General features: G+C 39.4%; 9 protein-coding genes across 10 annotated transcripts in view; 3 read left to right on the top strand and 6 right to left on the bottom strand.

The window, feature by feature from the left end:
- Window positions 1-5,320: 5,320 nt before the first annotated feature.
- On the bottom strand, window positions 5,321-12,714 carry LOC112172655 (valine--tRNA ligase, mitochondrial 1). Its single transcript, XM_024310125.2, has 21 exons — window positions 12,540-12,714; window positions 12,404-12,454; window positions 12,254-12,310; window positions 11,955-12,127; window positions 11,794-11,866; window positions 11,638-11,703; window positions 11,457-11,540; window positions 11,287-11,364; window positions 11,094-11,177; window positions 10,895-10,974; window positions 10,341-10,398; window positions 9,963-10,265; window positions 9,661-9,828; window positions 9,124-9,323; window positions 8,572-8,974; window positions 7,916-8,167; window positions 7,330-7,830; window positions 6,725-6,816; window positions 6,507-6,606; window positions 6,241-6,386; window positions 5,321-5,895 (listed from the first exon to the last, which is right to left on the bottom strand). The coding sequence occupies exons 1-21, from the start codon at window positions 12,687-12,689 to the stop codon at window positions 5,721-5,723; spliced, it is 3,294 nt and encodes a 1,097-aa protein (XP_024165893.1). The 5' UTR covers window positions 12,690-12,714; the 3' UTR covers window positions 5,321-5,720.
- Window positions 12,715-13,266: 552 nt separating this feature from the next.
- LOC112172575 (post-GPI attachment to proteins factor 3) lies at window positions 13,267-16,966 on the bottom strand. Its single transcript, XM_024310010.2, has 5 exons — window positions 16,516-16,966; window positions 15,414-15,675; window positions 15,111-15,307; window positions 14,565-14,752; window positions 13,267-13,914 (listed from the first exon to the last, which is right to left on the bottom strand). Exons 1-5 carry the CDS (start codon window positions 16,614-16,616, stop codon window positions 13,628-13,630), a joined length of 1,035 nt encoding a protein of 344 aa, XP_024165778.1. The 5' UTR covers window positions 16,617-16,966; the 3' UTR covers window positions 13,267-13,627.
- A 978-nt stretch (window positions 16,967-17,944) lies between these two features.
- On the top strand, window positions 17,945-23,017 carry LOC112172418 (ABC transporter B family member 28). Its single transcript, XM_024309785.2, has 16 exons — window positions 17,945-18,377; window positions 18,471-18,658; window positions 18,770-18,793; window positions 18,878-18,979; window positions 19,316-19,406; window positions 19,533-19,633; window positions 19,793-19,843; window positions 19,922-20,050; window positions 20,262-20,324; window positions 20,409-20,688; window positions 20,920-21,068; window positions 21,170-21,259; window positions 21,844-21,978; window positions 22,057-22,113; window positions 22,199-22,255; window positions 22,482-23,017. Exons 1-16 carry the CDS (start codon window positions 18,014-18,016, stop codon window positions 22,716-22,718), a joined length of 2,118 nt encoding a protein of 705 aa, XP_024165553.1. The 5' UTR covers window positions 17,945-18,013; the 3' UTR covers window positions 22,719-23,017.
- A 75-nt stretch (window positions 23,018-23,092) lies between these two features.
- Window positions 23,093-24,274, bottom strand: LOC112172496. The gene is made up of 2 exons (XM_024309903.2): window positions 23,608-24,274; window positions 23,093-23,504 (listed from the first exon to the last, which is right to left on the bottom strand). Exons 1-2 carry the CDS (start codon window positions 24,025-24,027, stop codon window positions 23,232-23,234), a joined length of 693 nt encoding a protein of 230 aa, XP_024165671.1. The 5' UTR covers window positions 24,028-24,274; the 3' UTR covers window positions 23,093-23,231.
- Window positions 24,275-24,511: 237 nt separating this feature from the next.
- LOC112172292 (calcium-dependent protein kinase 26) lies at window positions 24,512-28,449 on the bottom strand. 2 transcript variants are annotated; one of them, XM_024309610.2, is made up of 5 exons: window positions 28,280-28,449; window positions 26,715-27,662; window positions 26,309-26,605; window positions 25,329-25,730; window positions 24,512-25,246 (listed from the first exon to the last, which is right to left on the bottom strand). In XM_024309610.2, the coding sequence occupies exons 2-5, from the start codon at window positions 27,301-27,303 to the stop codon at window positions 24,984-24,986; spliced, it is 1,551 nt and encodes a 516-aa protein (XP_024165378.1). In that variant the 5' UTR covers window positions 27,304-27,662; window positions 28,280-28,449; the 3' UTR covers window positions 24,512-24,983. The 2 variants fall into 2 exon arrangements, with proteins under 2 accessions (XP_024165378.1, XP_024165448.1); XM_024309680.2 differs by lacking the exon at window positions 28,280-28,449 and having other exon boundaries at window positions 26,715-28,259.
- Window positions 28,450-41,855: 13,406 nt separating this feature from the next.
- On the top strand, window positions 41,856-45,680 carry LOC112172086 (zinc finger CCCH domain-containing protein 48). The gene is made up of 9 exons (XM_024309303.2): window positions 41,856-42,510; window positions 42,614-42,709; window positions 43,328-43,417; window positions 43,506-43,607; window positions 43,883-44,029; window positions 44,168-44,287; window positions 44,414-44,473; window positions 44,837-44,934; window positions 45,017-45,680. The coding sequence occupies exons 1-9, from the start codon at window positions 42,061-42,063 to the stop codon at window positions 45,156-45,158; spliced, it is 1,305 nt and encodes a 434-aa protein (XP_024165071.1). The 5' UTR covers window positions 41,856-42,060; the 3' UTR covers window positions 45,159-45,680.
- A 171-nt stretch (window positions 45,681-45,851) lies between these two features.
- Window positions 45,852-48,337, bottom strand: LOC112172208 (sorbitol dehydrogenase). Its single transcript, XM_024309501.2, has 6 exons — window positions 48,099-48,337; window positions 47,908-47,975; window positions 47,495-47,731; window positions 47,043-47,333; window positions 46,407-46,594; window positions 45,852-46,232 (listed from the first exon to the last, which is right to left on the bottom strand). The coding sequence occupies exons 1-6, from the start codon at window positions 48,190-48,192 to the stop codon at window positions 46,040-46,042; spliced, it is 1,071 nt and encodes a 356-aa protein (XP_024165269.1). The 5' UTR covers window positions 48,193-48,337; the 3' UTR covers window positions 45,852-46,039.
- Window positions 48,338-48,510: 173 nt separating this feature from the next.
- Window positions 48,511-51,164, bottom strand: LOC112172006 (pentatricopeptide repeat-containing protein At2g22410, mitochondrial). Its single transcript, XM_024309190.2, has one exon. It carries the CDS (start codon window positions 51,017-51,019, stop codon window positions 49,214-49,216), a length of 1,806 nt encoding a protein of 601 aa, XP_024164958.1. The 5' UTR covers window positions 51,020-51,164; the 3' UTR covers window positions 48,511-49,213.
- Window positions 51,165-59,307: 8,143 nt separating this feature from the next.
- Window positions 59,308-60,948, top strand: part of LOC112182148 (protein HOTHEAD) — a 2,872-nt gene continuing 1,231 nt past the window's right edge. Inside the window, 3 exon segments of the mRNA XM_024320592.2 lie at window positions 59,308-59,598; window positions 59,690-60,337; window positions 60,432-60,829. Coding sequence (XP_024176360.1) covers window positions 59,499-59,598; window positions 59,690-60,337; window positions 60,432-60,829 — 1,146 coding nt within the window. The 5' untranslated portion in view covers window positions 59,308-59,498.

Genomic DNA, 60,948 nt, shown 5'->3' with positions numbered 1-60,948 from the left:
TTTTAAAGCACCAAAAAAAGGAAAAAAAAGCTCCGGTTTCGTTTTAGCAGTGGCCAATAGCATTTATTCGCGCCAATAAACCACGTGATCGTTTTTCGCACAGTGGAAGATGATTGGCTTACTTAGTGCTAGTATGTTAGGCTGTATACCAGTGGATTGTAGCAACTAAAGATAAACTCTATCACACTGTGGGCCTTTTGGGCTTCTACGCGGGCTAAACCGATACTTACCCGGGTCGGGTAAAATAAAATTCCCTCTAAACTCAATTTAACAATTTCAAAAGGGATTCTGATTAGATTACATGGGGAAGTCAAGATTAGTTTTCGAGGTGTTTCTTCTTGGTCAAAACTTGACTCGAAACTCTATTGTACGATATGCTTACAATGTGTTCTAATTAATGGAATACTGAAATCTCGAGCAAAGTTTTTTTAATGAAATTTATTGTGTTTTCATTTTGAAAAATTCAAAAATTGGTTCATGATTTTAAGTTTCATCAGATCAATAAATATTTAACAAATAAGATTTGAGACTGATAAAATTGTAGTAAAAAAATAAAACATGAGATTTGACCAAAATTTGCATGATAGTCCATTTAAAATACATGATGTCGAATTTTTTTTTGAATGATGGTGTGCTATAGTCCCATATAAATATTAAACATATGATTCTATCTTGTCCAATTTTACCGATGTTATTCTACACCAAAGTTTTTTTTTTTTTGAGGGGAAAAACGAACTGATTATATTGACCAATCAATGGGTACACTGGGAAGCAATAAAGCTTCTAATAGCTGGAGGGACATGCCCACTCCAAGATAAATTGAAAGAAGAAAGTAGAGCAAGTTTAGCTAAATTGTGGGCAGCAGTATTGGCCTCACGGTACACATGCCTCAAAGAAGAGCCAACTAGCACCTGTAGAAAGGAATTGATATCCTCAATAACACGACCCAATGGTGAGGTTTCTTCACCCCCAGACTCAACAGAAGAGACTAAGTGCTGACAATCAGTCTCAAAAATAATGGGAGAAAGATGATATTGGACTGCTAGGGAGCAAGCAGCCCTGCAAGCCATGGCTTCTATAGCTTCAGGAGAGGCAACATAATTAACCTTGATGCATGCACCGCCAACAATGTCACCCAATGCATCACGTATAACCACTCCTATCCCACCAGATTTAGATAACAAATCAAATGCACCATCACAATTGGCCTTAAGCCAGCCTGAAGAAGGCGGGGACCAAACCGGCCTAATCCTCCCAGAAGTCCTCCGAGTAGTAACCAAATGAGACTGAACCAACATAAAGGAGGATCTTATCAGAAACTGCAAGTGGTTCAAAGAAACAAATCTATTTGACCACACTCTCTGATTACGCTCCTTCCATACGAACCATCCAACAAACAGTAAAAGGGCCACATTCTTTTTAGAGAGAACCTCAAAACAAGATGCCAACCAAGTACCAATTGACGTACCTTCACTGCAAACAATCTGTAGGACGCCATGCAACTCAGGGAAGAAAGAAAGCAGATCCTTTACAAACTGACAATCCCTCGTAATGTGATTAATAGATTCATCCTGATCATTGCAAAACCAACAACCATCCTGGACCAAGACTCGTCTAGTGCGTAGAGTAGCAGCTGTGGGAAGGATAGAAGAGCAAACTTTCCACCAATGAACTTTAACTTTACCAGGAATTTGAGCAAACCAAATCTGCTTCCAAAAAGAAGAAAGATTACCCGGATGAGAAGTAGCTACCCCACTGTCATGAAGCTCACTAAAAGCCAAAGCATAAGCGCTTTTAGTAGAGAATCTTCCCCTCTTATCATAATGCCAAATAAGACGATCGGGTACATCACGCTGACTAAGAGATATGGAAAGAATCAAATCCACATCCTCAGTTGCAAAGTACTGATTAACAAGAGCCTGATTCCAAGTAAAACCTGGAAGTAACAAATCGGAAACCCTCTCTGGGCCATCCACACGATGGATAATAGGAAGAAAAGTAAAGGGTCTTGGAATCCATGGATCCTCCCAAATCCTTACTAACTGCCCATTCCCAACCTGCCAACGGACACCCCTCCTCAAAATATGTTTTGCTGCATGTATACCCCTCCAGCATGCAGAAGGTGATGAGGAAAGCTCACTAGACCAGAAGTCACCATTAGGGAAATACCTAGCTTGATACAATCGAGCCAAAAGAGAACCCGAATTACGAATTAACCTCCAACCCTGCTTTGACAAAAGAGCCAAATTATGTGCATGCAAATCCCGAAAACCCATTCCTCCAAGCTCTCTGGGTTGACATAATCGGTCCCAAGACAACCAATGAATTTTCCGATTCTCACCCTTACTGCCCCACCAGAACTTAGCACACTTCTGGTGCATTGAATCACAAAAAAGCTTAGGTAATAAAAAGCAACTCATAGTATATGAAGGAAGGGACTGAGCAACTACCCTTATAAGAAGATCCTTCCCTGCACTACTTAGAAGTTTGCCTTGCCAACCCTCAAGTTTCTTGTTCAAACTCTCCTGTATATAAGCAAAAGTCTCAGTTTTATTCCTCCCCAAATAAGTAGGTAGACCCAGATATTTGTCATGTTTGTCCACAATAACCACCCCAAGTGAACCTGCAATCAGTTGCTGCAAAGAAGGGCACACCTTCCTACTAAAGACTATGCTGCTTTTAGAGAAATTAACTTTCTGGCCCGAAGCTAACTCATAATCCAACAAGACATCCTGAATATGAGAACATTCCTCTAAAGTAGCCTTACCAAACAGAAGGCTATCATCTGCAAATAACAGGTGGTGGATAGTAGGAGCCCCTGAACAAATCTGAACCCCTTGAAGTTGTCCCTGAGTAACCTTATTCTCCAATAGAGCGGAAAACACTTCAGTACAAAGCAGGAATAGATATGGTGATAAAGGGTCACCTTGCCTCAAACCTCTGGTGGGTGCCAAGTAGCCACGAGGCTGCCCATTAATCAAAAAAGAATAACGGACAGTCTTGACACATTGCATAATGACCTGTATCCAGGACTCATCAAATCCCAACCGAAATAAGACTGCCTCCAAGAAAATCCACTCCATGCGGTCATAAGCCTTACTCATGTCAAGCTTAAGAGACAAAACTCCATCATTACTGGAACGGTTATTATGAATGAAATGAGAAACCTCATTAGCAATAAGAGTATTGTCAGATATTAAACGCCCAGGAATAAAAGCACTCTGAAAAGGAGAAATAATCTGGGATAGGATACCCTTCAATCTATTGGCGATCACCTTAGAGAAAATCTTATACATGACATTACACAGAGCGATGGGACGCAAATCTGACATGCAAGCAGGGTTTTTAATCTTTGGAATAAGACAAACGTGTGTGTAATTAATCGAAGCAAGTAACTGACCAGAGTGGAGAAAGCTCTGAACTGCACACACAACATCAGATCCAATAGTATCCCAATATTGCTGAAAAAATAAAGGAGGCATCCCATCCGGACCGGGAGCCTTGGTGGGATACATCTGAAAGAGAGCAGCCTTAATTTCAGTTGCCGTGTAAGGAGCACAAAGCTTGGAGTTCATTCCCGGTGTGACCTTTGGCTGAACCAGTGCCACTACAGATTGCATATGAGACAAATCAACCTCACTTGCACTGAACATCGAACCAAAATAATCCATAACCACAGCCTCAATACCCCCCTCCGTGGACTGCCAGACTCCCTGGTTATCAAAAAGCCCAAGCAAACGATTTTTTGCTCGTCGATTGGACGCCTTCCGGTGGAAAAACTTAGTATTGCGGTCACCTTCAGCTAGCCAAGTTATCTTCGCCCTTTGCTTCCAGTAATCGTGCTCCTGCGCAAGGAGACCATCCAATTTTGAGGATAAAGACAGACTCTCATGTTGGTTAGATTCGGAAGCAGGTAAATCAAGAAGAGCCTGGAGTCTGCCCCGCAAGACCTCAATCTCCCTTCGTCTACATCCAAAAGTATTCCTCTGCCAATCATTAAGGGCGAAACGCGTATGCATAATCTTCCTAGAAACTTGGGACATAGGTTGGTTCCGTGGCTCACACACCCAACCAGATTTCACTACCTCTGCACAAGCTTCATGCCTTACCCAGAAGCTCTCAAAACGGAAGCGTTTACGCCGACGTTGAACAGTGGCTAGGGGAGACGGGTACACCCCCAAGAGGATGGGAACATGATCACCATGAATAGGTTTTAGATTAGAAACCCGAGCAGCTGGGAATATATCCATCCAGGACGCCGTCCCCACTGCCCTATCTAGCCGGCATCTAATGCCAGCCCTACTCCAGGTAAAAGCCGAGCCTGAGAAACCCAGATCAAATAAGTCGCAGAAGGCAAGAGCATCACGAAACTGTTGCATCTGTCCTTCACGACGTACACTGCCCCCAGCTTTCTCTGCCACATGCAGAACTTCATTAAAATCACCCACCACAATCCATGGAAGCGCAGACTGCGTAGAGAGCTCACGAAGGAGCGTCCAGGTCCGGTGACGCTCACAGGTTGTCGGGTGTCCATAGAAACCCGATAGTCTCCAAGCAATCCCAGACCCATCTCTTTCCCAGACTTCAACATCAATGTGATGATGCGACTTTGACCGAAACCTAACATCAATTCCATCACTCCAAAACAATGCCAGACCACCGGACTGGCCCCGGCTAAAAACAGCTTCACAGTTGAGATAACGTAGCTCCAGTCTCAGCTTTCTCATGTAATCCGAGTCAGAGACCTTTGTCTCGCTCAAAAAGATAAAAGATGGACGATGTTGGGTAACCAATTGCTTCATAGCTTGCACCGCGGAGTCGTTGCCGATTCCACGACAATTCCAGGCTAGAACATTCATCTGGACCGATACCAGAAGGAGATACACGCACAAAATGGCGCCTAGGATCGCTAGAACAAGCGATCAGTGTGCTCTCAGAGAGAGAATAGCGCGGCTTGCACCTGAAAAAGCTGCAGCGCCGCCGTCGCAGACCGCCGTCGCAAAAAGCAGCCGCCAAACTAAGCTAGGGTTTTTTTTGAGATACTCTACACCATAGTTAGTAACATACAAAATATATATAATACGCAAAAAATATGTAAGTATATTACTCGGACATTTCATTAAATAATTTGTTGAAAAATTCAGCAAAATAATTTTAATTAATTAATTTTAAAATATTAATTCATATTCAATAATATGTACAAAATATTTAAAAAAAAATCTATATAATACGTAAATAATATTTTTCACTTCAAAAATACGAGAAATTTAACAAGTCCCTTTTAACATGTTTAAAAATACAAAATACAGAAGTACTTTTAAAAAAAAAACGTCAATATATGTATCATACAAAAGATTACGAACTGTTCCACACCAACTGGATCCATATCTTTCCCAATTACATTTCGTTAAGAACGGACAGGATCAATCAATGCTATCAACAATTGAATTATTATTCATGTGGTGCAACAAAGGATATCCTTCCTATCCTTCTGATGGGTTTCTTTTCCTTTAGTACAACAATGTCCTGTACTCCTGTAATTCATGTCAAGCAGCAGGTTCCTTGTAGAAAAAGCAAATGTCACTTATTTAAAACATTAGCAGCAACAGCCTCAATACCAAAAACAATGAACAGAGCTAATATGTATATCAGCATACAGAATCTGAAAGCCTTTCATTTTTCTATGAGTCTGCAAAGTTGGTTGTACAATAAATTGAAAGTCAATCTTGTTTATTGCTTGATATCTGCGCTTCCATATGTTGGCTTGCCTCTTCAAGAGACAGTTTTTCCTTCTCCAGGGATTCAAGTTTATCAGCATTAGCTTTTTGAATCTTCTCGGGGACCTTTTCTTTGTAACCAGCAGCATTCATCACCTTCGTAATCTTCTCCTGTTGCCTGTTGAGTATAAAAGTGCTGTTAGAATTATTTAAACTTATATTTCGGATGTCATTAGATTTTACTCACTGCTACCCACGAAGAAGTTGAACCCGTGTTATCCAAAGAAATTCATGACTGAACCATCTTTCAACATTATCATTCATAATAAACTTTCCAATTATGTATCAGGTATTCTAACTCTTACGATTGCACTACTACTATACTCATCTTTACAGTATATACCTTGTTGTAAAACTATATTCCCTCAAGGGATCCTAATCAAAGGTGAGTTTTTCAATTTCATAAAATCTGGTGGTTGTGAGAACTGCAGGGTATCAAAGTAAGTTAAAACTTCGAACTTACAATTTAATGTCTTCCATCTTTTTCCGGATCTTTTCAAGATCTATTTCTGCAGAACGAGATCCTAGAACCTTCAGATAAACAGATAGGTTTTCATTTACAACAGACACAGCACATCCAGTTGGGGCGGCTTCATTCTCACTGATTACCTGTGGATATACGAATTTATCAAATCTAAATACAAATCAACTACAGGAATTTAACATTTAACCTTGATTTAATAGGAAACAGAATTGAGTACAGTACAATCATGCAAGACAGATACTTACCGTCAGAGATGACAGATTGGCAAGAGTTTCAATCTCTAGTTGTTGTCTACATAATATCTCTCGATCTGACATTGATCGACACAGCACAAAAGCTGGTCGTCTACAGAAACAGAACAGACAGGATGAGAACTCAATTATATATCAATTTGCAACATTAAAGTGAAAAGTTCGCAGATGTCAAGCCGAAGAAAACATGTCACACTGCACTACGGAATTACCTTTCACGACTCTCTTGAGACAGTGACCGGAGAGATCTAACAATAGAGTCAATAAGACTCATTTCAGACTCCACCCTTTCATTTGTCCAGCACTGGAAGAATAAAATATAGAAAGATAGTTACTACACAGACTAAGTTCATATCCATTCATAGGTACATGGTCATCTATAAAAACCAGAAAGCACCTACTTATGGCCTGACAACTATAATGCAAGTGCAACATCACCCAACTATCAAAAACAAACATTAAAATTATTCCCCATGTATGACATAAAAACAAACATTAAACTACAATAACGGGGAAAACTGTCAAAGTGCAGAGCGAATAACCTAAACATAAAACATGAAATATATGAAGGACATGACAGGACATGAATGTGGATGAAGAAAGCCCCTGCAGTACAAAACCAGTCGAAGACTTCTTAAATGACTCCAGTTATCTGACATTAACATAATTGCCTCTTATTAATAGGACACCTGCACAAAGTGTCCACCCACAGAAAAACTACCCACATGCCAAATAGCTTAATCCTTTCCTTTTTAATACTGGACTACACTAACCTCTATGATTAGACACCAATAAAATACAAAGATAAATAAACAACCTCCACGATGGATGGGTAGTCGCATATCATAATTGATGCTGCCCTATTGTGATGCTTGGATGATGGGAGACGCTGCCATAGTTCTTCGGTAACGAAAGGCATAAATGGGTGAAGCAGCCGTAGTCCAGTATCCAGACACAACCAGAGCGTGTCTTGTGCAAAACCCCTTTCAGATGCAAACTTTGGATTGTTTCCAGCAAAGTAGGGTTTTATGGCTTCAATGAACACATCACACAATTGGTACTGCCACCAAGCATACACTGCAGTGGCTGCATCTGAAAACTCGTACGAGTCCAATGACAAAATAGTTTTGGAGATGGCTTTATTAAGTACCGAGAGTATCCACCGGCAACTAAATGGAAGCACATCCGGGATTACTGTTGATAGCGGAACATAATCATCCCCAAGTTTGCTCATAGCAAATCGTACGGCGTTCCAAAGTTTATTACACCACTGCCGGTAACCGACAACCCTTTGGATATCCAGATTTATCTTATCAGACTGAAAAAAGACAACCAAAATATGTTACCAATCCATCTAAGAAAAAACAGTCACCCACAAAAAATAGAAAGACAGAAACCTAAACCTGAGCAGTGTATGAGACCAGAGCAAAATGTAGCGCATCAGAACCACATTCAGCAATACCATCAGGAAAATCCTTTTTTTGGCCTTCTTTGGCTATAGCTATTTCCCTCAGGTCCAAATTTCCCTCTGAAAGCTTCTTGTGTAGATCTTCCAGCGAAACACCATTGATCACATCAAGAGGATCAATGACATTCCCCAAGGACTTGGACATTTTACGCCCATGCGCATCACGAATCATTGGATGCAAATACACCTGCAGAGCAGCACCAAACACCTTAGTAATCAATATATAAAAAGCTTTGACAAGGTTGATAATCAACCATACTATATTTTGTCAGGAAGCCTGAATACTACATTACTTCCATGAAGCCAGACTCCACTGGTTACAATTACAAATCCAATCAACTATATTAGAGAAGGCACCTAACACCAGCAGACACAATACATTGTTCATGATGACAAGAAGAAAAATAGAAGTTTAACAGTAGGAATAACATGCTACCGACTAGTAAGAATGCAAATAATTTATTTTCTATAAATTTAAAACCACTAAAAAGGAACATTTGCTCTTATATTTTACAGTCGCAACTTGTGAGTTATAATTAGCTACAAGTTGACTAGCTAGCACAAACATCTATTTGTCCATTTATTGCTCACCTTTGTGAAAGGTACATTACCACCCAATGTACTTCCAAGCATTACCATACGAGAGACCCAGAAAAAGATAATGTCATGCCCAGTTTCAAGAACTGAAGTTGGATAGAAAGCTCTCAAATCTTCTGTATCTTCCGGCCAACCCAACACGGACAATGGGAAGAGACCAGAAGAAAACCACGTGTCAAGCACATCAGGATCCTGTTCCAGTTTAACCTCCTTTCCCTCATATCTTTGACTAGCCAGTGCTTTAGCCTCTTCCTCATTTCTTGCAACCACCCATCGGTCATCTAATGATCCAAAATCTTCTGGCTTGTCACCATCCAAAACGGCATACCATGCAGGAATGCGGTGACCCCACCAAAGTTGCCGTGAGACGCACCAATCACGAATGTTCTCAAGCCATCTATGAACAAGAAAACATAAGCTTTTTATTTTTATTTTCTTTATGTGGAAATGATAAACACAGCAGCTTATGTCACCAATTGTAATATTTATTACCAATAAACACAGTGGAAATTTCTTTCAGCAAAGTAAAGAAAACAAGAAGACTACCTCTTCCAATCAGCATTATACTGTCTCGGAATGATGTCAAGCTTTCTATTATCATCATCTACAGCAGCATCAAGGGCTCCCTTGGCCATACCACTACATTTGACATACCACTGGGGCTTTATCATGGGTTCAACAACATCCTTGCTTCTAGAGCATATACCAAGACGCATCTCATTTGTCGTTGCTTCTTTAAAGAGGCCCTAAATGCAAAGAGAATAATGTCACCAAAATACTCATTACAGCTTTGAGAACTTGACGTAAATGGACAGTACCCTCCAACTACTATGACAATATGCAACGAAAAACAGGTGACACTGATAAGTGATGCAATTACAAGTAGGTAGTGCTAATTATGGAATGAAGGGACTGCAGCCAATTCAATTTCATTGTTTGAAGAGTATCAAGTTGAAAAGAACAATATGAAACTTGGAAGATAGAGAAGACATATTAATAGTGTTAAAGGTGTACAAATACCGATAATGGTAAGCACTTCTCAAACCAAAGATTAAATGACAGTCACAACTTAATAGATGGTACCTTCTTCTTTAATGCTTCAGTAACTTCCTCCCGGGCTTTGAAGCGTGGCATCCCTGCAAACTCTCCACCATCCTGGTTTATTTTTCCATCATCAGTGAAGACGTTTATAAAGTCCAGATTATGGCGCTTTCCGACATTAAAGTCATTAGGATCATGGGCCGGAGTAATCTGAGTGACACAAAACACCAAGATTAAATTTACATACTGAAGCATAAACGTGAAAGGAAAAAAAAATTCACACACACACATATATATATATATATATATATCATGACTTATATGCTATTATGTCTAGCTCTCACCTTCACAGCACCAGTCCCAAACTCTGGATCAACGAGAATTGCATCACAGATTATACGAATCCTTCTTCCATTAAATGGATGAATGGCATGCTTTCCATGAAGATGCTTATATCTGTCATCATCTGGATGTACAGCAATAGCAGTATCACCGAGCATAGTTTCCACTCTGGTGGTTGCCACAACTATCTCACCCAAATTGTCTTCCAGAGGGTATGCAAATGATGTTAAAACGCCAAATTCAACACGGTTCTTGTATCCAGGAACCTCAAGAGACGTTCTTTCTTTTATATCTATATAGTCCACCTACACATACAGCAAGAAATTCAACAATACTGAAAATATTTGGAAAAATTACACAACCAAAAGGAGAGTGCTGACCTCAATTTCAGATATTGCCGTTCGCAAGACACAATCCCAATTCACTAGGCGGTTATCCCTACAAAACAAAAGCATCATCAGATAGACAAGAAAACAACATATAGGTGTAGATTACTGGAGAAGACAACCAACCAAAGCATATCAAAGAGACATGGATCAACATATAACAAATCATTCTATCACACTAGTTTGTGTTAATTCAACAAGTTCAATGGTCTTTACCCTAAAGACTCAACCCCAACAAACTGAAGATATAAGCAAAACATGCATACGAAATCAAATTAGAACCACAAATATAGAGCTGGCATCCCCATACAATAAAATCTTGAAGTTGTATTTATCCATTTTCCCACAAGGTATCACATAAATTGTATTTATCAAGGCAGCTCATAGTCTCATCTTAAATTACCACCTGAAGGAACTTGCATGATGTTCGTGTCAATAGGGCTTACAGATACTCATATTAGCATAAAACTATGAGAGAAAAAATCAAAATAAACAAAAAAGCAGTTCACATTAAGTGCAAGATTAATCTGATTTTTAATAAACCATACCTGTAGATAAGCCCTTGCTTATGAAGCCTCACAAAAGCCTCCGTCACAGCATTTGACCTCTTCTCATCCATTGTAAAGCACTAAAAATAAAGGAAATAAGTTATATCTATGTACATTATACATATAAAGAGAGAGATCTTTTGGACTGTGTCAAATTCGAACCAAATAAATACAAGCTACAGGAAACTCAAATGCTCACCTCACGGGACCAATCCAATGAAGCACCCAGACGACGTAGCTGCTTTAGTATAGTGCCCCCGTAATTATTTTTCCATTTCCAAACCTTTCATAAACAAGATACAATCAACAATATCAGTAGGTAAGAAGAAACTTGATAATTTTTAACAACAAAATTATCATGAAATCTATACTAGATATCAGTATGAACTCACTTCAGACACAAACTCGTCGCGACCAATATCATGTCGGGTTAAATTGCGTTCACGCATCAGCTTCTTTTCTACAACAACCTATAAACAGCATATAAAAGTTACAGCCAGCAAATAAACAAAATCTGTATTGAAGCTAATCTATATTTGGTATGAACGGAATGGATCAGAACCTGAGTTGCAATCCCAGCATGGTCCATTCCAGGCACCCACAAGGCATTGTAACCCGACATTCTTCGCCAACGAATCATAGTGTCCTGCATGTCACGAAATAATGTCAATTAATTTTTTTAGACAACATTTGGAAACCACCAATGAACATAACAAATGCAGGAATTTATCTACAGATGCGACCTCAATAGCAGCAGTAAGGGCATGGCCTATATGAAGCGCGCCAGTCACATTGGGGGGCGGGAAAACCTGCAACACATGCAAGAACCAGTTCATTCTGCTATTTGAAATCACTTACAACGCAAGAACACACTTTTTAAGGCGCGACACCACACTTACAATCACAAACGGAGGTTTAGAGCTCTTAGCATCTGGCACAAAGAACCCCACTTCCTCCCACCACTCATACCACCTAAAAACCATCAAGTACAAATCACAACATGCACAATATACAATTCGAAACCAACAGCAAAATAGCAAAAGGCAAACACGAAACTCACGCCTTCTCGACAGCACTTGGACTGTACTGTTTGGCCATCTGCTTAGACATCTGCTTCTTCTGGCCAACCGGAGTCAGAGGATCAACAAAATCAGCTGCATTTTCATCCTCTTCATTCCCACGCTTCACACTCTTCTTCTCACTCTTCTTCGAAGCAGCATTCGCTTGTTGTGCCTACAACCACATCAATTTTTCGAAACATGAATCCCCAAACACCTCAGCAGTTCATCACTACACCATAATGGCAATTTCAATCGCATCCAAAATCACTCCAAATCCAAATTAACCATAATAATTTACCTGGAACTTGGCAGCTTTCTCTAACGCTTTTTGCTTTTTCAATTCTTTCTCTCTTGCCTAAAATCAACAATTTTCTTCAGTAAAAAAATAAAATAAAAACCAAAACCTTAGGCTAAAATCACAAAGAAACAATCGGTTAAAAGTAAAAACCTTCTCTTCCTTCTTCTTCTTCTTCTCCGGGTCTTCGATTCCAGCATCCATCTACAATCGAACAGTCCTGAGTTAGATATAAACTGATGAAGCGATGAAATCTACGGCTATGATTTGGCGGTGGATTTTCACTTACGGCTTTGCCGGCCGGAGCTGATTGAAGAAGAGGAGGGCGGATACGGAAGTGACGGAGGAGATAAGGCGCTGCTGCAACTTTGATTTGGTTGCCGATGGACTGGTAAGAGCTTGGCGGCTTGGCTAAAACCCTAAAGTAGGGCCCAAGCATATATACGCTTTGTAATGTTTAGGCTATAGCGTGGTTTTATACTTGGTGCCAAAAATATTGTTCCTTTTCTTGCAAGGACTCTTCTTACTACTTTTACGGTTTTACCACACTTTGTACTGGTCAGAGGTATTGGACTAGGGCCTGAGAATTCAACCTCCTAACGCTTTTAACTATAATCGTCAAACACAAGTACCAATGAGTTTTGATTGGTAAAATTCTTCTCGAGAGTCGAAATCATGCCAAGTTAGACAGCAACTGTACTAGGGAATCTCCTCTAAAAACTCCATGTTATTTTGGAAAATTTGGGGTTTGAGTACAAACACCAAGGTTTACCACCAAAACAATACCAGCTTTCGAACCCCTCAGCATTGTGTCAAAGCCAAGGTTGGAAACATCATTGTAGCTCAGTTTGGTTCATTAACAATATAACAACGAGGATGTCATACAATAAGCACATTACGTCGGCTCATAGATACTTGTTGCCAATATATGTTATGGTTATGACCCTTTCTGCATAAGCATATATAGCTTCACTATATAGACCGAAAGAAGTCAAATAACACAACATGCTAAATTGTAGACCGAAAGAAGTCAAATAACACAACATGCTAAATTGTATCCACAAAGATTTACAGTACAATATAGAAACTCAGTTACTGAGCCTCACATCTACAAATTGAGAGATTTTCCAGGAAAAAAACCACAAACACAATGACCTGGAAACTTGGATTCTTTCGGTGGAAACAATTGGACATCTACCAATTGGACATCTACCAATGAAATGCAAAAAACCACGTGAACCACCATGGTAAGCATTTCAGATAAATGCATACACATGAAAAAAGAGAGAGTGAGAATATTGATGAATTAACGGGGGTGAACATGTCGTGTATCTTGATACCATCCACCATCTGAGAACCACTTCATATTCAGGACTACTACTTTGCTTTCTTAAGGAGAGCTGCTGTCATAAACTCGGCGTCATCCTTGACAAAACTCCACCAAAGGTATGTGAGAGGGATGGTGATACCGTTTGCAATTGCATGAGCATCTATAAATCCTCGGTAAGGTGGGAAGTCATATATCTCCAAGAGCATGGTAAGGCCTCCTCCGACAACAACCACCCACAACTTCCAGCGTGATAGATGACGGGTAGTACCAGCCCAAACTGCCCATATAAGAAGATGAGCAACGCCCATGGCTGTGCAAACCTTCATATTCAAACCTGCAAAAACTTGTATAAGTTCATTTCCTAGAAATATTGGAATCCCACAACTACGCCACAGCAAATACTGTTAAAACCAACAAGATTAAATTGAATTTCTGACAAGATGCTTGTCCTGGCTGCTATACTAGAATTCATTAGGCATGATGATCGAAGCCACTACATGGAAATGCATTTAAAACATCTGTGTCTCCATCAGAAGCTGTTTCAAATAAACTCAACACAGAAAAGAAGACATTTCTAATGTTTTCTATGCATCCACTGTTACCAAAATTTAGACACATATCTCCCAATCCATGATACCCCAATTGAAAGAAATGTAACGAATTTCATGCACAGTTGACCAGTAACATGTTCATTAATAGAGAAAACAAAACCAAAATATTACAACTGTTTCTGATGGAACCAGTAACTTCACTTCTTGTTACTACACTATTATGAAGGAAGAAACTAACTTAGTGCAGTGAAAGACAGGGCAGCAAAAGGATTTTGCAAGTGCAATCTACAAACAGCTAAATTACCACATAATTTACTCTAGTCGTGGTATATTTAGTACGGCAATCCTTTACATGCAATTGCATTTGAGGTAATTGATTTTTGAAACCAATTTTCATCATTCACATAATGGGGCTTCTAGAAAAATGTATTACCGCAATCAAGTTTATAGAAGTTCAGGTACAGTATGTGTGTGGTCACAAATGCAATCAGTGGAGCACAGACCATGACCCTGGCGGCCTCATCTCTGACATTGAAAGCTCTCAGTATTGCTACAATGAGGGAAAAACCAAGTAATGCGACAGCAGAAGAAATATCTAGCTTCTCTGTCAACTCCACATCCCTGCATTGTACAAAAAAGTTAAGAACATAATCAACATTCGATCTAAGATGAACATATGAAAATTTTGTTCTACCCTGACTCTGGGTAAAATCAATTCACTAAAATTTTGTATCTGGTGCAACATCAGTAATGCAAGTTATAGCATAGTTTTGCTTTTGCAATTTTAACTTGGTATTGTGGGTAACTAAACAGCAGAGGGGAATCTTTTTTTTTTTCCTGCTTTCATGAATTGTGGCCTTGTGAATCTAACGTACTGTGCAATTGCTATGTATTTTATTTTTCAGTCAAAAGTTAATATTTTTGGAAGAAAATATTGTATTTAATCATCCACATAGTAAAGGAATACAAAACCACTTACCGGCTGTGAAATACACCGCTCCAAAACCAAGCATTCATTGATAAGATCCCCCAGATATGCCACACGCCAGTATATGCATAGTAAGTCTTCCTAGTTGGCCTCAGAGGCAACTTGTAGTATACGAGGATAAAGAATGAAATCCAACCTTGAAATTGCATGGCAAGATTGAGAGCAGAGAGAGCAACGGAAACAGGTTCCTGAAAACATGAAGAAGTTCATTGAAATTTATTAGGCCATGCCAGCAAGCAAAATTAGCTCAACTAGATCAACAATGAACTTTCTCTACTGAGCTTGATTGGAAACCTGAATGCCATAAACACGCCAAAATGGCCATTTTCCATGATACTTTACAGGCTTGTCACCAAGTCTCCCCCTTTCCTCCTCCCTCGCAAGCATGCAGTGGTACCTACAGTCAGTTTGGCAGTCCCATTGCTTCCAGCGCAAATAGAGAGGTTCTTCGATATACCAAGGGCCATCAATAGGTTTCCCATCAGATGAAAATTTACAGTGCTGAAAGCATTTCTCCCCTACACATCCAGATTTTTGACACTGCTCCACACAAGACCTGGCACAACCATACAATCACAATCACAACGATTCCACATAAACCGAAAAGCGAAAAAGTTACCGTTTCACCAAATAACTGTTTTTCGGAGAATGGACCACAAATCATAATGCAAATCTTTTTTCTTCTTCATTCTTTCTTTTCAATAAATGCACAGCATGACGCTATAAGTATCTAATTAATCAGTCATTAATATCACCTCCATTATGTTATTAAAGCAAATTTATAACCTCAATTTTCATTCCAGCATTAAATCATATATAACTTCCATCATTCCCTAATAAATCAGTTGAACACATCAACTAACAAGTACATCATACACAATAATACGTAGCCTATTTCCAGATGTCTGAGTTTCCGACCGTACAATATGATGACCTCATCAAATTTCTCTTTGATTTTGCTGTATCAAAAACTAAACCTACCTCATCAATCAAACAGTAAAAGCATTACTGAACTCATATAATCAAAAGCAAAGTCGCTCGATTTTTCTCAGCAAAAAAGCTCAAGGAAAACGAAAACGAAAGCGAAAAATTCCACAAATACATCATACACAATAATACGTAGCCTATTTCCAAAGTTCTGAGTTTCTAACTGTAAATTACTAAGGACCTCATCAAATTTCTCTGTATCAAAAACTAAAACTACCTCATCAATCAAACAGTACAAGCATTACTGAGCTCATATAATCAAAAGAAAAGTCGCTCGATTTTTCTCAGCAGAGAAGCTCAAGGAAAACGAAAACGAAAGCGAAATTCCACAAACGAAAACGAACAACTCAAGCAAGCTCTTTAGTCTTGGAAATTGAACGGAAATGGAAACAGAGAACGGAAAAGTTACCGGTAAATCGGATCGGCGTCGCCGGAGCTGGCGAGGAGCGGCGGAAGCAGAGCGGCGGAGAGTGCGGCGAGGAAGAGAATGCAACGGAGGCGGGGGGCCATCTGATCCGAAAGTCAACAAGACGGAAAGTTCTCGAGGTTTCTAGAGCTGGCGACGACGAATGTTGGCTCCCATGGAATCGAAGATTGATTGAGCTCACAGAGAGATAGAGAGGTGAGTGAGCTGGGGGAGCGAGTTGAGTTCAGGTGAGAGCAGGGGGAGAGACTCAGTGAGTCACGGAGAGCGAGTTGAGCTGGGGGCGATTCTCGTGGTGAATCGAGGCGATGTGGGCAGCGGAGACCAGAATCTCGTGAGTGAGGTTGTGGCGATTCTCGAGGGGACGCGTGGATTGCTGGACGTGCTGATATGCTCTCTCTCTCTCTCTCTCTCTCTGAGCTCCAGAAAATTAAATAATATCCTTCAGACGCTTCTAGATACGTGGCTGTAGATTTAGACTCTATGTTAAAAAAATTCTTCACTTTTTTTATATTTTGGCATGTCACACTGGGGTGTTATACTGTTATATTTACACTGATAAACGAATATCTACAATCCGGATGCTTATAGATAAAACTCGTATTGCTAAACTTCTGCACATAGTTAATTATAATTTTTCTTAAATGCATTGTTGGCAATTGCTAGTTTTACGTTGCCGCAATGAGGTGTTATGTACATTTTTTTGACTTATGAACACGAGTTTCATAAATGAATATCTAGAATCACACGAATTGTTGGTGGAATAAAATTATTCAAACCAACTATAATAACAAGAATACAAAGTTATGGGTGATTGAAAATGAAATGATCCAACCCAACAATAAAGGATGACAAAAATTCAGGTGGTGTAAAGTCTCTTATGATTGATTCCTTTAAAAAAAAAAAGTCTCTTATGATTTACATTCCTTTTTCCTCATATTTGTCTTTTAAGTAATTATAGCATCATAATTTTATGCATTTTTAGCAATATCATTGTCACACAGGTGCTATACACTGTAGTTGACTCGTGGACTAAAATTCAATAAATGAAAAATCATGATCACAAGAATCATGGATCACCTAATGCAAAATCATCCGAATTATAACTATCACAAAAAAAAAAAATTACATATAATCATAGACTAATCCATCCAAACCAATCATATGTGGAGCGAAAATTTGACAGCGCCATATATGAACTTTCAAATCATCTTATTTATAGATTTTTTTTTACAAATCCTAAGTTTAGACGGTGATTACAACAAGGCTCCACGTAACCTCTAAAATTTATAATAGAGCTTCAGTAACAAAAAGGTAAATGACGAGGTAAGTAGGTGAAACAGGTAAAAACCCAAAAAAATTATCCCGCGCGAGTGAGATTGGAGGGAAGGGAGATATATAATTATATATCCCTCCCAAAATTTTGGACGAAGTAAGAAACGTTTCGTCGCCGTTATCAAACTCTCGCCGATAAACCGCCGTCATGACCTCCGTCACGCTCTCTCTTCCCCCCACTGCCGCCCCCACGCGCCTCCGCACAATCAAGCCTCGACTCGCTTCCCTCTACCAACCTCTCCGCGAATCCTATTCCTTCCCGCGCCTCTCACTCCACCGCCTCCCTAACCTCACCGCCGCCTCCGCCTACGTGTCCGGACCCGGCTCCGACCCGATTGTGACCGAGCCCGACCCGAAATTCGACGAGCCGGAGTCAAAGGTCCAGCCGCCGAGTGTGATTGGCTGGGGGCTGCTCTGGAGCCTTCTGCTCAAGCACAAGCTCCGACTGGCAATTTCCGCTTTTGCCCTCGTCGGCTGCAGCGCTTGCACTCTTTCAATGCCGATATTTTCAGGTAACAGAGAGAGAGTCAGAGTTTCAGTTCCTGAATTTCAATTTCGAAAACAATAATGTTGATTTTTTTTTTTTAATTCTTTTTGGACCGTAGGACGGTTTTTCGAAGTTCTGATAGGGAAGAGAACAGAGCCATTGTGGAAATTGCTGAGTAAAGTCGGAGTTTTGTATGCTTTGGAGCCGATTTTAACCGTTGTTTTCGTTGTTAATATGAACACTGTATGGGAAAAGGTCATGTCCGCGCTTCGAGCTCAGATTTTCGGCAGGGTTTTGATTCAGAAGGTAGAATTCAGTTATTGCATTTTCGTACCGCTGTGTTATTGGCTTTGAAGTCTCCTTACCATTTGTTGTTTCATTGTGGTTTTTTTTTTTTTTTTTTTTTTACGCTTGCAGGTCGAGTTTTTTGACCGTTACAAGGTATGTAGTGTGTATTTATTTGAGGAATTTGTATGATCCTGTGTTCCTGTGCTATATGATTGAGTTTGATTTTGCTTCATGTAGGTTGGTGAATTGACGGGATTGTTAACGTCTGATTTGGGTTCTCTTAAAAATGTTGTGAGCGAAAACATTTCAAGGGACCGCGGATTCAGGGCACTTACTGAGGCAAGCAACTCTACACCAAGCACAAAGGGGGCTTTATGTTGCCTCCATTTAAGCATGTAATACCTGATTTTGATCTTATGGCATTCACTTTTTCACTTTTCACCACTACAGCACCAAAAAAAATTCTCGATAATCAGACTTTGTTTTGACATTGTGTGATTGTTTGGGGATGTGAATCATGTGATTACTAAAATTGTACAAATCAAATTTTTGTACGACGAAATGGAACTTCAACAGTAATCCTATGCAAAGGAATCTTATTTTTGGGTTCAGTTTTCAAAGTAGTACCCATATTCATGTAGGCCCATTAAATCTCCTGTTTATTTGTTCTTGTAGGTTACTGGAACATTGTGCATACTCTTTGTTTTGGCTCCCCAACTTGCACCAATCCTTGGCCTTCTGATGCTCACCGTGTCTGTTTTAGTTGGTATTTATCTTGTCTTCAAAACTGTCTTTGAGACTGTCTCACAGTAGTCTTTAAGCAGGAAATTTTGGTGTCTTGTTGGTTGAAACATATTTTTCCCTGATTCTGACTACTATCAATTTTCTTAAGCTTTGTACAAGAGATCAACTGTGCCTGTTTTCAAGGCGCATGGAATGGCTCAAGCATTCATATCTGATTGTGTGACGGAAACTTTTTCTGCCATACGTACTGTAAGTTTTCTGAAATTGTTGACTACATATTTTTTGCACCATTTGAATTTTAAAATAATTATTTCTTTACAAATTAGTCTCTTCATTCAGAAAAGGAGTGTGGTTGAAGAATTTCTGTACACTTTATGACTGATATGGAAAAACTGCATGCTGTTGTAGGTAAGATCCTTTGGTGGGGAAAAGCGCCAAATGCTAATGTTTGGTAAACAGGTAAAATAACACAAACTAGTAAATATAAAAACTGGAAAGCCCTTCAGGTGCTTAGCATTTTCTTTATGAGCTTGGCAGGTGCTTGCTTACCAGAGCAGTGGCATAAAGCTTGGGGTCTTCAAATCCATTAACGAATCGTTGACTAGAGTTGTTGTGTATATATCTCTATTGGCCTTATATTCTCTTGGAGGAAGCAAAGTGAAGGCGGTAAGCACTTGTAACCCTTCTCAAGCGTGATTCAGATTCTGTCCATCTCTTGCCATCTCTTCCTTATACTTTATCTTATGATATTGATGACATCCCCCATTAATCGAATTTTTGTTAATCTCACTAGGTAATGTAGAAACAGCCCTTGAATCATTATTTATTATACTCATACTCACAGTCAACTTCTTTTCTGAACTTTTCCTGCTTGTAGGGTGAACTCTCTGTTGGAACTGTGGCTTCTTTCATTGGTTATACTTTCACATTAACATTCGCCGTAGGTCACCTCCTTAGGCTTTTTATACCTTTGTGATATCCTCTCATGGCTTGTGATAAGTGTTTGATGTAACCTGCTTCTCAGGTTCAAGGCCTGGTTAACACATTTGGAGATCTTCGTGGAACTTTTGCTGCAGTGGAGAGGATTAACTCTGTTTTATCTGGGGTAGAAATTGATGAAGCCCTTGCTTATGGCTTAGAAAGGGAAATGCAACAAAAGAAAGTACTTGATGAAGATTACAGATTGTTTCTCATTGATGGTTCCAATGAGAAAAACCAGTCAGTAAATACGCATTACATGTCAGCTCTGAAATCAGCCAGCAATGTTGGACGCTTAGCTTGGTCTGGCAATGTTTGTCTCGAAGGTATCTAGAATGCAATTTCATACATTCTCTTTGAGGTGCAATGACTGTTAAGTATTCCGTGTGTTTATTTTGCATTGTGTGTGTATGTGTGCATGTCTCAATAGGTGAGAGTACAAGACAAGGCTTCCCATAGTATCGTTATATGAAATGTGTACTGTTTACTGTTTAGTTTCCTACAAAAAATATGCAGTGTTCCAATGTGCCAATGAGTAACCTAATTTCATTCTGCAGATGTGCATTTCTCTTATCCTTTGAGACCTGATGTAGAAATTCTGAATGGTCTAAATCTAACGCTAAAGTGTGGAACTGTAACTGCTCTGGTTGGTTCAAGCGGTGCTGGAAAAAGTACTGTTGTACAGCTATTGGCACGTTTCTATGAGGTTTTCTTTCTCTTATCTTTCAATGTTCGAAAAATTATTTTCGTTTGACTCGTCTTTAATAGATGACAACCCATATGAGTTTAAGTATCCAACTTTTGCAGCCAACTTCAGGTCGTATAACAGTTGGAGGAGAGGATGTTAGAACATTTGACAAGAGTGAATGGGCACGAGTCGTCTCTCTAGTGAACCAAGTAACTTCTTTACTCTGCTCAGATATGATATAACACTTCACATAATGCATAATTAAAAATATAACATATTTTTTTCCTTTGGTGCTGTAATTGATTCATATATCCTAGTGTCTAATTTGCTGGTGTAACAACTCGTCAAATTGTAGAATATGGATAGCAACCTAAGTTACCTTGGATTAGTATTTGAGGGTTCTCATTGTCCTTCAAATTGTATAGGTTAATGCATTTTTGACTGATTTTGATCATAGTCTATATCCGATGAAGCTTACCTATGTTGTATACCTTTTTTTCTTTCTTTTTTCATTAGCTAGCATTTCTAAATTGTACAAACGTATTAGTTCTTGATGAATGCACTTATTTGTAGATTGGTCATATTGATTCCTGCAAACATATCATTCCTTTTCAATTGTGCCTCTCTTTTCATTGAAGGACCAATTGACTGGGTAGGTCTATAGTTAGTGTGAAGTGCCAATAATTACTTTTATTGTGCATTGATGGCAAACAAATCCACTACAGAACAAAGTTGAATAATGCTAAGAGGCACAGAATAGTATTTTGACCTTTCTCCGCTTGTAATTATACAGGAACCTGTTCTTTTTTCGGTATCAGTTGGAGAAAATATTGCATATGGGCTTCCAGATGATCATGTATCCAAAGATGACATAATAAAGGCTGCAAAAGCTGCAAATGCTCATGAATTCATAATTTCACTTCCACAGGTTAAACCACGTTACAGCACGTTATGTTTTACTCTGCTAGTTTGTGTTGTTTACTGATGCTTCTTTAAATCTTGAAAGGGTTATGACACACTGGTTGGTGAACGTGGAGGTCTACTTAGTGGAGGCCAGAGACAGGTAGGGAAAAGAAGTTTCGAGAGACAGAGAGAGGATGAGAAATTTCAATTTGCTTGACACTTTTGCTTTTTATTTTACTCTGCAGAGAATCGCAATTGCAAGAGCTCTGCTTAAGAATTCCCCAATCCTTATACTTGATGAGGTAAATCTATGCTCGCTAATCTATCTATTTATAAATTAGTGTGTAATAGTTGAGGAACAAACTTGTTTCGAACTATGGTAAATTAGTGACAAATGAATCTGGTAGCGTATCAAATGACTCTCAACATTTTTCTTCCATGTTCTTCGGCTTTCCTTTTTGTGGCAGTAGATTTTTCTAAGCCAACCCGAGATTAGGCTTCTTCATTTAAGTTATTTGTTGAATGCAGGCCACCAGTGCATTGGATGCAGTTAGTGAGCGCCTAGTCCAGGATGCATTGAATCATCTGATGAAACAGCGGACAACGTTGGTGATTGCTCACCGGTTAAGCACGGTTCAAAATGCCCATCAAATTGCATTGTGTTCCGAGGGGAAGATAGCTGAACTAGGGACGCACTCCGAACTATTGGCCAAGAAAGGTCAATATGCTTCATTGGTTGGCACTCAGAGACTTGCATTCGAGTGACTCAACGCAGAAAAACGATTTGCTGTAAATTGTTTTCATGAGCAGTTTTCTTACCCTATATGAAGCAGTCAAACCCAGCTATACGTTAAATGTACATTATATACTGTGGTTACCATTATACAAGAATCAGAAATAAAATTTTGTACCTTCCGCACATTAAAAGAACCTATTGATGCCAAATCTTGTAAACATTGACTCACACATGAGGACTCCTGCCTATGAAAGGGAAACTTAGGCCACTGCACAAAACAGTCGTGGGCTAATATTAGATACATGTGACATATTTGTTATCGGTGTTGTTTTTGTAACTCCATTGATGGATGTTTTTGTTATTGTGCCAGTTGAAACCCACAGAATTTGAGTAGAAAGGTCATTTACAGCATAAACATTTTAACAGCATACTCCATTTGTTGGTGCTTGTTAAATGGAAATCGTATACAGTATTTTGGTTTGGATTCATACACAGACCAAGTAGTTTTTGGTTCCACATTATAGAAAAATCAAATTCTAAGTCTAAGAAGTAGACAAAGAAATAATGGCATTCATGCCTGCAAGGCATTCAGTAGGGAGGCCAAGGAAGGTGTTAATGAAAAAGTCATCAATGGGATCAACAGTTGCCACTCCAACCAGTTTGCAGTTTCCTAGTTCATCCAACCTCTCCCCTTTTCCACTTCTCATTGTTCCTTTTGATTCCTCAGATGTCAAAACCGTCTCCACTACAAGCGGAGGAGCTCTATAGATGCTTCCAACCGAAAACCAGAACTTGGCCTTGAACTCAAGATCAACCTACAAACAATGCCATCATCATATACATTGCATTTTCAAAAAGATTCTAGTTAATGACTCTGGTTGAAGCATAGTGAGTGCAACATAGTGTCTACCACTCTACCTTGCCGGATTCTTGATTGATGCTGCCACGAAAAAGCTCCGGGACAATGTCAATCTTCAAAAATGGTGGCAATGGCAATCCAAGAAACTTTGTTGTTGAAGTCTGCAATGGTGGGATGTAGAGTGTTGCGATGTCAAATGACACTGAAACTTCAGCACTCGAGTTGCTGCTTTCTGTTGTACCAGACCCGGTTCCTCCGCCACCTTCAGCATTGTATTCAAAATCGGGATATCTGGCTATGCCAAGCTTGCAGGCGCTCAAGGTCTTGAACTTGACAGTGTAAAGCTTAGAGTTTTGATATTGGGTTTGAGAGTCTGTGGTGGTGGAAGAGAAGGAGATGGTTTTTGTTCTAGGCCTCTGCTGCTTAGTTGGGATCTTCCAAAGAATTGGAGGGTTTGAGTTGTTTATCTTGCAACCCATTTGCCAGTACCTCCTTCTGGGTCTTGTGAAGGTAGAGTGGAAGGTTTTGGGTTTTCTGAAGAAGCTGTGAGAATTGACCGTGTAACAATTCCCTTTCTGTTTCAGTTTTCCTTTTTAAATGAAGCACTGAAAAACTTGAGGCTGGTTTTGAGTAGAAAACCTCATCCTTACATGGGATAATTAATATCTATATAGTGACTGGTTGAGCAATTGACACTTGGGCATAGACAAACCTAAGGAAAGAAACCAATAATAAATAATTAAATATGGTACTAGTCCCCAAAGAGGGAGACATTGGCATCTGACTGGCCAAAGCTTCCATTGATGCATATTGTAATAGTTTCAAGTCTATGATGAAATAAGCAACTTTTCTTTTGGTGCAAGAAATGGGTAATAGATAGAATGGTGTCTTTTAAAGTAAGGAAAGCACACCATGGATAATATCACATGATCTCTTTTGCTTACATAGCAAGAAAGACCAGAGTAAGATTGCAAACTAGGAAAGCATTATGTGAACAATCACTTTATACAAAAGATCTCTTTTGCCTACACAGCAAAGTAAAGAAAGACCAGATAGTAAGATTGCAAACTAGGAAAGCATTATGTGAACAATCACTTTATACAAAAGGGCCAAGCTCATTGTCCATAACTGGGTACTCCGCCAACCTACCACTAAAATCCAAAAATCACTCTCCATAACCATTAGAACTTGGAAGACATCACTTATCACACCTCCTACACAAAGCTAGTGAAAAGTGGCACCAAGCATCAGCAATCAGCTCATTGGGAACATGATATAATAACTTGTAAACCTCACTCGAGCGTGTTAATTCGGCACACTGCCTTTTTTTTACTCTTTCCTACCTACTGGTAAAAGCCAAATCATCATCATACTTGCAACTAACATCAAAAGTGGCACTAAGCATCAGGAATTAGCAACATGATACACTGTCAGGTCAACAAACGAGAGACGATCGTAGAGAAGTGGTAAGATGTGTGCATGATGACCAGCGGATGATTGATTCGTTGACCATGAAATCTAGTTGCTCGTGTTCACCGAGTCCAATTGTGCGGTTCCTCTTGCTGTGGATGCCCAGTGTCCTAGAACCAGTTGTCACCCCGGATCTTTTAGCTACTGCTGGTCTGTTAATCATTCCTCTAGCTTCAAGCCTAAATGAAAGGGAATCTGATAATAGAAGCAACTTCCCTGAGCTTGTCTCTGCATCACAGTACATCAATATGATATTATATGAGATTTTTGATGACTAGTGCAGGGAGCTAGAAAATGCAATTCAAAATACCTTGATGAACTGCATCTATGCTGGCTGAGAACTCCACCGAACAACTACGTTCCTCAACCACAGAACTGGGGCTGAAGAATGCAAAGCTTGGCATTGAGGAAATAGGGGAGGAGAATTCCAGGCAATTGGAGACGTCATTGCTACGGAATGACAACCCACCAGATGCCAAGCAAGGAGTAGATGGCTCAACCAGGAAAGGAGAAAAAGATGACCTGCTTGTGAATGTAGGGGATTGGGCTTCACATATACTAGGTGATGCGGTACCAAAGCTGATGTCCTGACTCCTGGACATAAATGAGGTGGTAAATGAGCTACTGCCCACATCACATTCTTTATAACCTAGATTTTTACACTGACTAGGTTGTTTAGAAAGGGATTCAGTACTCCTCATCCAGGAATGCTCTGCAAAAGGAAGGGAAAAAAGAAGAAGAAGGAAGATTAGAAAGAGTTTTCCCAATTACAATCAGAAAAAGTTATTATTCAATAAGATTAGAAGAAGAAGAAGGGGAAGAAAAGAGGTGCAACACAAAGACATTGCAGACTTGGAGAACTCATTGATGCAAAAAAATTTCCTAACAAGATATTGCTTTCTCAGACGTATTACAGCTTTCAGGAAAAGATCAATTTATATTAATTTGCACAGTAAATTTGCAGCCATTCATAAATGACCACATGTTGATGCAATATCATTGTATATATTTGCTCCTAAGACTCCCTACCCACCATCTTATGTAAGGTGTCAATTAAAAAGGAATCTTCTTGTCATGCTTCTAATAAGGCCCTCTGCTAAAATTTAACGCTATATTACCACATTTTGATCAAGTTTTAGAGAATAAAGAATTTTCAGTTATCACCTCCCACAGTTCAAATATGCAAACGGTAATCAAAAATGGAATAACTGTATTTAACAGCTACAGACTTTTAGCATCTCAGATCAGCATTTGAGAAAACTCTGTTACTGCAATCATTATTTAAACTACCTAAAACCTGGTGAGCGGTGAGCCTTTTAGAAGGATCTTTACAGAGCATTCCTCGAATCAAATCATTAGCTGATTCAGTAATGCCATCCCAGGGATCAGATGGGAACCTCAGATCAGCTGTCCTAACAGCATCAAATATGCTTGACTTTGTCTTCCCCCAAAATGGTGGCATTCCGCTGAGAAGAATGTAAAGAATTACTCCTGCACTCCAAACATCAGCAGCTTGGTTATAGCCCCCGGCAAGTACCTCAGGCGCTATATAAAACGGACTTCCCACCAAACCGTGCAAACTCTGGCCTGCTTGAACAAAAATATTGTCAAATATCTGACATCAAAGTCTAAGGGCAACAACTAACCAAAAGTGGAATAAAAAAACTCATCAAAAGCAAAGAAACTTTGGAAGTACCAGGCTTGATGTAAGTTGCAAGACCAAAGTCTGCCAATTTTATAGGAGATGAGGAGGCTTTTGTGGCCAACAGAATATTCTCAGGCTTCAAATCTCTGTGGACAACCCCATTTTCATGACAGTATAAAACTACCTGAATCAGATGCCTAAAGAGAACCCTTGCATCAGATTCAGAGAAATGCCCGTGCTTCTCTAACTGGTGGAAAAGCTCCCCTCCTGCACAGAGCTCCATCACCAAATGAACGTACTCTTCCTCTTCATACACCGCCTTGAGATCTACAACATTTGGGTGCCCAGACAACCTGGTCATGATTTCAATCTCAAGCTTGATGCTACTGACATCATCTGAGGTCACTAATCGATCTTTAGCTATTGATTTGCATGCCAAAACCTCTCCCGTAAACTTATCAGTGCACACCCTAATAACACCAAATTGACCCCAACCTAATTGCTCTCCAAGAATATACTGGTCTTTTAGATTTGAGGTCTCATTTGCATCCAAGATGGAGGACGTTAAGCTCGAGACTTTGTAAGAATTGCATAGCCGTGTTGATGGTTCCCTGTTGCTGCTGCTCTTGGCAACAGCCATACCGATATCCAGCTCCTCAGCCAGCCAAGAATCTGACAATCCTCGCTCAGAATTTTTTCTTTCCAAGTATGCAGCTTATTTCATTGCCCTTTTCCAACTGAACAGAAAAAGGCCCAAGTTTTAAGTCAATATCTTGATTCTTTTGCTTCAGTATGTATTTCCCAAAGCATAATGAGTCAAAATCAGAAGAGGAGCTTCTTCTAGGTAGTTATACAAGTTGAAGATTACGCTTGCTCCAACTAAAACAGTAAGAACAACAAAGGCTCAAACTTTCAGCTGGGAATTCCTTCTGACCATGACTGGATCACCCGGATCTGGTTGGAAATATTGATTGCTGAGACTCAGACTCCCGGATTAAACTGAAAAGTAAACCGATTTTCAACAATTAACCAATGGAGAAAATTCAATACTTTTGGGAAACATATACTCCTTTGGTTTCTACTCACACTGTTTATGTTTTTGGAACTTATCGAGCTTCAAAACCAAACAGTTCATTAGAAAATGAAATTCAGTTTTGCCACAGATCTTTTCATACACCATCCAAAGAAGACAAACCAAACTATTTCCACAATTCATACGAACAGATCAATCAAATAATCATCAATAACAAACTCTAGCCCCTAAACCAACCACAATCTGCCCTATTCATCTCGCAAAAAGCAAAGCCACCAAACCCATCAACCCAAAAGTTCTCAACTTTACAAACAAACACCAAATTCAAACAAAACCCACCACAAATTCAGCTCAAACCAAGGCTCCCAGATCCAAATTTCCCACCACCCACACAAATTCCAACTCTCAAATGAACCCCCACATTCCCAAAACCCACCAACAAAGCTCCCAACTTTATAAACAAACCCCAAAATTCAACACAACCCATCACAATTCAGCATCAAACAAAGCAACCCAGATCCCAAAATTTCAAAAACCCACATTCCCAAATACAATAACAGAGAGGTTTTGAGAGGCTAAGTACCTGTAGAGAGAGCACAAATTGGAAGCAGTGGTTTGCTGAGCTCCCCAAGACAGAGCTTTCTGTCCTGTGGGCTCTCTCTCTCTTCTGCTTTGGATTTGAGTCAGCTTCAACTTCTTCTTGTTTCTGATGTTGAGGGTTTGGCTCTCCTTGTCCTTGTTTATCTAGCTCCCTCCCCTTTTTTTTATTTTTTGTTTTTATTTTTTTCAAAATAGAGGGATTCTCTAATTCTCTACTCGCGGGTTAGTTAGGAATACCCAAGTACTCGCCCTCCTTACCACTTTCCTTTTCCAATAGCTTCCTATGCAAACAAGAAAAGCAACTTTCCGTTTCGGGCAACTTTGTAACGGTTGCATCGTAGACACTCGCATCAATCCAACAACCCTGTAGCTCTCTCTCTGTTTTTTTTTTTTTGAGGTGAAGAAAAATAGGGTTTTATTTCACCACAAGTAGCGAGTTCGATCAAGGTAACTATATACTTACTGTGTTTTAAATATAATTAATTTGATGAACATTAAAATTTATGGTAAGTTCTATAGAGAATGGCTACAATCTAATATTTTGATAAGTTTTATGAAATTTAGTATATCAGATATTGATTATATTTTAGATATCATTTGTAATATAGTATATGTAGAGGCTAGAGAAGATGATTGGTTTTCAATTTTTATCTAAACTTTTCGTACTGCCTTTCTGACCGGGACATTTACCTGAAGAACTCTTATCTCCTAAGCTTCTTCTATCCTCTCTCTTCCTTCTTTTGTTTTGATTTTTTTTTTATCTGATTTGTTTTTGAACATTATTTGACCTAGAAAGAAGACGGAAGAACGTGCATGTTGTTATTTTGAATTCATGGCTGCTTGCAAGAATAAGAAATGCAGAATGTGTCGTCTTCTAGACGCCAAAAAGTTTTCTACTATTCTATAGAGTTTGAGAATTGACTGGTAATTTAGTCCGGAACGAGATCAAGGATTCAAGGATCCAACCAAGTTTGCTATATTCAAAATTGGTGTTGGGTTTGATTTTAAAAAAAAATTGGTGTTGGGTTTTATCATTAATCAATTTAATTTGACTGGACTCTATAAACTGTGTGTTAGATTTGGATCTGGCTCCTATACAGTGAGGAGGATGTGAATTTACTTTAATTTCATGAAATCTAGACTCTCAGTCTAATCTAAAGATCCTGATAATTGACAAATCACTCTTACATTAATTTTTGATTTTTTGTCTACACCCCAATTAATTTGCCGTTGACTCTAGAACAAAAAAAAAAAAAATTAGGGAGTACTTCTTGCCGTCCCTTCCAACTGGACTGAACCACATGCAAGAACTCCAATTCGGATCTTTGATCTTGCTTCCTCACTTCCCCTCAAGAACCGGGATCGAGTTATTATTTTGTTTCCTCTCTGCAAAAGATTGTTGTTTGGCCAAATTGCTATTTGAGATCTTCAATTTTACGATCACTTTCTAATTGCCTCCATTTTGTTTCCTTCCTACCCAATTTGGCCTTCTCATATTTTCTTCATCTTTCTTTAGAAACAATGGGGTCTTTCTAAATGTACTCAGCAAAAATCTTTTTACATCCACCCCTAACAAAATTAACCCAATTATTCCAATATTATCCTTTATTTGAAAGAAAACATATATATATATATATATATATCGCTGCACAGCCTGCACTTTATCGCTGAATTTCAGAATTTTTTTGTTAAACAAGAAACTAGATGAAGGTTTCTTTATTCAATTTTCAGTTTCTAACTTTCTACTCCTATTATTATATATAAGAGAAGATTTGGTTGGGCTTCTTATCTCTGTAATTTATATCTAGCAATGAGTATATCATCAATATTTACATATTCCTCCATTCTTCTTTGGAATGCATAAGCATATAGTTCTTGGAAATTAATTCTAGTTCTCATATTGGAAGAATTCAGATGACTCGTATTGGGGGAAAGGGTAGTGGGGATGTAGATGGCTGCAAGTTCTATGGGGAAGACGATGCACACTGCAAGTTCTTTTTTTTCTTTCTTGTTTTCCAGTTACTATTAGTTGTTTAATGAAAGGGGCAAATATGGAAATTAGACAAATGTTTGTTAGGGCTGGGTGTATTAAGATTTTTGCTGGGTACATTTAAAAACACCCAAACAATGGATTTCTAGGGTTTTTCTTGTAATCTTGTTGCCTATATTTGATTCAGAGTTGTTATATATAATGGGTTTTATGTTTAAATGAAGAATGAGCTATTGAATCATTTCTCTTAGTAAGAGAAAAGAAATATTCATATTCCCACACTGAAAAATTCCAGTTTATGAGCGTCATCCATTTTAAGACATAGCCACTTTAACGCCAGTTTAGCAGGAAAAAAACCAGTGATTGTATTAGATAAAGTGGCAAATGTAATAACTTATGGATTACTTTATGGATGCAAATTTGATGAAAATCACAACTGCAGTACTTAAGAGGATCTCAATCCATTGGATTTTGTGTTTTGATCAGTTCAAAAACATAAAGAAAATTTGAATTACTGTCTTGTAACGTAGGTGAAAACATGAACAAAAATAAATTCATATTGTAATAGTCGGTTCTTGCTAGTATAGGTGATATGGGTGATGGGAGAAGGGTACTTTTAAGGCAGATGGTAGAAGCTCCAAACCTCCATTTGCTATTGTGAGTGTCATACATTGTGCCATAAAATCTTATTCTTGGGTTTACTGGTGCACTTCGTATAGACTAGCTATTGCATAATAATACAATTAATGTGACTGGTATACATCAACTAACAAAATTTCTCTTCATCGCAAAAACTAACAAAATTTCTTTATTCGTTACTTATGGGAATTTCACAATGTGACTGTTGTCTTGATTCAAATTGGGAGGTCTTTGTTTGTTGATTCACAACATACTGTTGAGTTTAACATTGGCAAATGGAGATATTAAGTTGTGAACTGATAAGGCAAAAAACATTTGCTCATTTTTTCCACAAGAACGAATTCTTTGAACATTTAAAACTTACAAGAGAAGTGTGTAGAGAAAGAGCATGTCATATATCCTTTTTGGTTTTCTAGGATCGAAATTCAGGATCTTATGGATGTTGCTATAGCAAACCTGCTTGCCAATCCAAAGAAGGTATTTTTGTCTCAGAGTTCTCTAGGCTTCCGACATTTTTGGCATATTTTGAAGGATAAGAAGGCAATGAAGAGAGAGTGAAAATGAAAAGAATTTAATCCATACTTGAATGATGTTAGATATATACTATGTCTAGTCACTATAATGCACAAAACACAAGCATGCTTGCAAATTAACTAGTAAAACATCCTTTTACAACTTGATGTTTGCCACGGTCCAAATTGGTGTTCAATTGCTTATCTTGATTAGGGTTGTCGTATTTTTGTTGTCAATTGGTAAAGAAAATTTAGATTTTATGTTATACAAACCAAAATCACGAGGTTGCTTACAAGCTATAAGATCTCAATCGCTTGCGAGCTACAAAATCTCAATCGTATATAAAGTCTGGCATCAACATCATCCTAACAAATATGAAGCCGACAAAGATATCAAAGAGTTCTTCCCCACAAAGAGAGGAACATCATCACCTAAATTAGTATTTATCAGTCTTAAATTTAAGAAGTTTTAATTTCATTGTCATAGTTGGCCACGTTGGTTATGTTGGCGATGTTTAAGAGAAAGATACATCTGTACCATCAATAGTTTTTATGATCATTCAACTCCACAAGATATCTCTTGATGATGTTCTCTTGTTCAAAATATCTTGCAACGGTTGCAATTTCTTCCTATGGTTTGAATTAAGTGGTAACGGCAAAAAACTCCATTTAAAAAAAAAAAATCATTGAGGACAGAGAATGAATTTATAAGGGTTACCATGAAATTCTCATCCATAATTGTTAACCATCCCTTAGAAAACTCAAAGTTCATTTGGAAATTCCAATTGCAAATCAAAACTTTATCACATATGATGTCACCTTAAATTATCCCTTATCAGTGCACCGTAATATCAGTTACGTATTATGAGCTAAATATGGATAAAAAAATAATATTATATTTGAAAATCTTAAACTATTGTTTTGGATGAAAATAAATAAAGATTTAGACTTTAAGATTCTCATTAGAGTTGTTTTATTTTTCGATTACCTATCAGAGTTGTTTGGTGTCTCATAATCGTTTGAGTGTTTAACTTCGATACATTTCATAACACTCGTCATTACGTTTTCATTTGCATTTCGTGCTATTCATCCTGAAAATTCTTTTGCTTAAATAGTAAAATCTAAGTGTAAGCGTGTCCATGCACTGTAATATCAATTATGTAATATGAGCTAAATCTGCAAATACACACACACACACAATGTTTGAAAATCTTGAGCTTTTGTTTTGGATGAAAGTAAATAAAGACTTAGAGAGTGAAAAAAAAAATTAACATGATTTCAAACTTTATACCTAGCCATTTTGTTGACTCCATGAGATTCTAACCAAGATTGATAGGCGTTTCTTCCAGAGCTTGAGCTTTAGCAAGAGTGAAAATGATTCAAACATTGGTAACCGAAGATTTGAACATTGTTCAAGAGAGTCCGAACAATATATATAGTTTGAAAATCTTGAGCTTTTGTTTTGGATGAAAGTAAATAAAGAGTAGTGAAAAAAAAAACAATTAACATGATTTCAAACTTTATACCTAGCTATTTTGTTGACTCCATGAGATTCTAACCGAGATTGATGGGCGTCTCTTCCAGAGCTTGAGCTGTAGCATGAGTGAAAATGATTCAAACATTGGTAACCGAATATTTGAACATTGTTCAAGAGAGTCCGAACAATTTACAATTGTTTATGTCCCAAACTTACATTAGCATTGTATGATCCACTAAATCAACCTAATTAACTCAATCTTCTAACTCAATTAACCATCATTACCAACATATAGCTTATGCTTTTCATTAGAAAAACTAGTTCACTAAACTCCCTTTTTGTCGTGCTTGTCATCCTTGTTTTGAGATAAAGCACGCTGACTGTAAAATGATTTAGGCACCAACATTCACCACAAACAAACACCTTTTTCTTGCCTGTCGAAGTTGTCTCAATCATCGCCACCCGAGCTCCTCCTATTGATTTCTCACACGCTGCCTTCATGTGTGTATCGAGGTCTTCGATTTTAAGCATGAAATTGCAGTTAGGACATTTGACCTAAAAATAAAAATAAAAAATCAAGTCTAATACTAATATTTTCACATGAGAAGGAATTGAGATTTTTATAGAAATAGATGATGAACAAAATTAGTTTCAATAGTACTACCATTAGTGCTGGTGCATGAGCTTTTTACTGCTGTTGCTACTTCTTCTTCATCTTTCTTGATATTTTTTATTTATGGTTCCTATCTCTCTACTTTCTCACCTTTTCTCTGAAGAATCTAACTCTCTCTTTTTTACACTCTCTCTAAATGTGCTTGAACGCTTGGTATTGTGGTGTAGGGTTGAGGCTTATTTAATGAGGCGGAGTGTCACAGGTCGAACTTTGCAATGCGCAAAGCGGACCGTGCGGCACTTGCTAGCAAGCAAGTCAGCCAAGTGAGTACGAGACACAGATGATTGAATAATTCCTCTTTTATTGATGGTAAGACGGCAAGGGAGGCAAAAATACATGTGCTTACCTATACTAGTTCACTAGTCCAAACTATGCTGACTAGGAACTCCTCTCTGAAGAGCATATTGGCCTTACATGAACATGACAGGAGGAAACATGAAAAAGGCTGAGGAGACTAATGCTAAAATAAAATAAATTACATAATTTGTAAATTATCAAAACATCCCTAGCACACAAGCAAACCAACCAAAGGCTTGACTAATGACCTTAGACAAGGTTGCTTGCAGCATTACAAGTGTGGCCCCTAACATCCTCCCCCACTTAAGTTGTTGACGCTCTCGACGACGGCTTTGGCCTTAAAGTCTTCAATTTTCTGCTGGAACTTCTTCTTCAGGTCTTCAACATTCTCCCAACTGGTTTCTTCATCTCCAAGACCCTTCCACTTGACCAGGAACTACTGGCATGGGGGCCTTGACACTCTGGTCACTCTCTCTGCTAAGATCTCCTCTGCTTCTTTCTGCTTGGGTGGTCTGATGTCGACGTGCTCTCGAATAGGTTGGTTGTGTGCTTGATCTTCATGGTCTGACTGGTGTGGCTTGACGTTGCTGACATGGAAGACGGGATGGACTCTCATCCAGGCGGGAATATCGATTTTGTAGGATCATTTCCCCACTTTAGAAATGATGGGGAGCGGTCCTTCATACTTCCGGAATAGTCGCTTGTCTCTGGAGCGCAGGAACCTGAGTTGTTCCGGGAGCAGCTTGACAAGGACCATGTCTCCTGCTTTAAACTCCCTGGGCTTGCGGCCTTCATCTACCCACTTCTTCATTCTCCCCACCGCTTTCTCTAGGTAGGCTTGAGCAATCTCGGCATTGGTCTTCCACTCTTTTGTGAAGTTGAAAGCACGCGGATTCGCCCCTTTGTAGACTTCTTGCACAGTATGAGGCAAGAGAGGCTGTTGGCAATGACAATTTCAAAAGCACTCTTGTTGGTGGATGAGCTCTTCTTCCAGTTGAAACAAAATTGTGCAACATCTAGTAATTGCGCCCAATTCTGCTGATTGGCATGAACGAAATGGCGCAAGTATTCCTCTAATATCCCGTTGAACCTTTCTGTTTGCCTATCAGTCTATGGATGATAACTTGAAGATATGTTGAGCTCAGACCCGAGCAGCTTGAATAGCTCGGTCTAGAATGTTCCCATGAACCTAGTGTCCCGATCACTGATAATGTTCTAAGGCACACCCCAATACTTCACCACATGTTTGAAGAAGAGGCTTGCTGTGTCTTCCGCCGAGCAATACTTTGGAGTTGGCATAAAGGTGGCATACTTTGAAAACTTGTCAACCACTACCAGGATGCCTGATAAGTCTCCCACATTCGGAAGGTTAGTAATAAAGTCAAGGGAGACACTCTCCCACGGGCGAGTCGGAATGGACAATGGTTCCAATAGCCCTGGAGTCTTTTGACGCTCAATCTTGTCTTGCTGGCATTTTAAGCAAGTCTTGGTGTATTCCATGACATCGTCCCGCATTTGGGGCCAGTAGTAACCCTGCTTGAGAAGTGCGTGGGTTCTCTGCCATCCTGGGTGACCTGCCCACAGGGTGTCATGACACTCCCTCATGAGCATTCTTCGTAGTCCGTCAGCTCGTGGAACAAACACTCGTCCTCCTTTGGCCATCAATATGTCATCCTCCATCCAAAACCGACTGCTTTTCCCTTCCTTCACCATTTTTATGAGGGATTGCGCCATGGGATCCTTCTCCAAACTCTCCTTGATACGTTGCTTAATGTCTGTGGCAATGATACTGCTCGACAAAGCGGCCAACACCTTGAGGGTGGCAAGGTCGGCCTTGAGACTTAAAGCATCAGCAACTTGGTTTGTGTGCCCAGCCTCGTATTTGAACTGGAAGTCGAACTTTGCAAGAAACTCCTACCACCGAGCCTGCTTTGGAGTTAACTTTGGCTGGGTCAGGAAGGGGCTGACGGCAAAATTGTCTGTCTTCACAAGGAACTTTGACCCCAACAAATAATGTCGCCACATCCTCAAACAATGAATCACGGCTAGCAGCTCTTTCTCTTGAGTCGTGTACTTCCTCTCAGCTTTCGAGAGTTTATGACTTTCATACGCAACAGGATGCCCCCGTTGTAGCAGAACACCTCCTAAGGCAAAGTCAGAAGCATCTGTTTGAACTTCAAACGGCAGATTCAGGTCAGGTAAGGCAAGGATCGGATCTTCCATCACGGCCTTATTCAAATCTTGAAAGGCCTTCTCACAATCACTACTCCAGTCCCATGTCACTCCATTCTTCAAGAGCTCAGTTAAGGGGGTTGTCTTCTTTGAGTAGTTCTCAATGAACCGTCGGTAGTAATTAGCCAACCCAAGAAAAGAATGTAGCTCTTTCACATTCTTAGGGTTTTGCTACTCCTTTATGGCTTCTACTTTCTCCATATCCATCCTGATTTGACCATTTTCAATAACGTGACCTAGAAACTTAATGGTCACTTGCGCGAAGGAGCACTTCTCACTCTTGACATACAACTGATTGTCCCGCAACCGTTGGAACACCAGCTTCAGGTGCTCTACGTGTTCTTCTAGGGTGGAGCTGTATACCACAATGTCATCCAGATAGACTACCACAAAATTATCCAAGTACTAGTGAAAGACTTGGTTCATCAAGGTGCAGAATGTGGCTGGCGCATTGGTCAACCTGAACGGCATCACCAGGAACTCAAATGAGCCATAACGGGTGACGCACGCAGTCTTGTGTTCATCGCCTCCTGCAATGCGAACTTGATAGTACCACAAGCGAAGATCTAGCTTTGTGAAATACTTGGCACCACTGAGTTGGTCAAACAGATCTGCAATCAGAGGGATAGGGTATTTGTTGCGCACAGTGACTTTGTTAAGAGCCCGATAGTCCACACACAATCTCCAACTTCCATGATGCTTCTTTTGAAACAACCCGGGCGCACCAAAGGGGGCTTTAGATGGCCTAATGAATCCTGCCTTGAGCAGGTCCTCAAGCTGCTTTCAAATTTCCGCCAGTTTTGGGGGAGCCATTCTGTAAGGCGCCTTTGCAGACGGTTTGGCCCCCGGAAGCAGTTCAATCTCATGGTCCACACTCCTTCTCAGAAGTAATTCCTTGGGAAGTTCGGGAGGCATCACATCTACATAGCTCTCCAATACCCCTTTGATCTCCTTCGAAATCACTTCTTCTTTAATCTCATCCCTTATTAGGGGAACTGCTACATAGGTAGGCTTATCACGCTTCATGCCTTTCTTGAACTGGAGGGCGGACAAGAGGCGAGGTTCACTTGGTTGTTCGATTCTTGTGGGAACCACACACGGCCTTTCTCCCATAATGAGCAAGTGTTGGGCACTAGGAATGGGAATGACTTTGTTCGCCAACAAGAACTGCATTCCTAATATGACATCAAAGTCGTCCATCTGAACAACTATGAGGTCGGTCTTCCCTTGCCAGTGACCCAACTTGAGTGATACTCCTTGAGATAGGCCTGTTGTGGGTGAGGCCTTTGAGTTCACAGCTTTCATGCGGCCCACATCCTTCTCCAACTTCAGCCCCAACCTCCGAGCTTCAGCTTCTGACACAAAGTTGTGAGTGGCCCCTGTATCAACCATCACTCTCTTGGCTCGTTTCCCATTAATACTACCATCGACGAACATCAAGCCTTTAGCTTGGGACTTCTTAGGTGATCGTGGTTGTTTCTCCACCGTACCCAAAAATCTCAAAGCTCCCAAGTGACCAAGTTCCTCCTCAGGCTCTTGCTGATCCTCTATTTCCTTCGATTGAATATGAGCCTATATAGCGGAGAGATCAGTCTTATGAGGGCATTCATTCACTCTATGAGGTCTTCTGCATAAGAAGCATGCTAGTGGCTTTGGAGCATAGCCCGAGGGATTAAGAGGTCGAGGGGTGAAGACCCCTGTCGAGGCAACAGGCTTGGACGTTGCCGTGTCCCTCGCGTTCATTGTTCTCCTGTCCCCTCCTCCTGAGTTGGAAAATTTGGACTCCGCTCCCCCACTTCTACTCGGTCCGGGCCTTACATTTCTGTTGACATTCTCATTCGAAAACGGATGAGTCTTCTTAGAAGAGTTCTCTTCGAATGTGTAGTCCGTCAACCTTTCGGCGGCAGCTTGTGCGGAGGCCAAATCTTGGACCCTCTGCCGCTGAAGTTCTATCCTCTCCCATGGCTTTAAGCCTTCAAGGAAATAGAACAGCCGATCATTCTCTGACATATCCGGGATGTCAAGCATGAGCATAGAGAACTTATTCACAAAGTCTCGGATGTTGTTAGTGTGCTTGAGCTCCCTTAGTTGCCGTCTGGCAATGTATTCGACATTCTTAGGGAATAACTGAGCTTTGAGCTCCTTCTTAAGGTCTTCCCAAGTGTCAATGGTGCATACTCCCCTTTGGATGTCATTATACTTAGTTCTCCACTATAGTTTCGCATCTCCCGACAAATACATTGTTGCCATATTCACCTTCACCTTTTCCGAGTCTGGCTTCACTGCTCGGAAGTATTGCTCCATATCAAATAAGTAATTCTCAAGCTCCTTGGCATCTCGCGCCCCTCCAAATGCTTGAGGTTCTGGTATCTTTACCTTCCTGTAGTCCATCACAGGTTGGTTTCCCATCGCACGGATGGTCAGGTTGAGCTTGGTACTTATCTCCACCAGCTCGTTCCTGAATGCATCAATGGTGGCTCGGACATCTTCTACCATATTGTCCACCGTCACCTGTAGTGTGTCAAGGGCATCACTCATTGCCCCCATTTGCTCGTTCGGAACGGGAGTTTCTTCCTCATTTCTCTCCCTTCCGCTTCCTCGAGCTTTACATTTTTCAAGGGCCACAACTCGGTCCTTTAGGCTCTCTACCTCTATCATCCGTGCCGCCAACCCATCTAGGTCGACGCGGTCCAACACATTAGTGATATCAATCAACTTGTCGGGCACCCCCGCAAGTTCTCCGAGTTTCTGGTCATACCAATCGAATCTTTGTTGGTTTGTCATCTTGCCTGTCATCGTAGTGAGCTTCTTGAGCCGAGTTGGCTCTGATACCAACTGTCACGGGCCAAACTTTGCAATACGCAAAGCGGACCGTGCGACACTTGCTAGCAAGCAAGTCAGCCAAGTGAGTACGAGACACAGATGATTGAATAATTCCTCTTTTATTGATGGTAAGACGGCAAGGGAGGCAAAAGTACATGTGCTTACCTATACTAGTTCACTAGTCCAAACTATGCCGACTAGGAACTCCTCCCCAAAGAGCATATCGGCCTTACATGAACATGACAGGAGGAAACATGAAAAAGGCTGAGGAGACTAATGCTAAAATAAATTAAATTACATAATTTGTAAATTATCAAAACATCTCTAGCACACAAGCAAACCAACCAAAGACTTGACTAATGACCTTGGACAAGGTTGCTTGCAGCATTACAAGTGCGGCCCCTAACACGGAGCAACGCTTGATCACAAATTAACTAGCTCTTTTGCGGAATCGATGTTCTTTGTCGTAATGTGATTTTTTTTGAATTTTCACTCTTTTTATTTATCTTTGTCTCTTCTTGGTAACATGAGTTGTTTTATTTTTTAACTACCCATAACAAATTTTTCTTAGGGCCATTTTTTCTTTATCTTTGTAACCATCTTCTGTTTATTCATTTTATGATTTTTTTTAACGGGGCTAAACAAAGCAATTTACATGCAAAGCTTAGCAACACTGAATGAAACTCAGTGAAGAAAACGAAAATGAGGTAAGCCAAGTTGATCTTGATGACAAAGGTCCACAAGGAAATGGGGGATTGAATCCCAATAAACCAAACTTGAAGATGTTAAATTGACGTTTTCCATAGCATCCACAACTTGAATTTTTTCACTGAAAATATGAGAACAATGAAATTGCATTTGGGAGACTTAAAACATACAATTATCCCAATCCACACGAAGTCTCCATGGAACAAGCGGGTACTATTTCAATCTTTTTTGTACATAAAAACTAAATTCTTTTGTTAATATGGACTATGGAGGGCTAGAAGCACAAAAAATATATATATATATATAAAAAAAAAACGATTTCTCGACACCATTATAAATTTGTTCATGAAAAAAGAGTCACCTCAAATTTAGGCCTAATATGGGTTTGTTGGACCATCCACAAACATGTTACATTCCCTATAGACAAAACAAAAAAGTTTTATCCGTGCGACCCAAATTTTATTTTGAACACTCAAAAGGACAAATAAACCTCTTCCCATCAAAACCTCAATCAACCAAAACGGCACCGCTCCGCGCCACAAAAGCAGTAGATAAGTATACTCAAGCTCCTCGTAAACACAAAGGATTTCCAAAAAAGACAAATAAACCCCTCAACTACACTGGCTCTGGCTTTCCCGCGGAACTGATGTTCCTAGTCGTCATGTGGAAATCTTTTGAATTTCCACTTGCAACGTTTTACTTTTTTTGAATACTTCGTTTTCCTTTTTTGGTAACATGACTTGTTTTATAGTTTTACTTTTTAGCTTACCAACCCAAAACAAAATTTATTTTTCATTAATCCTCTATTAAGATTTTTTTTTCTTGCTTAGATAGTAATCTATTAATCTAGGTACAAAGTGCGCCATAAGGTAAAATGAGTTACATAATATGAGTTAAATTTGAAAGAAATTTTGTACTATATATGTGTTTATGCCGTACACACATTATCCAACGGTGTGTGAGTCATAAATAGTCACTTTACAGTTTATTACAGAGGCTTTCACACTATTGGATCATGCGAATATATTTAATGATCCTATGAGATTAAAATCATAATAGGCAATCAAGGCATTTCAGTATTTCAACCTTTTGTATATATGAACTAACTTTTGTTAATATGGACTATGAAGGGCTAGAATCACAAAAAAATACAAATTAAATGATTTCTCGACACCATTATAAATTTTTTCATGAAATGAGTAGTCGTTTGAAATCTAAGCCTAATATGGATTCATTGGACCATCGACAAACATGTTACATTCTATAGGAAATAAAAGAAAACATTTTTTCATGTGACCCAATTTTTATTTTGAACACTTTCAAAAGACAAATAAACGCTTCCCATCAAAACCTTCAATCAAAATTGACAACATCAGCAATTGTACAACAATTCCACGGTGCATTAGAAATATTGTTCATGATATCAAGATTATAGCTTCCCAGTTTGACGAAATTGAATTTTGATTTATATGGTGAGAGGAAAATTTTGTGCCTGACTCTTTGGCAAATTTAGAACATACAATTGGTTTGGCAAGTTGGAATCATGTTTTACCTCTATCTATTGTTAACGCTTTCAATTTTGATTTTCATAGTGTAGGTTGTATTAGACCATCCCCAATGATTATGTCATTTGCCAGATGGACACTCCAACAACTACTTTTGACATGTTATTTTCCTCCAACCCTTGTGTCAAATCTGACGTAGAAATAACATATTCACTTGGTATGTCAAATTTGACATATATCTTTTATTTTTTTATTGTTTCTCTCTCCTTCTCCCTCTTTCCTTCTCTTCTCTCTCTCATTCTTCCTACCCATAGATAGAATAGAATATATTAAAATAACAAATAATTTTGACACATTGATTGGAGTAAGATTAGCAAAAAAATAAAGGTTGCCATGTCACATGTCAAATTTAAATTTGACACAAGCCAAAAGAAATATCCATTGGAGATGCTTTTTAGGAGTTTTAAGTCGTACTTTCCTTCTTTTTCTAAAAAAAAAAAGAACTTCAATCAACCAAAACGGCACCGCTCCGCACCAAACAACTACCGCTTTCAAGTAAATTCAAGCTCCTCGTAAACACAAAGCACTTGCAAAAAGACAAATAAACCCCTGAGTTGCTCTGCCGCGCTTTCTAACTACCAGGGGCACAGAAGTAATTCCACATTTCCTCGTAGAGATGACGCAAATTATAGTGTGTACATCACCACCTCCGGAGAGAACTCTGATCAGAGAGCGACTAGTCTCAGATCAGTTTTTAGGGTTTCTGAAATTCAAGCTCCTCCGGCGACCAATCAAGGGTCTCCGATTCCCTCATACTCCGATTCCGATCATCAAATCCACTCCGATCAACCTCGAAAAACTCAATTTCACCCAAATTGAAATCCCCGGATTGAAAAAATCCGAAGCTAATGGATGTAGACGGAGGCGGAAGCAAGCGGATCTTCACGAGATTGGGCGGGCCGCAATCCGACCCGAACAAGAATCAGAAAGTATGCTACCATTGGAGAGCGGGCAAGTGCAATCGCCACCCTTGCCCGTATCTCCACCGAGAGCTACCGGCGCCGCCTGGCGGGCTCAACGGAACGGCGTCGTCTAAGCGGCAACACGGCTTCGCCGCCACCACCGACGGCCCGTCGTCGGGGCCACGTGGCCGGGGTCCGAATAACTTCAATGGCGGAGCTTCGAACACGTGGGGGCGGACTGGAGCGGGTAATAGGGTTTTCGTTAGGAAGATGGATAAGGTGTGTAATTATTGGGTTCAGGGGAATTGTAGCTATGGCGATAGGTGTAAGTTCTTGCATTCTTGGAGCATGGGGGACTGTGTTAGCTTGTTGACGACGCTTGAGGGGCATCAGAATGTGAGTTATGGACCCTTGGATTGTCATTGTTTCTGTGCATTTGTGAAAATTTGATGGTTGATGTTTTTGATTTTTTTTTTTTTGTGTGTGTGTGTGTGAACAGGTTGTTAGTGGGATTGCATTGCCTTCTGGGTCTGATAAGCTTTATACTGGAAGTAAGGATGAGACTGTGAGAGTATGGGATTGCCAGTCTGGTCAGGTAATGATTCGCTTTTGGTTTCGGTTAGTTTTTCCTTGTTATTTGATAGGTGAAAGTGTAGTGTTTAATTAGTGGATAAAAAGTTGAATTTGAAGCACGAGAATAGGGGTTTCGTATCGATTATAGTTATAAGGTCACTGCCTAGTAGGAGGTTTTTTTTTTTTAATGTCCTCAAATAATTCTGTCGAGAAACTTAAATGATCACAATCTGTTGTAGCTGCTTAATATACTAAGTGGATGTGGTCTGTATAATGTAGTTTCCATTGAACTATGACTGAATGTAGCTGCATGATCTTTTAATTATATAGTTAGACTGATGGAAGTTGTAATGAGAGAGTCTGTGAACTTATAAGTTGCAAAATTCGTGGAAAGGAAAATTGGCTTGTAATGTTGGTTGCATAAAGATCTGGAGGAGGGATTTTATCAGAGTTGTTGCCATGGGAGACCGGAGATTTTCTAGAGAAATGTTCTCATATATTTCATTCTCGTGTCTTTTCATCTCACCACTCACAGGATCATGTTCTTAATCAAGATTGTTGGATAGTATTTTCCACTTGTACTTTTCAGTCCAGTGGATGAGACAAATAATCCATGTTCTTATATGTCTGTATTTTACAGTGCCTGGGAGTAATTAATCTTGGTGGTGAAGTGGGTTGTATGATCAGTGAAGGTCCTTGGGTTTTTGTTGGTATACCAAATGCTGTAAAGGTAGAACAAGAATCTCTTTTAACGTGAGCTTATTGCTGCAAAATTTTATATTATACCACCTCATTCATTCATGGATATGGTTTTCTAGGCGTGGAACACCCAAGCTAACTCCGAAATGAGTCTTAGTGGGCCTGTTGGACAAGTTTATGCCATGGTTGTGGGTAATGATTTGCTCTTTGCTGGTACGCAGGTAATTCCTGGACTACATTTCTGGTTTAATTTTGTCTGGTCCCCCCATTCTTGTTAAACTTTCTTGTTGGGGATTTCAGCAGTGAATATTGTTGTATGGACAGCTGCATCATCCAATTGTAAACTATATTCTGAGGGAGGACAGTTTACATCTCATTGATGAGACACCCTTGCATCTACTTCCTCCATCCCTCACTCTCCATTTTCTTCTGTGCATGCGTGTCATCAGCATATTCTTGTAATGTTGAGGAAAAAGTTATGTTTCGTCTGATGCAGGATGGTTCTATCTTGGCTTGGAAGTTTAATACAGTCACTAATTGCTTCGAACCGGCTTATTCACTTAAAGGTCACACCCTTGCAGTTGTATCATTAGTAGTTGGAGCAAACAGGCTTTATTCTGGTTCAATGGATCATTCTATAAGGGTAAGTCCAGTTCAGTATAATTTAACTGTATATAAGCACCAACTCTTTCCTGTGGAAGTCATTTGAGGTCTTTAATTGCTCAAGAGTAGCTCAGACATTTGACTTGTTCCCTTCATCTCTTGCTATGTATTCTTTCAGGTCTGGAGCCTAGAGAACTTGCAATGTATACAAACACTAACAGAGCATACGTCAGTTGTGATGTCCGTTCTTTGCTGGGATCAGTTTCTCTTATCATCTTCTTTGGATCAAAAATTAAAGGTTCGTCTCACTTTCCTTAATTATAAATTATAAGGCTGTTTGTGGGTGTATGTGTTTATGGTAACTGATTCACTTTTTTGCATTAGGACTTTAAGCATATCTAGTTACAATTCTTTGTTTGTGCAGATCTGGGCTGCTACTCAAAGTGGAAACTTGGAAGTAACATATACTCACGAAGAAGACCATGTATGTTCATTTTTGAATGTCTTGATTCTAAAGTTATATCTCTGTTCCTGCATGGACCAAGAACAAGCTGGGTTATTTTTAGGATTTCACCAGAAAATGCTTGAGGCTGAAACTCCATAGCCTAATAATTTAGAAACTCTAATGCAAGTAATATCTGTCAGCATTCTAGGTTTACTTAGCTTGTTAAGCAAGTATAATTGGAACACCATAATGTAACCATAAATTTTGATACCCAAAATGACTGAATGGTACTTACTGATATGGCTTGTTTTAATTTCCGTGACCTGCTACTGTCATGTATCATCATTAAATTACTAGTTACGATGTGATGTCAAGTCTGATTATGTTATGACCTTGCTGCAGCCTTTGCTTACGCTTTGCGGGATGCATGATTCAGAAGCCAAGCCAGTCTTACTCTGTGCATGCAATGACAACACTGTCCGCCTCTATGATTTGCCATCGTGAGCCTTTAAACACTAGTCTTTACTCTCATTGTTTCCTGATCACTCTGCTGTAATTGCTCATTTCATTCTATTATAACAGGTTTTCCGAGAGGGGCAAAATTTTCTCAAAACAGGAGATACGAGCAATCCAGGTTGGCCCTGGTGGCCTGTTTTTCACTGGCGATGGAACTGGACAAGTGAGAGTATGGAAGTGGTTGGCCGAACCAGTTGCAACTGCCTGAGAGAGGATATTATTTATTTGGGCCGTATTGTATTTTAACATTTTATTCTGGGTTCTTCAGTAAGCTTAGTCTGAGGGAGAGACACCTAGTTTTTGTGTCCAGTCCGAGTGGAATTATGAGATATAGAGGTAGGATCCGGGAGCATCATCATCGCCCGCTCCTTCGTACTGTGTGCCATGGACATAAAGAAGCTTCGTGGCCCATGCAAAGTTGTAGCTGCAGAATAGATCTCCGTAAAGAGTGAGCGTTTACCTACATGCTGTTTGCAACAGAGTTGTGATTGTTGTTAGATCATATTGCTGTTTATGAGTGATCATTGGCAGCAGACCTGGGCAAGCGCATTAGAGTCGATCACTTGTCCGATTTTAGAAAACAATAAAGGGTATCTGATTGAGAAATTTATTCCATTCTGGGTTTCAGGTTCTTAATAATTTTTGATTGAGAAATATCCCATGTACTATATTTTGTATATTATCACTCTGGACAATATACCATTTCAATGCAGCTCTGCAGTTAATGTCACGTTTTTCTTTCCTCTTCCCGTTGGAGTAGAAAGAATTTTGTGGCTTGGTGCTATGTTTCTAGGTAGCTTTGCCATAATCCTGAGTTTGTATTCTTTCTCATTTTTTTGAAGTTCATCATCCTTTCTCGAACCAGAGAACAATCAATATAAAATAAAAACCAAAGAAAATATACTACAAACTCTCCAAACTTTAGTCACATAGCAAGTCTGTACTCATATTAGCTTGAAGTAGAGAGGTCATTTTGTAGCTGACCTTACAGATAAAACTTGAACGAGAAGATATTTATTCAATCATAATGTTGGTAATCTTCTCTAATCTTTACAGCGTTAGATCTGATACATAAAGCCGCAGCTGCCTTTACAGATTAAACATGACCTTAATGGCATTGCCTCCACGAGCACTGGTTGCAAAGGCGTCTTCCACCTCCTTTTGAGAAAACCCAAACCGATGAGTTATGAGGGGCTTCACATCGATCTTACCACTTCTCAAAAACTCGAGGCATAGAGGCCATGTGTTCTTGTATCGGAAAATTCCAATCACATCTACCTCCCTAAGTCAAAGAGGAAACAACAATTGTCAAGTAAACCCATGTTTGCAAATTCACACCTGATACACAATACTTAACAAGGTTGTAATCCTCAAGTAGCTATTGTTCATTTTGCTTCACGTGATTTGTTCATTATTAGTGTGTGTAGCTAGCTGAATAACTGGAATCAGTGTATACCTGGCGGAAGCTGAAGTAAGTGGGAGAGTCATCGCATCGTGACCCATTCCCACAAGGCAAACTTTGCCACCAGGACGAGTAGCACGCAGACCTGTTGACATGGTTTTATCAAAGCCTACACAATCAAAGGTCACGTCCACTCCAGCTCCCATAGCTTTACCTATCTGAACCACTTCTTCAGCTACATCCTGTAAAACAGTTCCATAATCAATTCAAAGAAACCAAGTCTAATAAGGGGAGTATAAGATATGGACTGAAAAAGAAGGGCTCGACATGAAGCTAAACAAATCTGTTGTCCTCCAAATTTCTTTTCTCTTTTGAAAGCAACGAGCTAAACTTGAAGGCCATATAATGGAGGTTGACAGATCCTTGGAAATGGCTTATTAGTTATTACAAAAGAATGAAAAGACAAGAAGGAAGAAGCACACCCACTCGTTAAAAAGTACACTTTTCGAAGCCAATTAGAGAACTTTCAGGATACCAGTGAACAATTACATTTTAAGATGAGTGAGACAATAGGAATCAGAAATATATAGGAATTCTTAGGCACGGTGAAATCAACATAACAAAGTGACAATCAAGATTGCAAACCAGTCAGGATGATGGTAGTGAATTTAGCACATATGAGATAGCAACCTGGATGTTTGTTGAAACTTTTACGATCTCATCTGCACCAAGAGTCTTTGCAACTGATAAACGGTGGTCATCCACGTCCACAATGACAATTCTGGGTGCCCCAAAAGCGCGAGCAGCTAGCAGTGTAACAAGCCCTATAGGTCCTGCTCCCATGACCAAAACATTTGTTTCTGGGCCAACATTAGCTCGTCGACAAGCATGAACACCAACACTCAAGGGCTCACACATTGCCCCTTCCTCCAAACTCACATTCTCTGGCAGTTTAAAACACAGGTCTGCAGGATGGACAACCTGTCAAAACAAAAAATTACCTTGAATTCAAATTGCCCCATCCAAAAACCCCTTGAACTATAGTATGCACAAATCAAGTCTGACATAAAGTCGGCATGACAACTTTGATAAGTTAACAATTGCCATATAGAATCTGAAATGCTGCAAGTATGTTTAGGTACCTGGTTTGCCAGTGAACCATGAACTGGTGGAGTGGCGAAAAACTTCATATCCGGGCATAGATTGTAGCGACCTTCTTTGCAGGACTCACATCGCCAGCAACTGATGCCGGGCTCTAGTGCCACGCGGTCACCAGGTGCCAGATGCTTGACTTCAGCCCCAACTTCCTCTATGATCCCAGCACACTCATGCCCAATTACCATTGGCTCTTTAACTATAAAATCTGCACACCTCATGGCCTAGAAGTAACAAACAACAATCAAAACAGCGAGTAAAGAACATAAAACATAACTTGGAGATTCAACTACTTCTATCTGATTATATACTCTATCCGCAATCAAACACTTGCACCTTAAATCATCATAAACTAAAGGAATTAAATTCACAAACCAAAACACATCAAACAAACTATAACCTTGAGGTAGTGAACATCACTCCCACATATCCCAACAGCCTTCATCCGAATCCTAACATCATGAGGTCCTACAGTTTAAAGGGTCCCAAATGATTCAGTCAAGGAAAACAATCAAAGGTTTCATCTCAAAAACAGTGATCAAATTTGAAAAGCATCAAGTGAAAGAAAGAAAGAAAGAAAGAAACTGATACCAAGATCAGGGAGCTTGAAAGGTTGAATCTTGAGGGTGTTGATACCAACAAGCCAAGCAGCCATGTTCTCCTCCATGGTCCCTCCCTTACCCATTTTTGTTATCAGTGTGTTTATCAGACACTGGATACTCTTGAGTGAACAGAGTGTGTTTATAATCTGGTCAAGCTCTGGTGTGGTGGTCACAGCAAAATGAGAACCCTATACCATTCAGATAAATCCGACAATAGTATAGTTCAGTGTGGCTTTGTCTGCTGGTGATTTGTTCTCATCTCATTAGTCACAGAGTTCTAAGCTAAAAATCCAATCTCTATCCAGAGTTGGCTACACATCAGCTTTAGATCCTTCACCCATGGTTTCATGGGCTCTCGCTGTAACCCGCCTTTGTTTTCTGCCACGCCTCAACAAAAGCGAGTTCCACGTCACAAAAATTGGTTCATTTTCATAAAATAGGTTATTGGACCGATTAGATTTTTTTTAACGAATTCTCATGAAAAATAACTGATGTGAAATTGGCCCACTAACCTATTTGTCCAATTCTTGTGACGTGAAAATTGATTACTAACTTGGTCGAAATATTTCGAATCTGTGAGCGACTCTTGCAATCTAAGTTGAAATTGGTGGAAATGGAAGCCATTCTCTATTTTGTATGAGCATAATCAATTCGAAATTTAAAACCTATACAAACTATTGGTCTCCCTCCAAATAAAATTTCTGAAAGTCATCGAACACGTTGCAAGATGCCACAGCTTCTGAAATTTTTTTTCAATGTTCAATTTTTGGTATTCTTTTATGTATACATCTATCTCTGTATGTCACCAAGGTTTCTTCGACATCGCAGCTAAGCTACCCGACATCATAAAAGCTTCCTTCACCAATTCTAAAACCAGCCCATTTTTCATAACTGATAAGAACTTCAATCCATCACAACTTGTGCTGTCAAAAGCTCGAAAACTTTGCCGGCAGTTCCTCTTGTTACAAACGTCAGGCGTGAGCTTGTATTTGGTCTCTGTTTCAAGACCAGCTCGCAGTCATTGTGATGTGATCAGGTTCAGATAAGAAATCCAACTGCAAATAACCATTCATCTATGAATGTTGATGAATCGTTAAGGACCCTCTATGTATTAGATAAGTGATTTGATAATGCACCATTAATTTCAATGGAGCTACTACCAAATGGCTTTTGCACGTTGCTCTCGTCCATCAATCCTCTCATTTTCGCAACGCCATCCCATCTATGTGAAAGTGCATAGTTATTTGATGAGAGAATATAGTTCCCACTGTTAGAAGGGTCCAATTCAATAAGCTTGTTTGACACAATCTCAGCCAAGGCCAAATTTCCATGAACTTGACAAGCACCCAGCAAAATTCTCCATACTACAACATCTGGAACGATAGGCATATTCTTCATGAACTCATATGCCTCCTCCACTTTACCAGAACGGCTCAAAAGATCCACAATGCACCCGTAGTGTTTCATCTCTGGCATTAGTCCATGAACCTTTTCCATGCTTTCGAAATATTCCAATCCCTCATCCACTAATCCAGCATGAGCGCAAGCTAATAGAATCCCAACAAAAGTTCCATGAGTTGGTTGAATACCTTCTCTCAACATCTGGGAGAAGAATCCATGAGCAGAATCTGCAAAACCATTTACCGCAAGGCCTGAAATTATTGAAGTCCATGACACCGAGTCTTTCTTATCCATCCCTTGAAACACTGCCAATGCCTTCTCAGCCACCCCACATTTGCAATACATATCTATCAAAGCGTTCCCTACATAAACATCTTTTTTCACTCTATGCTTCCTGATGTACTCGTGCACAGCCTCTCCCACATCAAGTGAACCCACATGCGCACAAGCAGAAAGCACACTAGCCACTGTCACTTTGTCCGGCCTCACATTAGCTGCCATCATTTCACGAAAAAGACTCACCGCCTCAGCATGTTGGTTAGCTTGAGAATAACCGGTGATCATGGATGTCCAAGAGATCACATCCCTACTTGGCATCCTATCAAAAAGCTTTCTTGAATCCACCAAGTTCCCCACTTTTGCATATCCATTGATCATAGCATTCCATGATACTACATTCCTCTCACGCATCCAATCAAACACTTCCCGAGCCAAATGCGGCAAACCACGCCGTCCATACATATCTATCATCGTATTCCCCAAGTAAACATCAACACCAACATGATTTTGTTCCACATACTTCACCATACAATCCGCAATTTCCCATTCACCCAACTGAATACATGCCAAAACAACCTTCACCATCGTCACCGCATCAGCCCTCACATTCTCCGTTACTTTCATCGCCTCAAAAAGACCCAAAACCTCCTTATACCTATTGCACTGACTATACCCACATATCAAAGAATTCCACGAAACCAAATCCCTCTCACGCATTTCATCAAACACGTTCCGGGCGCAACCCAAATCACCACAACTCGTATACATATGAACCAAAGCATTAGAAACATAAAGATACGATTCGAACCCAAGTTTCACTACACAAGCTTGAGCCTTTTGGCCAGATACAACATCCGAAACACGAGCACAGGCCTTGAAAATGAATATAAAGCTCAAATTATTCCCAACCAATCCTTCTCGCCTCATTCGGCTATGCATGTGAATTGCTTCACTGGGTTTTTCACTCTGTGATAGTCCACGGATCATGAGGTTCCAAACCATCAATGTGGGTCGCTCGATTTGATTGAAGACGAAACGGGCTTTGTTCAAGTATGGTGGAGATAGTGCGTAGTATCTGAGAACGTCGGAGATTGAAGATGGGTCTTTGTGGAGGTGGGTTCTGATGAGATGTGCGTGAAGCTCTTTGGCTGAGGCCAAGGTGGAGATCGGTGGTTTTCGCGGCGCCGCGGTGGTGCTCAGGTGGCGCGAAATGGGTTTTGCGCGGTTCATGAGTAACAGAAAAATTGTGGAGGCAAAAAATTTGAACTTGGCCTGGTGATGAAATAAAAGGCCAATTCGTTATGGGTTGGGTTTAGTTTATGAATGGTTCGTTTGTACATGAACTTTTCAATTTTTTCTTTTATCAAGTATGGATAGTTCATTCGCTGGATGACATTTCCTTATTTTTTAATTTAACAATTAAGAGAATGATTATAAATTTTATCGAGAAAAACTAACTGTTTGTTTATGCCATAAACTTGAAATCTCCTTCTCCAGTTAATTAAAAAAGAAAAATTAATGTGCGGAGAAATATCTGTAACTCTATAGCTACTTCGTTACTTGTCAAATTAATCTCTTTGCTATTCACACGTACGTTGCTATCAACTTAAGATTCTGAACTACGTTTCCATCTATTACTATCTTCCAAGAACTTCATTTGGTAAACCCACCATTCAAAATGGGGAAAAACTTTTCAGGGGTAAAATTACAATCAATTATCAAGTCACTCTTTAATTTCGTCATCCATAGAGATAGTAATTATTCCCTGATTGGAAATTTGTATTATATTGTCGTTTAGAATCTTGTAATTAACCCGCCATTATCAAAATGCATGTCACTTCAAACAGTCTAAAGTGCTAAAATGTGGTGGAAATATGTTTCAAATTTTCAACATAATTGATATTGCGACTGTGGCCACTGGCCGCCATTCCGCCAAATGAAGATAAGTGAATATGAATACACCTTAAATGTGTTATATTTGCCTCCCATCATTTCATTGCAATACTATATATTATACCCATCACTCCATTGCCATACTATGTTTTCATATATAATTAAGATATTATTATTGGTTAATGGTGGATGGTGATGCCAATTATAGGGAATATTGTGACACCAATCCATAACCATTATTTGTATCAGAAATGTGCTAATCCTTTTGTGGCTAGCATCTAGTATACTTGGTCAGCACTAAACATAGCCTTATCTGCACCACTAGTACTCCAACAATCCACATGTTGCCCTAATTAAAATCTGTACGTTCTTGATAAAACTAATTCCGACTTGGCCTTTATAGCTCTGACTTTAGCTCAAATCGCCATGGAATTAGGTTTGTTGTACTTGTTAAGTTCAGAGGGACTTGGTCTAAAGGTTTGGTGGGTGATAGATGTGGATGGCTAAAATCATAAATATGATATAAGTAGAAGGTTGGTGAGCGATGAAAAGCTATTCCGTGTGTTACTTTTATGTTAAGAGTAATTCATAATTATGCATATCAAACCCTTGGAATGGTACTCCTCGACTCCTAGATTGCTCATCTATTAGCTGGAAATTAAGCTTATCGATTAACTAGGAGGCAATGGGGCAATACCACTTTTAATTTGCCAAACTAACTATTGTTTAAGCATCTCATTACCAGACGCCTAGCTTTCCTAACTAGTTAATTTGCTAGGGTTTATAAGTTTTGGTTCGGGAATGATATTCAAGTTTTGCATGGATAATATGATGATTATATTTTTACGACTTTAATTTTATCTATAGATAAAGATTTTGGGTCTAATTTCATACACATGGATACAAGATAACCATCTCTATTTGTAACATCACAGTGATGGTCGCAAAAATCTTATCCCAACCTTTTAAATAATTTTTTTTTTATCTAACATGATCATCAATGTATGATTGACAAAAACCCTAATGCAAAGTATTGTATATATTCTATCGATCGACAAAAACCCCAGTAGACTATTTCCTACATTTATGATCAACAAAACCCTAAAATGGACTTTTTCTAACATTGATGATCGACAGAACCCATCAAAAATGTCAAACCTCTCATCTAACTTAATTGCCACGCACATTGGTTGCAGATGGGGATATGTGAATGAATGATACATAGCTTTGGTCCACCCCATAAAGAAAGGAACTAATTAGAGGACAATGAGGAAAAAAATGAAAGCCTCACTACTCTTAGGATGATGATCTAGCTTTCGGTCCCTGCAATTGCCAATATGTATGACTTGGTCATCTAGTCCAATACGCAGGTAATAAAGCTATTGCATCTTGTGCACGCCAGGAAGCAAAAATCCAAAACGACCCAAAACCCCATTTGGTAACAAGAATGTCAAAGACTATTAATACGTACAGTACGTGCTTTCTACTGGTTTATGATCGAAGATTTTGGTCTCTGCTGGCCGGTAGGGTTTGGTTAGTTGTTGCCTTAGGGTTCTTTATGCAGACCGATGATGACGCATAATATCTGATAGTTACAGGTTTCTTTAGGTGGTGAGTGAGTGGGGAAAGTCCACAATCTCCTCACGCAATTCGCCACTTTCTCCACGCTAAAATTGCCACCCCCACATTTTCTTCTCCCCACTACGTACCTATCTTCAATCTTTTCTATCCTCTCCAACTGCTATATAATTTTATAAATTATTTCTTAGTTCCATTGCCTTAAAAAAATGGATTAGTTTTGGACTTTTATAGTGTCGTCAGTTGTAACCGTTCTACTTCGATCTACTAGAAGAAGTCGAAGAAAGGTTATCTATCTATATATGTTAGACAAACTTATATAGTGCAGCATCTCTGACTAATAGGCAAATCAACATGCCATTACTGAATGGAAAAGAGAGGATGGCGTGATCATTTTATTAGCAGACTGAGAACGGAAGAAAAATACTAAAATGAAGGAAAAGGGTCTGAAAAAAAATTAAATTAAAATGACTGAATCGTACCTTCATATAAACGAAATGATCTAATTTTTTTTTTTTTTTCATATAACATGTATCATCTTTTTTCATAGATGTATTTATCGAACATAAATAATAATTAATAAGGGAAAAATAAAATCCATTCCAAATCGCCTTTCATCCTAAACCAAAAACCCTTTGATAATAGTATTGTCCTTTTCAGTAATTCAATCGGCAAGCATCCAATCGGAAGGCCATTAAACGATTCACTTTCAAATTCGAGACCCCCAATGTCCACGTTGAACCCAACTTTCTCCCAACGCAAACGACCAAAAAGCCTTTCTCCCTCCCTCACATAAATTCCCCTTTCCCTCCCATATCTCTATATATACCTCTTCACGCATACACGTACATATCGACATAAACTCAGACTTCTTCTGTTCATTCATCAAAACCAACACTTATATGGCTCTGAAAACCATAAAACCTTCATCCATGGCGGACGCAGCTTCATGGTACTGCGCTACAATTCTACTAGCCCTAATCCTTCTGGCTTCTATAAGAGAGAGCTCGAATTCCCCGACAGACGATGATTCCGTCCGAGGGAAACAGTTCTTGCGGACGAACCGTCCCTGCGACGAAATCTATGTCGTCGGAGAAGGTGAGACCCTCCACACCATCAGTGACAAGTGCGGTGACCCGTTCATCGTGGAGCGCAACCCGCATATCCACGACCCGGATGATGTTTTCCCGGGACTCGTCATCAAGATCACTCCTAATTCCAAACACTCCAATTAGTTTCAAGCTTTTGTAAATTTGAATTAATGGTATATATAGTCATAGTTCTGAGAGACTAGTCTAGCTGGTCATCTTCTCCATAGCCATAGCAGCTTTGTAAGTTGTAAAATATACACAGAACTGAATCATGAACTTCTTTTCCTGCAGCTAGAAATCCAATTTTACCTTGCACTACTTTTTTTTTTTCCCTTATTTCTATAAGCTTTGATTATATCGTTCAAATATCCTTATGATGAGTACTGTCTGTGGCTTTTCCATGGCCTTTTTCGGTTTTACTTTTAGTCCTCTACCAATACTTTTGACTCATTCAATTCGAAACAGGATCTTATTGCAAACAAAAATAAGTGAATTTTATTATGTAAAGGATAATTATTAATGACTTTTAATTTGTTTCCATCTTGTCCTCCTTTTCGGTTTCTCTTTCTCTTTGGCTATTTGTTCTTGGGAAGAGTTATGTTGACTGTGAGTTTTCTTTTCTGGAGAAGAACGTACACACCAAATTTATCAATTATTTTTGAAGTAAAAAAAAAATTAATTCCTCGTTCAAACAGTTAAATTAAGAATTAGGTAGCCAAAAGGCATGGGCATGCGGCTGGAATTGGAAAATAGAGAAAGCAGCCTCATCGATCAGCAGCCAACAACTAATTAAAGAATTCAACAGTTTTGACCGTTCGACGTTTTACCAAGTTCAACATTTTTACGTGTTTGCAGTTACATGTTTGTCGTACTGGGCTTAAAATTTTACGAAGAAACCTATTTTGGTAAGTTCTATGTGCATGAAAGAAGAGACCGACCGCATGATAACTTAAGTACCATAAATGTGACATGTCCGTTAAACTTGATTGGACCATTTTGTTTCTCTATTCAGATTGGGTTTGATTTTATTTTCTTACATCAAAATTTGATTTTTTTAATTCATACATTAAAATTTAATTCTAATTCAATTCTCATGTGTTTGAATGAAGCTCGACTTCAACATTATTGACGATCTCTGGTATAATTAGCCTCACCCTGAAGTCATTGCAAAACTGCTAACATTTTGACGCCAAGACCTTGATGGATCATCGAGAAATGGCCGGAGGGCTAGCATATAGGTATCACGATGTGATAAACGTGGAAGGATTATGGACCATACGCCGAATATTTCGTTGTTATTTGCGTGGACTGTAATCCGTTATCCACTTTAGGTTGGTGAACATGTTACATGTTTCATGTTGATGCCTCCTTGAGACGTGTTATATGTTGCTTCAAGCTCCCACCTCCACTACAATGCATGGATAAAGCCGACTCTCTCGCCCGAAAGGAAAAAGTTGAGCCGTATCAGAAAAATGGAAAGCGTTGAGCTTTGGGTATTGGGCCTCTACGAAAGACTAATATTGGAGCCCAATATATAAAATTTCTTCCTTTCTAGCCTAATTAATAAATTGAGAAAGCCGATTTTTTTTTTTTTTTTTTTTTTGTGAATAAACCGAAATTGAAAAAACCCTAGAGTACTTAAGCACTAGTATGATGGATACAGATATACTGTGTTTTTGTAGGACTAGCAAGAGCTTTTGACACAAAGCCCGTCGTATTGAAGGAAATGTTAAAACTTACTTTCATTCAATTCTGTTCGATAATTAGAAAGACATTTACAACATACTTCAATCGCAACCCATTTTAATGTTCTAATGTACTCGTAATCGTTTGGTATGAATATTTGTTTGAGAACATAAAATCGTTACGGGTTGTGTCAAAGATCATAATATCAAATTACTCCGCATCTAAAATTCTGTAGACCGCAGTCAATGAGTTTAATTTGAATCATAAAAACTTGATTAAGACCATATAGAGGGGACGTTTATGACTCAATTATCCAATTAACCTTCTATCAATATTTATCCATTTCTTTCTTATCCATCAGAGAGAGAGAGAGCTTCCTAGGAATATTTTAAAAAAAAAATTAAAATAGAGGATTAGGCGATATTAGTCTCTTATTAGCGGTCATTGCGCAAGGCGCCTACCCTCCCCATAATAGAGACGGGACCACTAGACCCGGGAACCCACCCCCATCCCTCTATTTTATTTTATTAGAAAAATAAAAAACAAAATACAAGATGGAAGAGGGGGACATAAACCAAAATCTCTCCCAATACCAAGAAACATTACAACTGGACTGAAATTTCCAACATTAAAGATAGCAAATCGTCCTATCTGTAAAGAAGAGAAAAAGCTGAGGACTAATAAGGACCCCCAAAAGAACAACCCAAGAGAAGCAACCAACATCTACTATGCAAACCTGAAATTAGGAAGGCCTGCCAAATCTCGGGAATATGTCGCAAGTGCACAAGGAGGACAAGAGTCCCACCAATGAACACCAACCTGATTTGCCCCAAAATTAGCTAAAGAATCCGTTACCTGATTGCTTTCGCGATAGATATGAGAAACTTTCACCGACATAGATGCAAGCATAACCCGACAGTTGAACCAATTAGTAGAGTATCGCCAAGTTACATCACTCTGAAGAGAAGACAAAATATGAATTACCAAAGCCGAGTCACTTTCAATCCATAGAGAGAGCCAACCTTTATGTGATGCAATATGAATATCATGTCACTACCTGAAGCTCAGCCTCCAAAGCATAGGCCACCCTAAGAGCCCCCGCAAAACAACCAAGCACATGCCCCAAATGATCACGAAAAATGCCACTAAAACCTGCTGAACCGGGAGTGCCTCTAGCTGCCCCATCAGTATTAACCTTAACTTGTAAAATAGAAGGAGTATGCCACATAACCTCTATAATTTTTGGAGCTTTAGGGGGTCTTCCAAGAATACCTATCTGACGCAGAATACAAAGATCAACAACTAAATTCTTCATGGTTCCCTTACTTAGGGAGTCAATCTCAAATAGTTGAAGCCGAATGGAATGGCGTAATGTCCTCACCGACAGCATGGAATCCTGAAAACAAATAGCGTTTCTCGCATGCCAAATAGCATAAAAACCAGCTCCAATCAGACCCCACCATATAATACTCAATTGGGAACCAAAACCATGGCGAATTGGATAAGAAAAAAGAGAATAAATATCAGTGAAAGGAGTAGTCACCTGAAACAAGTCCAAGACATTCCCCCAAATAGAAGCAGCAAATGAGCAATCAAAAAAGAGATGATGCGAGGTTTCATTACCAAGACGACAAAGAGAATAGATCAATGATAGATGGAAACCCCGACGTTGGAAGATATCATCAGTAAGCAAACGTCCATGCAAAAATTTCCTTAAGATGAAAGAGTTTCTAGGGCGAAAAATTGAATGCCAAACAAACCGAGCCCAAGAAACATTAGAAAAATGAGTGCGCTTTAAATCATAAGCTAAAGCAACTGTTAAGTTCCCATCCTTTGCTGCTTTCCAAACCAACCTGTCTTCCAAACCAGCCTTGCGTGGGAGGGTAACCTCAACAACATCCTTCCAAATAGGTGCACAGACAGCTTGTAACTCCACTGGACATACCCAACTACATTATGAATGAATGAAGATAACGTAGAGTGAAGTCTCTTAGCTACTGCAGGCGGAATATTTAACCTCTCAACAATGGGAGAGCCTAACCAATCATGATGCCAAAAATCAATTTTAGAACCGGAGCCGACAACCCATTGAGAACCTTTCCTGATATCAATAAATAAAGGATGAAGCCCAGGCCAAATAGAGGAATGCTTATAATAATTGCACGGTTGCCCAAACTTGTCAAGAAACTAATGGTGAAAAAAATTCGCAGCTAAAGAAGAGGATGTTAAAAGATCCTAGAATTTTTTAAGAAGAAAAGATTGATTAAGAACTGGAAATTTTTTTAGACCCAACCCACCCTCATTCTTGGGAGCACAACACTTGTTCCAAGCAACAGTAGAAAACCCACCAGTAAGCACATTACCTGACCAGATAAAATTTCTCACCCATCTTCGCAAGTCTGATAACACTGTTTTAGGCCAAGCATAAATGAAGAAACCAGTGGCGGAACTAGAAAGTTATATGTGGGGGGGCCGAAAAATGATCGATGAAGTATTTTTGACAAAAAAATCTATTATAAAAATTAATTTAACATATGATATATTTATCAGTTGTAAATCAAACTTTAATATTTTAAGTTACGTATTAATGTTTTCTTTTACAGCATTCATTTAGATCTTCTTTTTATTTTTTCACAAGTATTTATTAATAGATTAGATAAACAAATTATGTGAAATATATTATTATTTCTTATTGCTTTCATCAGTTCATGCATAGCTGAGTATGAGGGAGCCAATCATGATGATTATGGTCTCAATCTCATTAAATCCACAACCAATTACAGATGCACACATGTATATTTTCAGAAGTTTGGGGGGGGGGGGGGGGGCAGGGCCATCTCCCGCCCCATGTAGTTCCGCCTCTGGAAGAAACTATGAGAAAGCATGCGAATAATCACTGAATTTACCAGAGTTAAACGTCCGGCCATAGAAACTAGAAAGCTTCCTAGGAATTAAGGCAAAAGTTAATACATGTATCAGCAAAACAAGTGGTCGGTGCACTTGTAATTACGTTCTTCTTCAGTTTTCCTGATCGACAAGAATGAAGCTATTAATTAATAAGAGATGGCATGGATTGATTGGATTCCCTAGGTCAGCCTAAACCATACCATTATTATCATATATTATTTTGCTTAATAATCCTGAAAAAAAAAACAATATTTAATGATTTTGTTCATCGTGGGAATGAACTAATTAATTAAGGTCTACATGATTGGTGCTACAGATGGTGCCAGTATTATTAATTATATTAATCAAAGACATTGTATCTTTACATGAGCAGGTAAAAATTAATGTTGTTCAACTAGAAAAGTCTGGGAAAAAGGCAAAAACGTCGGCTTTGCTTTGTGCACAAAGAACGTTCGGTCCCTATGCTTTAGGGTTTAGGTTATTTAAAGAAGAGACCAGTCTAGTTTTGAAGAGATTGCATTGTACGTACTAGCTAGCTAGCTCTGCAGAGATCCATGTTGAGAAGAATGGATTTCAGATGGTGGAGAAGATCATTCGCTGGAGCTTTTGTTTCTTGGGTTTTCTTCTTTCTTCGCTTTTCTTGCTCAGACAAAGGTATGGATTTGTATGTGAATTGTATAATGTTAACCTGACCCAAGATCAAAGAAAACAAAATGCTTTTTCTTTACTTAATTTGTGTGTGCAGCTCCAGACTTCACATTTGTGAAAGAAGCAACGTCGGCTCCGCCAGTGATTTCCTACGACTACATAATTATCGGCGGCGGTACTGCTGGGTGTCCTTTAGCTGCTACTCTCTCTCACGGCGGCGCAACCGTCTTACTCCTGGAACGTGGTGGCTCTCCCTACACCAATCCTAACATCACCAACATTGACAACTTCGCTTCTGTTCTTCTGGACAGGTCTCCCACTTCTCCGGCACAGCCCTTCACCTCCGAGGATGGTGTCTACAATGCAAGGGCACGCATCCTCGGGGGTGGCTCGGCCGTCAACGCCGGGTTTTACACTCGTGCCAGCACGCACTACATCAAGGAAATGGGCTGGAACCAAAAAATGGTCGAACAGGCTTATGAATGGGTTGAGAAAGTTGTGGCATTTCAACCTCCCTTGATGGAGTGGCAGACTGCTCTCAGAGATGGCTTGCTTGAAGTCGGAGTGTTGCCGAATAACGGCTTTACCTACAACCATTTGTACGGTACTAAAGTCGGAGGTACCATTTTCGACAAAGAAGGTCATAGACACACCGCCGCGGATTTGCTTCAGTATGCAAAGCCCAGCAGTATCACTGTCTATTTGCATGCCATTGTGCACAAGATCTTGTTTAGACACATTCCCGGTGAGGGTTTAGTACCGCTTTCACCAAATGATGTGACAGAAAACATGTCGGTTACGATCTTTATATTGATGTGGGTATGATTTGTTTAATGCAGGAAGGGCAAGGCCGCAAGCTTATGGTGTGATTTATAAAGATGCAAATGGAGTGAGGCACCAAGCTTACCTAAAGAATAACTCCAAGAACGAGATTATATTAACAGCTGGAGCTATTGGGAGCCCTCAGCTTCTGATGCTGAGTGGTATTGGGCCGGGTTACCATCTTCCGACCCACGGTATTCAGGTGGTGGTGGATCAGCCCTTGGTGGGGCAGGGAATGGCTGATAACCCAATGAACGTCCTCCTCATTCCGTCACCTCTGCCGGTTGAGGTGTCTCTTGTTCAAGTTGTGGGCATAACCAAGTTTGATACCTACATTGAAGGAGCTAGCGGACTCAGCTTGGCTTATCCTTTGGCTCGAAGGCTTGCTAAAAGCTTTAGGCTCATCTTGAATCAGGTTAGTTCATAAACTTTTCTCGTTCTTTAGAAATTGGTGTCTAAAAATTACTAAAAGTTATTGGGTGACATTGAGATTGGGTGTGAAAAGATAATTTTAGGGTGTCTATAGAAATACTC

Source organism: Rosa chinensis, chromosome 1 (genome assembly GCF_002994745.2).
Source record: "Rosa chinensis cultivar Old Blush chromosome 1, RchiOBHm-V2, whole genome shotgun sequence".
Lineage (NCBI taxonomy): Eukaryota > Viridiplantae > Streptophyta > Magnoliopsida > Rosales > Rosaceae > Rosa > Rosa chinensis.
The sequence above is the reverse complement of the archived record's forward strand: the minus strand, read 5'-3'. Positions and strand labels throughout refer to the sequence as shown.

Coding starts and splice junctions, on each gene's coding strand:
- LOC112172655 (XM_024310125.2), bottom strand. CDS start 12,689: ATGCTTGGGCCCTACTTTAGGGTTTTAGCCAAGCCGCCAAGCTCTTAC. Junction 12,128..12,253: donor AGAAAGCTGCCAAGTTCCAG/GTAAATTATTAT, acceptor ATGTGGTTGTAG/GCACAACAAGCGAATGCTGC. Junction 7,831..7,915: donor TGGTCTCATACACTGCTCAG/GTTTAGGTTTCT, acceptor GTCTTTTTTCAG/TCTGATAAGATAAATCTGGA.
- LOC112172575 (XM_024310010.2), bottom strand. CDS start 16,616: ATGGCCCCCCGCCTCCGTTGCATTCTCTTCCTCGCCGCACTCTCCGCC. Junction 14,753..15,110: donor AGCGGTGTATTTCACAGCCG/GTAAGTGGTTTT, acceptor TGTACAATGCAG/GGATGTGGAGTTGACAGAGA. Junction 13,915..14,564: donor CTTCTATAAACTTGATTGCG/GTAATACATTTT, acceptor AAGTTTTTGCAG/GTTTGAATATGAAGGTTTGC.
- LOC112172418 (XM_024309785.2), top strand. CDS start 18,014: ATGACCTCCGTCACGCTCTCTCTTCCCCCCACTGCCGCCCCCACGCGC. Junction 19,407..19,532: donor CACCGTGTCTGTTTTAGTTG/GTATTTATCTTG, acceptor AATTTTCTTAAG/CTTTGTACAAGAGATCAACT. Junction 21,260..21,843: donor TCGTCTCTCTAGTGAACCAA/GTAACTTCTTTA, acceptor GTAATTATACAG/GAACCTGTTCTTTTTTCGGT.
- LOC112172496 (XM_024309903.2), bottom strand. CDS start 24,027: ATGGGTTGCAAGATAAACAACTCAAACCCTCCAATTCTTTGGAAGATC. Junction 23,505..23,607: donor TCAATCAAGAATCCGGCAAG/GTAGAGTGGTAG, acceptor CATTGTTTGTAG/GTTGATCTTGAGTTCAAGGC.
- LOC112172292 (XM_024309610.2), bottom strand. CDS start 27,303: ATGGCTGTTGCCAAGAGCAGCAGCAACAGGGAACCATCAACACGGCTA. Junction 25,731..26,308: donor CACCGCTCACCAGGTTTTAG/GTAGTTTAAATA, acceptor TTCCTTTTGCAG/AGCATTCCTGGATGAGGAGT. Junction 25,247..25,328: donor CATAGATGCAGTTCATCAAG/GTATTTTGAATT, acceptor ACTGTGATGCAG/AGACAAGCTCAGGGAAGTTG.
- LOC112172086 (XM_024309303.2), top strand. CDS start 42,061: ATGGATGTAGACGGAGGCGGAAGCAAGCGGATCTTCACGAGATTGGGC. Junction 43,418..43,505: donor GTATACCAAATGCTGTAAAG/GTAGAACAAGAA, acceptor ATGGTTTTCTAG/GCGTGGAACACCCAAGCTAA. Junction 44,474..44,836: donor ATACTCACGAAGAAGACCAT/GTATGTTCATTT, acceptor ACCTTGCTGCAG/CCTTTGCTTACGCTTTGCGG.
- LOC112172208 (XM_024309501.2), bottom strand. CDS start 48,192: ATGGGTAAGGGAGGGACCATGGAGGAGAACATGGCTGCTTGGCTTGTT. Junction 47,976..48,098: donor TTTCAAGCTCCCTGATCTTG/GTATCAGTTTCT, acceptor TTTAAACTGTAG/GACCTCATGATGTTAGGATT. Junction 47,732..47,907: donor GTGATGTTCACTACCTCAAG/GTTATAGTTTGT, acceptor TGTTACTTCTAG/GCCATGAGGTGTGCAGATTT.
- LOC112172006 (XM_024309190.2), bottom strand. CDS start 51,019: ATGAACCGCGCAAAACCCATTTCGCGCCACCTGAGCACCACCGCGGCG.